We start from the raw sequence: 72089 nt of genomic DNA, 5'->3' as shown, positions 1-72089 counted from the left end.
CAATGATAGAAATATGGACTATTCAGTTATGGAATATGTTTTGTTAGTATATCTATACACAGAGACATGAGGTCAAATTCTCCTTTCAATGGCAATGATACTCTTTTTTGCATGAGGAGCCCAGTGTATATGAGGAGACTAAAGGAGCTTGTGCGGCTTCATATGAAAAGGCCAAAAGAGGATATGAATGCTATATAAATACATCAGACAGGTAAATATCAGTGAGATAAAAAAACTATTTCAGCTAAAGGCCAATGTGGGCACCAGAACAAATGGTATGATCTATAATAAATAAATTTAGTCTATAATAAATAAATTTAGATCGTATATTAAACAAAAGCTGCTAATCGTTAAAGAATTCAAGCACTGGAACAGCCTTCCAAAATGAATAGGAAGCAAGGCAAAATAAATGTTTTTAAGTGGAGCTTGGTAAGTCTGTGAATTATGTGATATGATGTCTATGACAAAAAAGAGGTGTATGATCATAAATCATATATTTGTTTTCCTCTTCTTAATGAGTATTAAGCTCTTAAACAAATTACCAAATTCCTAGTACAGCATGGGTCACAGGAAGAGGGCTACAATACTTATTGCTGAGATTATGTAACATAGTATCTATAATAACAAGAGCCACTATAATAAACATAATTTCTTTGCCTAATGTTCTGAAAACTTTCAGGACTTGATAATAGTCTCTCATAGTTAAATGATCATTACAAAGAAGACAGTAATCRATTGTTCTCCATGGCCAGTGGTAGAGGGTCACAGGAAAAAGTGGCTTAGTTTGCAGCAAAAAGTAGCTAAAATTCAGGGGAAATTTTCTAATTTCTAAGGTTGTCAAAAGGTTGGAACAGACATCTGAAGAAGTTTGTGAAGGTCCATCATTCAAGATTTTTATTTGAGCTGTTATATACTGAAGAAAGTCTAGGGCTTTTTGATCCTGTCACAGCATTAGTATAGATATTGAGGTATCTTATGTCCATACATATCTCTAAGATTCAATGATTAAGAGAGTGGTACTGATACAAGTCAGAAGGGAATTTGCCCAGCAATGGCCCTATTGTCCCAGATCCCCGTCCCCATTTCTTCTACAGAACTAGTGCTTCTAAATTGTTTGGGTTTTATTCTATGAAATAGAGGTATATTTCCTGATTGTTTTTAAGATGCTTTGTTTCTTAATTTGAATACCTAAGTGTTCTGTTGTCATGGAAATCTCTTCTCTGAAGTCCTTGAAGACCAGCTCTCTGCTTCAATTCTGTTTCAAATTACTGCATCTGCTAATTTTAATTCTTCCTTCAAGTTTACCATGTATCTTCTCACCACATTTGCGTGACACAGTCTTACCACCTCTTGGGTCAAAACCTCAAGCTGTCTGTCCCTTAGAATACAAGCTTCACTTCAAACCTGCAGAGTAAGTCTAGTACAACACCATTTGTTGACTAAAATAGATGCAGATTTTTAATTCTTTAAGTGAAGGAGCACCAATCTTGATAGATATTTGACACCTCAGCAAACAAGCAAGAAGACCCAGTAACTACTGTGTATGATTTTACAAATTGAGGAGGTGCAGGAAGGCCAGTTTCGGACTTTGAGGGTTAATAATGACATGATTCCATTGCCTATTACTGGAAGTTTGGAAATAAATAGCAGTCTTGCACAAAAGAAACATGCATTTAACAAGCCTATAGAAAAGAGACAACTGTTTTAAGAAGCAGACCACTAAACTAACAAGCTTTAGCTTTTGAAGAGGTTTTAGAAGTTGGCTCGTGTAGAACTCTCATCAGCCATATGATGAGTTCAACGTCAGAAAGAAATAATCACAGTGGCTGAGCATCTGACAAAAGGTGCACTTGCAGCTTAATGTCCAAGTTGCTGAAGTCAAGCTTACAGCCAGTGACCTAGGTCAGCTAAGGGCAAATATACATCCTCAGTGAAAGAAGCAGGAACTGCCTTACCGTCCAGTTAGCTGACCCAATGTCATCTGGATTTTCAGCCAAAATGCCTTTATTTGTGCCACAGATCCACCAGAAAGAGAATAACATAATTATCTTCCTTCATCAGGAGATGGAAATGCAGCTATAAAGCTGCATGCTATCTGCATGCTGAAGCAGAACCTGCTTGCTTAGGTTTTTTTATCAGCCTCCCGCATGTACATATAACTTGATTAATTAATGACTAAAGTAGAGCATACAGCAGTGTCTCAGACTGTATTTTTATTTATTATTCAATGTATAAGGCACACTTCTGTCTCTTAGCTGCTTTCGTCAGCTTTCCTATCCTCCCAATTTGATCCACTAGATTAGGCTAAAAGCCAAAATTATCTCTCGTAATTATTTTGTTCCTTCACTGTAGGATTCTAACTGCTGCAGATCAAGTTAGTTCAATGATAGTAGATGATTATTTTTGTTTTCATAATAAAAAATGTGTACGTCACCACAGTGGAATTTGACTGAAGATTTTTGGTCAGTGTGTTCCAGAATTGAAGTTATTATAATGACAGGACACTGCACTGATTAAGTATAAATTGTTGTACTTATGTAGCTGTATCTCTTAGTCTTCCATATTTAAATACTTCACTCCTCTATTATATATTATACATATTACAGGTTCCTATCAGTTTGTTACCCTATTGCATCAAATTCACAACCAAATGACCCTTTCTGGCCTTAAAAGATTATATATTAATTTTATTTTTACATCGTTCAGAAGAGTGTTCAGAAYAGAAAGGTGAATTCTGGAATATGTGATTCCTCCCCCAGTGTGCTTATTTATAAACTAATGCCAAATGTCAAATGACTAGTACTATCTATTAAGAACTTAGTGCTAAGAATTGCCATTCTGACCTTTCAAAAATAATGAGGTTATTTCACTTCTCCCATCAACAAAGCATGAGATTGTTTGAAATACCATAAGCCTGAAACTCATTTTTGTTTTGATTTGCAGTCGTTAGTGTGCACAAAAATCACATTTTCATACTTTTCATGATCTTCTCTATAACCATAACAACTAGAAACTTTCATGTTTAAATAAGTTAAAGTTAAAATTGACCTGAATCTTGAAGATGTGTCTGTAAGAAGAAAGACTATCATGACCTGTACAATACAGTTCATGAGGAATGTACTCAGTACTAAATGTATCATTGCTTACTGCTTTTGAGATTTGAAAGATGCAGTTTGTTAACACCTGTGAATGTTTATATTTCCAGTGGGGGTAGAAAAGATGAGGAATTATCAGGTCATGGGCTAGATTAATATGCTTCTCATTTTTTGAGAGTCACTAGAAAGAAGCTTCATAGACACCATTCTCTGTCAGATGATTTAGATAAGCTTCCTCCCTTTTTTGTCATTAAGAGTTAAACTTGATTCTAAATTACCAGTTTCAGCTCTTAGGTCTCCTTTGCTCTTGGAAATACCAGTGTTTGAACTACCTGAGATTCATGCCACCTTATGTGATGTCTGTCTTTACAGCAGTCATATAAAATAAATATATCCTCATTTTCCTACATGAGAATTTTGGGGAGGGTTGTGGAGGGTTGCACAGCAATGGGTTTGTTTCTGTGGATTTTATTTGCCTGGTTACTTCTCTCTTCTTCTATTTTCCTGCCGTTTCTGTGATACAATTCCTATTTTACTTTTTCCTTCACTAAAATGTCTTTTTTCTTTAATAAACTGTTTTCTTTTTCTTTTCAAGTCAGCTGGCCCTTCATTCCTTTTAATCATTATAGTGGTAGAGTTGAATAGTACATCATTCATTGAGTCATTTAGTTGAGTGACCAAGCACTAAGAGCCTAGGCTAGTTTCAGCAAGCTAAGGGCAGATATCAACTCAAGAAATGCCGAGGATCCATAACAATAATTCCAAGTCAGGACACAGACTTGTAGGAGCAAGGGGCAGGAAGCCAGGAGACTGTTGGAAAACTTAGGAAGCCAGAGCTAGGAAGCCGCTAGAGGAAGTTTCCAATTTCTGAAAACATGGTTAGAGGAGAAAAAAGGGTTATGTGAATGAGATAATCTCATTCTTCATCACTCTGGCTGAAYGGGGTAGCACAAAAGCAGATTTCCCTAGCCACTAGCAACTTCCCAACATTTCTACACCATACTTTCCCCACCTTTAGTAGTGTGGGCAGGGAATCCCTACTTTCAGCTTCAGCCTGGCTTTTGGGTATGTCAGGAACAGAGGCAGGTTACAGAAGACAGTCTGCCTCTTTCCATTTCCCTCACACTAAGGTTATAATACTTTGGAGGCCATATCAGGGCTTTCATATTCTTTCATTTTGGGCAGGCAGCATATAAACCAGAAAGTGATGGGCAAGAGGGAATATGCGTAACCTTTTCCCAGCTTACACCAAGCGGTCCTTACTAGGACTTGATTCAAGCAGCTAGGGCTACTGCATGGTAGAGTGAAAAAATTAGCTACCTAATTATCATAAAAGTTGGTTAACTAGGTTGAGTTAACCTCCATGTTATTCCTTTTTCATAAGAGCCTGAAGGCACACGATTAGTCACCACTTTGCCTCGTCACGTCAGGTATCTCAGTTCTGTCGCAAAAGTAACAACCAGTCTCTAGCAAAGGCAATTATTTCTCCATGGAGTTGACTCTGGGGCTGTTTCTGCATGCTACCTGACAGAGATTGTTTGTTTTATGAGTGACAACTATGAGAAGAAAAGAGTGCCACTCACTCATTAGGAATGACCTGACCTGAACTACCTCCTGCATTTGACACTTTTTTATGGAAAGAGGTTGTGACTGAACTGTTGAATCAGAAATGAAATTACAGGTTTGTATTCTTTAAAATCTATTATATCACTTCATCTTCTCAATCCTATTTCAGCAGGAGAAATAGAAGGACAGTTTACAGAATAAATTACTTTTTAAATGGCATGTGTACGCATTTAATACTATTAGGGCACAATCTGTCAGACAAATAGAATCAGAAATGGGGATGGGAAGCTGTTACCATGGCCAAGGCAAGTAAGGTCAGGAAACAGGGAAGGAATTGATTCCACAAAGTCAAAGGTCTATGCAGTAAATATTGTCAGGAACCGTGCCAAAGTCAAGAACTAGAAAAGCAAAGATTGGATGGGGTGATCAGGGTAAGAACCAAGCATCAGAATTGAGCAAGTAGGATGTCAGTTCAGCTAGGAAACAAGTTTAACAGTCAAAAGCAACTTGTGCAATAGCCTTGAAAATCTGGCAAATCTGTGGTAAACCAGCAGTCAGCCTCATAAGCCCAACTTCGGCTGCTCAGATTTATCAGGCCTTCGTTCTCCCAGGGCACTAACTGACTGGCAAAGGTGCAAAGGCTGACTGGTCAGGTGGATCCTGATATATCGACAAAGATGATGAACAAATCAGAAAAAGAGGAGACTGCAAGCTTGTGCTAGCTTTATAGCACTGTGTATTTTAAAATTAAAAAGCTGCTTCAAATCATAGCTGTTTCTGTCTGCTGTCACACAGTACTTACAGTGCCTGTTGTGCTGCTGCTACCTCAGCTAGCATCTCTCTGGCAAGTGTTTCTGCATGGCACTGTATTGTATCATATACAGCTCAGACTACCAGTTCTTGCTCTCTGATCTAAATCATTAGAAAGCAAGTACTGGAATGCTCAGAGGAAAAATAATAATTTATGGATATGAGGAAATGTTTACTTTTTATCTTAGACAACTGACAGAGATGGGGGGAACAGTTTAAGTAATTAATTCCTATGCTGGATTTTATAATCAAAACTCCCACTTTATACTAGAAATATTTGGAAGACTATGTGGACTTTGTACATGTGATCTGATAGAAGCACTATTTTATAAGTTGGTATTATCATGAGTTCCTGAATATTTTTGTTGTGTAACCTCATATAAAGAATACTACAGTATTCTGAAGTCCCTATGATTAGCTATGTGCAGTCTTCCCCTTGAAGTAACACCCTTATTATTACTGGGCTTTTTATGATAGCTGACTGATAGCTATGAAACTCTGCCAGCGACAGCAAAGAATGATGGAATATGCTGAAAGGTGGGGTTTTGTTTGGCTGGGGTTATTTTTTAATCGCATTCAGAGAGATCTGTTCTTGGTAGGCTTCATGTTGTGTTTTCAACAACAGAAGAAACATGGAGCCTTATCGGCCCTAATACTCTACTTAGGTTAAAATCACCAAAGCTGAAAAATCACAAGGAAAATAATCTAGACTAGACAATGCCAAAAAAACACAATGGTTGAAAAGAGGAGTATTTGCTAATATCATTCCCTGAACATCAAACAGCAGCAAAGTATGTAGTACATATTCCAAGTACATTTGCCAGACTAGCATATAATGTGTATTTTCTTGCTCAACAAATTTCTCCTAGTCCTTCAGCTGCTTCCTACCGGTTGATCACACTCATCTACTTACTAACCTTCTTCCAACGCCCAGTTTTAGCCAAATTTAGCCATAATTCAAATGTAGCATAGGTGGCAGATGATGGCTGTATTTCACTTTTCAATTAGCAATATAGTGGTAACATATTTGTTGAACAGAATTGATGACAAACTAGAAAATATACAAAAATAACCTGTTCAGCAACAGGTAGCTGGATTCATGACCTTGAAAAACATTTTAAAAAGAGCAGAAGGAACTCTAGCTCCAAGCAGTTCAACTTCCAAAAGATTGCCAACATTTCAAAAATCGCTCATAATTAGCAGTCTGAGATAGATAACAGATCTTAAGATACAGCATTTGTTATTTGTTATTTATTGTTATAAATTTGTTATTTGTTGTTTAGCGAGCTTGTCAAACATAAAAGCACAGAAGTCAGAATGCTGCTTTAAGGGAAGTTGTGATGTAGCCTCCTGAAAGAAGACCTAATAGTGTCCATCAGTTACTGCGCTAGAGAGCCTTGCTACACTTTCTAGTCAGTTCAGAGAAGGCTATCTGAATTCTTTGAACACCTATTTGATACTAACAGCAGATTTAGCATTTGTTTCTTTAAGATATATCTCTGTGCCACAAAACCATACAGCTTAAGCCACGTCCATGAGCATAAATACACTATCTAGAAAGAAAAATCCTCATCAGCACAGTATCTGAGCACCTTCTGTGAGTTAAAAATAATAATAATCACAAAATAAGCTGTAGGAATGAAAACTAAATAAGAAAGGCACATTCTCCCCAAATTTGCTTTGAAAAACCTACTTGCTATGGGAATAAATTCACTAACAGTTAATACAGCTACTAAAAATTGAGGCATTATTGTTTTTATAGCATGAAAGATATTCAGTAGAGTGTTATCTTCATACATATTAATCTTACAGGCCCCAAGACTAACTATATTTGTTTTTAAAGTTGTGGATGGCAGACTTTTCAATTTTAACTTGCACAGGATTGTCTCTGGAAAGGGAGTATTAAAAAAACCCTTTGGTTTTAGTGCCCAAATGCTGTTTTAGGCATTCTGCATAGTAATGAGAAAAAGAAGCTTAGATATTAATCATAACTCAGCTTCAGTGACAGGCAATGTGTTGCAGTAACTGTCTGCAACATGCTGATTCAAACTGAGAACATCATTATAATTGTGCATTATCATGTATTTTTGAAGGAATTGAATTCTGGAGTAGGTGTAAAAGTTTAACAATCTATGGAATCACATATACAGCAACTCATAACAGAGGATGCAGTAAAATCTCCATTATGTCAGATGAATCAGTAATAGGTACTGGAATGACAAATAATTTTCAGGTCTATCTAAATGCGTTAGAAAATGACACCTCTGGAACAGTAATATCCAAATCGCCAAAATTATCACTTTTTTTTCTCTTAATACTACTTTTCACCTGAATTACTATCAAAATATTTTTCTCTTAATGTATCAGAAATAATCAGATATCTTACTAACTATTAACATACTAATGTACCTTACTGATTAGGTTATCTAACTTACTAAGGGGTCATCTAACAGTACCATTGAACCTGGACTCATTTACCAGTTCCCTTTGTGAACCCTGACAGATCTTTCCTCCTCTGTTACATTATCCATAAAATAAAGCTGGTTTGAGTGTGAGCAGAAAAAGACCTCTAAATTCTTCGTGGAACAATCCCATTGCAGATTTTTGAATATATGGAGAGCTATATAAGACAGAGCTACATAGCACAGTGGGTACTGTAACAAAATGCCATCAGGAAGACCAAGCCAGCTATACTGCTTCAAAATAAATTGATTTTAACACAATTTTGTTATTCAAATCATGCAATAAGAACCAATTGTTTGTGTCTTAGGAAAGCAGAAGTCCTTCTGATTTGAGTAAATAGTTTGCATAAGGTCTGTAAGTTTTGACTCAGTATTGGGGCAGAAAAATAAACCAAAATGAAGCCATCATTTTCACATTTAGTACTCTGGCTCAGGCCAAGCAAAAAAAAAAAAAGGGAATCAAGGCAACCTGTCATACTGAAATCACATCCTCAATGTAATCCAACTCCTTTATTGCCATTTAGAGTAATTTAAGGATTTTTTTATGAACTTGAATGTTTTTTGAGCTAACCAGTGGATAATGTAAAAACTGTCATAATAACTATGTGTTGATTTATTCTGTGTTTGGACAAAGAATATTAAATTATTGTCATATCTCAAATTATGCAGGAGGAGAAAAATCATTTTCCAGGGAGACCCTAATGTGTAAATGAAAATCCTGTATTCCCACTAGGAAGGAGCTTTGCAATAGGGGTGGGAAGGACCAGATATTCTGAATTGTTGCAGTAGGGTTCACTATGTTTCTGCATTTCAGTACTTACAAGTGAGCACAAAGATAAACTAAGCATAGACTGATGACTCTGCCATGGCATGAAATGGTGTTCAAAAAAGCAAAAAATAAAATAAAGGTACTTCTTTATGCAAAAGGCAGCAATTGCAAAGTTCCTTCTCCCTCAGTGAGCTAGAACCCGCTTCCTAACTTTAGACATGACTGTTTCTGCCAAGGTGTAGATAGGACAGAATTTCAGATGCAAGTGCAGACACACCATATTTCATTTTCAGCTCTGCTCATGAAATAGATAATTTGCTCTTATGCTACTGCTTAAAGAACTTTTAGTCTTTTTTTAATGAAACAAATATAACTTTTAAATTGCACAATAGTGTTTAGAATGGAATGAATGTAAGATTTCAAGGTGAATCTGYTATTCTGTTAGCATATTGGTATAGGCTATTAGGCATTAGTCAGTATATTTTTACGATGTTTATAATGTGTATGCTGCTAAATTGGTAGTCCTAAAGCAGGTTAATTTACAGTTTGCCTGGGAATTTTGCTGTGGAACTCCCTATTTTTTCCCATTATGGTTTTGCATAAGTGCCTTCGTCAGAGGCAGACTCTTTAAGGATAATTCATGTGTTCCACAGTCTGTGACTTTTATGATCACAACATACTCAAAATGGAAGCATTCTTTGTGTGAGCAGGATAGGGGAAAATAGATTACCTTTAACCAAATACTGCGTGAGAATCCAGTAATTTTCTACTGCTGTCCTTACGCAGCAGTTGTCTTTAGAAATCTGTCAAGTTTTTTGTGAAGTATACTACCTAACCTGACTATTAATATGCAGTAGGGAATTCCTGACAAACATTACAAATGGAGTAATGAATTTAATTACCTAAAACGAGTGGGAAACTTTTAAGAGTAACCTCTGTAGCATACTCTATAGCTATACAGAATATCGTTTATCAAGCATTTCGTTCTCCTTTATTTCTTCTCTTCTTCCATACCGTCTGACAGCAGTGGGATTTCTATAGATAATTGATAGCTTTATATAATTTCTGAATCCAAATCACTCTTCTCCATTATAATGAATCTGGGGGTAAAATGAAAGCTCATATTGCATGACAGGACAGCTGAGCACAGTTGTTCACCAACTAGGCTTTAATAAAATAATCATATATAACAGTCAACACTTGGAGTTCTTTCATTCCTAGTAATTCAAAAGAAGATTTTCTACAGAAACTATGTTTACCTAAACAGTATCACTTCAAGGAGGCAAATTTCTCATCAAAATTGTATAATAACCCTGCTAAAAAACTCAACCAATTTTTCATTAAATCTGTACATTAAACAAAATCAAAGCTGGACTGACATTTGCAAGGGAATTCTATCCAGAAAGTCCTTGTCGTTGGTGAAAACCCTGTTCATTCAGTAAGTTTCTCTTTCTTGTCTGATTCAGTGATTGCACTTTTGTCTTCTGAGACCTCGTCTACTGTAGTTCATTGGAAAAACATCCATTTTAATCTTTCATGTGCAGAGATATCGTCAGTATCACTGTAAATAGTACCAAGTTTTAAACATTTCCTATCATTGAAATAAAGTAAGATTGAGGAGCAGGGTAAGTATTGTGTTAATCCATATGATGCTTATGACTGAGATATAAAAGCAAAGTCTGTTTTTCTCATAATTTGAAATAAAGTTTTCATACCACAGGCAGTCAGTGGCACATAATATTTCAGTGTATTTCATTTTTATGTGTGCAAGTAGTGCATTTCACTGAGGCAAATGTGGTTAATATGTAAATGGACCTGGGTGGATTGTACATATATAAGCAGCAAGTCATACAAGAACCTTGTCACTATATTTTTTTTTAAATAAGAAATACTAAAATAAATTTGCAGATAGGAAAGCAAGTCTCATGGGGTAACAGGCAAACTTATTATAGCCTTTAATTCTCTGTAGCCTTAAAAAATATGAAAAAACATTTTAATTATAGCAAGGTATAATAAAACTGTGATCTTGTTCAGTGCTTTGCATCTGCGTGAAAAACCTATTTCAACACGCTTTTTTTTAACAGGAAGATTAAAATTGCTTTTCTCTTCTTCTAATCCATTTTTTACTTTGAATCTGGAACTATCTAGATTCAGGCTAGCCTCATCTGTAGTCTCAAAGAATCACCTGTGTGCGGACTGAGAGTTTTGAAGGAGCGCACTACTTTAGAGATTCACGGGAACCAGGAAACAAACTAAAATTTGTGCCAGGTGTGGGAAAGCATTTTGACACAATGAATAGCTAGTGAGATTTTCCAGAAACAGTCTCCCTGGGGTTATACTGCTGGCTGCTTCTGAAAATACTATAAACCACCTATTAACAACTGCTAAAAAAAAAAATCTATTTCTCAGGATCCTAGTAAAATCAGTTCAACTTACATTCCTAAATTCTAATGTAATTAAGAATTACATTCTTGTCATTTCTGAAAATGTCAATTAACTTTTCATAATAGCTTAACGATTTGTGAATGACACTGATCATTAAAATCAATGTAAATATTACAGTGACTTCAGGGATTACAGTGACTTCAGGGAGGCTTTGAAAGCAGCTTCTAACTCTCTTAGGATTGATCCCTCAATTAGTCCAGCAAGACCTACTTACAAYGACTTAACTTCAGAGCTATCCTACACTTAATAAAGTAACTTAATAAACTGAACTTTGTTCTTTCTACTGCAAAATTACCTTCTTCTGTTTCTAACCCATCACTCCAATAAAAATACATTAGACCATTTACTCCACTGGTGGGAAACAATCCATACTAGCATATTCATTTTGAGAAACCTATAGTTACTTAACATGAAATTGGAATTATTTTAGAAAATAAGTATTTTTATTTGGAAGTTCTGCATCAGCTACAATATGTGTAGATGAATCAAGAAGCCTGTTATTAGCTTTACTAAGAAAGCATTGCTTATTGAACTAGAAGGACAAAATGTAATAGGTAAAGAGATTGTGTTGCTTCTATCTTATTTTCAGCAAGATATCTTAATGCTTCATCGCACATTGCAAGCTGCAAACTTTCTTGGGTGAGGACTGATGTACTTGTTATGAAAATGCTTCCTTTTTCTGATGTCAACTATTTTTAGGTTACATACTCCAGACATTCACATTTGAAAAACTGGTTTTATATCTAGAACCTCTTAAGAACAGAAGAATTTTGTTCCAAGTCTTCCATCCCTCCAATCCCTATCCCCATTCTCTCTCACTTCTCTAACTGCTTTCTGCGGAATAAAGAGTTTGAAGTCTAATAGCCAATGTAGCAGAATTAACAAAAACTGCATGGGTGTGTAATGACGGTACTATTTGACAGACCAAAGTTACAATCTTCTTGTCAGTCTTCTACTAGCTAGTATTCTTCTGCATGGCTTAAAGTAATAACACAGAAAAGAAACATCTCTTGTGCTATGTATTTTTGAAAGAAAAACAAAACTGAGATGAAGTACTTCACCTTTGGCTGAGTCACAAAAGGGTGAGGCTGCTCTGCTGCTCAGCTGAAAAGCCCAGCAGGAATGCGCTGTCTTAGCTGACAGTCAGGAGAGGAGAGACATCTGAGGATGACTGTGTCAAGCAGCTGGAAGGGTGAACCCACAGGTTCATCTGTGCTGTGAAGGTGTGTATCACAAAGAAAACAAAAAAACCCTCAGGTTTTTAATGGGGGGGAGTTCTAAAGCAGAAGTAGTGCTCTTAACCAAAACGGAAAGGGGAATGATGATGGAAGAGAAGTCATATCTCTCTTTTATTCATAAACACTGAAGAATATTGCAACTCTGTGGCTATGCCAACAGATGAAGAACTGTAACAAACAACCACAACACACTGATATGGGGAAAAAATATGAGATATGATTTTATGTATAAATTTCCATTCTACCCATGCTTGTAAGTTTGGTGATGGTCACCCCAGAGGAAGCATTATAACCTTAGTATAAACAGTTTTAAAGTACTCACTTTTATTTTACTTAAAAAACAAAGACCTTGTCAAAAAAAGTTGTACCTTACCACAAATATCAAAGTATTACAGGCTTTTCTATGAATGAGAGTTGTGACACCAGAACATGGCCAAAGACCCCACAATTAAATACACTAAATATTTTTGCAGCCTCAATGCTCTACATCTCAGTTACTTTATATTTCAGTGCTGCCAATCTCTATTAACTCTAAAAAGCTCAAAATACAAAATTTAAAATTGGGTTAGATTATTTCTATACAGTTTTCATTACATTATAAGGATCATTATTACGAATTTCTGAAAAAAAGAAATTATCAGTGAATCTTTTTACAACTATATTTCCAGATCTATATTGCTATAGTTGCCTTAGCTGTAACAATTTACGACTGAGTTGTAACTTCAATTTTCAGAGGACTTCAGGGGAGAAGAGTTCTTGGCAATGCCAACAGTATCTTTGATATGATGTCATGGAAGAGATAATGTGACTTTCTAAAGCATAAATAATATGAAGGCATATAGTATAAGATCATTTAATTTACCAGAACTCTCTTTTGGTAATATTTTAGGTCAGTTGTCAAAGTTAAATTGCTCTGCTGCTTTTGCTGAAACCTAGATGAAGAATCATAAGACACTGCTTCATTCCTAATGATTGTTATTATTGGAACTATAGTACCAATAGTCTCTCTGAAAACTGTCATTAAAACCTCCTACCTCTTTATCTCAAGTGCACGGTAACACCATATGCTTAAAACATCTTTTTCTCTTTCCTTGTGTAACTTAGAATCTGGATATTTTTAATTTGTGCATATGCTTTACATACAGTTTGATCTTCATTGAATTCAATATGAGGGTTGCTTTCCCTTGAAGGTAAAATAAAGATGCTATTGGAAAGTATTTTCAAAGTGGCGGCTTACCTAGTGGTATGTACCTGCCACAGTGCAATTTACTCCAAGGTCCATGCTTTTTCCATATGTTCACAGCAAAAATAGATCACATAAATCTTGGCAAATGCACAAGACATCAATGATACATTACTGGGGAATAAGAATATCTTGATAAGTACATATAGTGAAACCTAGTAATTAAAGTGTGCAGTATTGCCAATGCTGTATGTCCTAAATTGCTATAGCAGTACAGTGTTAAACAAAATCTTAATATTTTTCTTCCATTTATGAATGGAGCAGAGTTCTCTCCACCCGCACATTTGACCTGCAATCCCAGTTAAGTTTGAGGTAGTTCCTCGAGCTTATTTCAGTTTTCTTTAGCACTCGTCATTGTGGATAGTCGCAACTATTTTTTTTTCAGGGTAAGTGGGTTTTAGCTAGGGCTCCCTAAACAATAGAGTCACTCTTCTTTTTTCCTTTTTCAGTTTATAAGGCTTCTCCTTGATTTGTTTTGGGGTAAGTTGTGTAGTTCTGGCTTATGATTAATTTAAGGGTCTAAGCTTTTCTAATTAGAATGTCAATTAGTAGACTCAGGTGGACATCTTTCACAAGACCAAGCTCAAACTCGAGTTTCCATTTCAGTTGTAGTCCTTTCAGCAGGCATCCAAGGAGCTTAGAAAGGATTAATAAGACTTACAAAACTCCAAGGATAATTATGTAAGTTTTATTTAATGATTCTTATTAATTTGAAATATATATTTCTGTTGTTTTGCAGCAGAAAAGTAACATCATGGGTACAATGAGCCACATGATAAGCGCAGTGTTGCTCTGTCCTGAGGACTGGAGTGTTTTGGGTCAGCATTGATGAATGACTCTCCATATATATGATTATGATTGATATATGATTGACTGACTGATATATATGTATATTTATATTTATATGTAAATATATATATGCAGTCTAAAATACTGAAACTCCTAACAATGATAATAGTGAAAAATGAGGCAGTTCTTGGACAAGCTTTTTCAGCAAACAGGAGTGGATGAAGTGGGATCTTAGAAAAGAATAAGAGGAAAGATTCATCAGTTGAATGAACTTATTTAAATGTTTTCATTGCTTAATAGATTGTTTAATGCCAGTCCTTGTACATTACACTAAACAATAAACAGTGCAGTATGGAAAGAGATATTACTGATGTATAAAATACATGTATGCACAGTAAGCATGCATAAACTAGCTGCATACTGTGTAGCTGTGTAGTCGTGGATAAGCCATTTTGAGAAAATAGCAGTCTACAGAGAAAAAGAATCTAAAAGATCTTGAAAAGACCAGGCTGATGGAATATTAGCTAGGACAAGGAGAACCATTTGACATGGATCATATACATCACTGACAGTAAGAATTCTTAAGATAACTGACCATCTCTAACTCCTTTGGAGACATAAAAAATATTCTGAAACGGTATAAAATAGTGAACTATCATTAAGGCAATAAGCTGGTAATTAGAAACTACCTAACAATATTAGCAGCATAACTGAGTGGAAAAGAACTTTATCTCTTGATATTGATATCGATGAAGTTAACAATAACAGTAAAAAAACTAATGTGATAAAACAGGAAAATAATTAATTAAGTCCAATTAAATGTATGTATATTTAAATGCACAAACTTGATGTGCCATTAGGTAATTCTGCATAATGGTTTTACTACTCAAAGAAGAGTACTGATTGTAAAATAAAGTTAGTTAATTAACTAGCAAGCAATCAGCAGTGGATTGCAGAAGCACACTCCTGCTACTGGCATCTGTTCATCAACAGACTAGTTGACTGGATTGAATAGTTAATGAAGTGCTATAGAAATTAAGTGTAAAAAGACCATTTAGTTCACGGTAGCTTTTAAGACAGCCTACAAGGATGTGTGCTTGTCAGGGCTTCTGGGTACACCTACTTCAAACTGATTCCAGTGTTTCAAAAAACTGAGCAGAACCTGAAAACCATACTGAGAYCATTCCCTGTATATGTGCAGGGAGCATTCCCTATATATATCGTCTTGTATGTGATTAATCAAGGGCTTCCCTCTCCAAATTAGTAACAACCAAAAAATGTCTTTCCTTTAACACTTATTTAAAATTTCAGTCTGCGAAAAGAAGGCATGGAAACATCTGTGAACAAGTAAGACTGCACTTAAATAGGCACTTATTACCTTTTGTATTTCAGAAAAGAGAACAAATACTTGCTACTCATTTTTCAGTACTGCTTTCAAAGGCTGCTATTGCCCTGGAGTCAGAGATCCCAACATCCCCAGTCAGAATGTAATTAGGGAAGATGAAGTCCTGCCCCTCTGGTTAGACAGAAATGGAAACCCTGGCTCAATGCAGTCACCATGATGGAAGAGTTAGTTTATACTATTTCTTGAAGTGATCCCTTCATTATTCAAATCCATTCTATTTCTGGTGAGCTAGCCACCTGAGTGCTAATCAGTAAGACAGGAAGTTTCAACCCTTTCCAAATTCAGGTTAGGGGATGAGATGAGAGGGTGACCAACAGGCTGAGAGACAAAGACAAGGGGAAACAGAACTACACTGTGGAAAGAACACAGAAAACAATGTAAGTACCAACTGCATTAAAGTAGCTGGCAAAGTACACTCTCAGTACAAGGCAGCAGAGATAATTCATCTGATAAGCAAAAATTCAGTTACCTAAACTAAAGAAATGAGCACAAACAAGTTGATTGACTCAGTAAAAACTAAATAAGCCTGAAAAAAATATTTTTTTCATTAATTTACAAATCTTAAGTGGAGAAGAATAGAAACTTAAGAGGAGTAAGGTACTGAAAGAAGTCTTCAGGAAAAAAACAAAAATCCCTCAGCCTAGCAGCATGAAAGCGCAGCTTGCAGCAGCTGCTACCAGTGTATTTCAATCACCCTGCAAAGATCAGCATCTCCTAAACCAGCGGGGCTCAATTTTTATCCATGCGAGAGACAGAAAAGTGCTTCTGACATCTTGGCAGATGTAGTACTTTTCTCTCACGCAAAAGGAGGCAAATTGGTATTATCTGCCAACTTTCTAGCCTGTCTTCACACAGCTGCATTATGATATATAATATTGACTGAAAATATGTAATATTTGTTTCAACTTGTAACTATTCGAGTTGATATACAACTGATAGAATAGTCTGAAATACTGGAAGTGTATTACTTTTCAGAATTTGGATGCCACTAAGGAAATCAATGCAGAGTTACCAAGTGTCAAAAGTTATTTTCTTCATGAATAGCTTCGGAGTGCTGCCACACAAGTTAACTAAAAATATACACCTCCTCTTGTTCAGCTCTCTCACTTTATGCACATTTTGTTGGTGCTTCTTAAATAACTTTAAATGACTCCTTTGGGCTTTATGATGGTCTGTCTAYTTCAGAACTATAGCTTTAGTAATTGGACTGGTGATGTTTTGCATGTATTGAAACACTCCATTGACAAATTATTAGCAGCACTTGTGATAAAAGATAACGTTTGAACTGTTTCACATTAATATGTACATTAAATATAGGAAAGACTAAAATGTTAAACTCAAAGTTCTTGAATATTCATAATTTTCTAATAATATACCAATGGGGCAAAACCTGAAAGAATATTATGGAAGAAAAGAAAAAGGTACTTTTAGAGTAAATAAGACATTGTGCTAACTTTCTAAAGAAAATTCAAATTTTACTACTTCCAGAGACTGTTAGGTCTGTGTAATATTGTTCCTTAAAGAAACGCTGGCCGGGCATGGAACATTGTCCTCCAAACAGGCAGAGAGTCCAGCCACTCTTAACACAGGAGAAAAATACACACAGAATGAGGGTGCAAATTAATTTCCTTAGTCACATAAGTAGCGCACAGGATACAYCTCTTTAAGTCATAATACTTCAGGAACATGAATAAACTTACAAGTGACAAAATGTACATCTGATGGCTTTTATTCAGAAATATTAAATCAGTGCAAGTTTGAAGAGTATTTTTAGGAAAGAAGACGTAGGCAAGTGTATCTAAAATGTATTTGGAAAAAAATTAGTTATGTCAAATGATTTTTCTCACTAGCCTGGAAAGGCATTTGGCATGTCAGGAGGAGACATGGCACTGCACTGTAACTAGGAGCAGTAGAACCTATTACAGATTTGCTGAAGCCTGGAGCTCTACAGACCACAGTTGGAAGTCTTTTATGTTAAAATTCAATATGCACAGGGGGCTGCAAATAAAAGGCCTTTGTTTGTCAAAATAAACTTGTTTGTGCTAAAGCAACAGAACTGTTCATATGTGAAAACTCAAGATGAGTATTGTCTACTTTCAAAGTACACAAACATTTTCATTGACAGATATTCTTAACATTCACTCAAATCAATCATGGTTTTTTTCCTTAAAAGTTAAAAGCAAAATGCAAATAAAAAAACAGCACCTGGGAAAATGTTATCAGAGGAAGCTACTGGGCTACTGTCATAAAAGTAAGAGCTTTCTGATAGCTAATAGCTTTGTTAAAACAGTAGAAGAAATGGATTAAAGTGAAATTGCCCATATTACCAGTTTTCTTGTTCCAGGGAATTTTAATTCCTTCTGTTTAATTCCTACTTTTGAATACTTTTCCTGAGTAACATATATTCAGTGCGTTGAAACAGTATCTGATAAAATCTAATTTGAGTTAGGATCACAGTAATTTTCATGCTCCTGTTTTATTCTCTTCCATAATCTGTGCAGTTAGGAATTTTTTATGGTTAAATTGCACAAAAATAGTGCTTCTGTACTCTTTTAATGTAATTCTTTACAATAGAAAATTATACATTCTCTTTAATAATGAGAGTTGTATTTTGAAAGCTGGAGTTCTTATCAGTCTCTAGAAAAATCACTCATTTGAACACTAATTAAGAGACAAAATTTGAAGCAGATTACAAAAGCTATTAAATCCAAATTATTATAGGAAGTGCTGTGAATAGATTTTTTTTTGATATCCTAGCAGTTTCTGCCTTAGGTGGGGTTCTATTATCTACATAAAAACATCTGTTTTTCCTCCATGTGTTTATTCTTTCTTATCCAATACACCAGTTTTCTACTTTTATTTTATGTGGTGACTTATTTTCAACTCAACTCATAAATGCAACTGAAGATTGTTAATGTGAAAGACAAGGTAAAAAATGTGTGGTTATTTGAAGTGCTTGGATGAACTGCAAGTATTTGCTATCCCTGTTTTCCAGGAGATGGTACCTGGCTCTACACTTATGTAATAATGATAATTATAACTTAAAAGTATTTCCACTTTTATCTCATGATTGGTAATATAAATGTATAAGCAGTTCTGAGAGTATGGAATGAAATCCTGGACTCTCGTTTTGCAGATAAATATCTTAACAGCAACTGTATAGGGACACCTACTGCTTTGAACCCCATGCCTCTTGCCTTCTTGGTGTAGGTTACCTTGACCGCAGTGATAGGAGTGGGGAGTTTCCCACTAAGCTGTTTTATAGGTTGACCAGACCTCATGATTTCCCGTGAATCCTCCTAAGCCACTGGCAAGTCATACTGCTTGATGGTCAGAACATCCTCAGGAGACGTGGGTTGAGTTCCTCTCAGGCAAGGAGGAGACTAAAACCAATCCTCCTGCTTCCTGGGCACATGCTTTACCTGCTATGCATTCATTGAAAGGGTCATCTTCTCCTATGACATTTTGAAAAAAGGAGTTAACCTTCCTCAGGCCTCATAAGAATAGGTGTAGATACATATCTTTATGAAAGGATTCCAGATTCTGCTCTTGCTTGTCTGGATCTATCTCTACAAACAGCATAGAAATCCAAGTCTTGAATTTCACTTTGGGCTCAATTATACACAGTTACTGTAGCTTAACTTGCGGACTTCTAAACCTCTATTAGCTATAGCCTTTCAGTGGCTATAACAATCATGTTTATATTGACATATCTGTAAAATGCAAGGAGATGCATGATTTCAGAGGGAGTCAAATTACTGAATCAGGGGCGAAACAGAGAGCCACAGCTATGTGTTGATGTATAACCTCTATGAAATAGTTGCAGGTATTCTTTTGTGAATCGACAGCTTTCAGATAAAGAGAGTAATGACTCAAATGTATCTTAGTATGTATAACATCAGTCTAATTTAGGCATATTTTTGTCACTGTTACCTTCATGTTCTTTCTTTCCAGCTCATTGCTGCTCATTTCCAGCTTGCTGTCACTTCAGCTCTGATCCTGATGCTGTTTCTGCAAAGACAGCACTTCTATGTAAAGTCCTATTGATTTCAACAGAATTCTCATTGAAAGTAAAATGTTCACTTGTAGAATTAGGGCTCTAGATTGTAGAGTCCTCTCTTATCATGCAATAACTAAATACAATAATAAGATAGTCTTGTTCTCAGCTGTGGTCTCTTGATGCTACTGCAATGAATATAACACTATGAATTATAGACCAATGTAGTAAAAACACAAAACAAAGCTCAATCGACATGACACTTGAAATATTAGATGAAAATGCATTTCTTCCTCTGATGTTTTTTGACCTTAGTTCATTCTTGACATACATTTTAGATGAACTGTCCATGGGAAGAGTATAGGGAACAAGGTAGGTGTCAGAGTTAGGATGATGCTCATATATGGAAACATGCTAAATTACTTTTCTGTTTATTTAGAAGTTGAGAAGACTGCACTATTACTAAACAAGAAAGAAATATCTACATCCTAATACCATAACCACATAAAAGTGGATGAAGACAATGCTGGCAACACTTGCTTTTCATGGTATAGATTAAAGAAAGACTTTACATACATCATCTTTTCAGCTCATGAGACAATGCTGTGCCCCATCACATCCTGGGCATAGTGACTACAGCAAGGGTTGTCTTTCCGCTTTCCTTTCCTCACCCGCTTGTGACTTGCAGACTAGCTATGTCTGGCAACCTGCCCTTACAGAGCAGGAGACAAGCCACAGTACCAAGCTGCATAAACGTATGAGATACAGCCCTACTTGTGAGGGAGCGTGGCGTAGGAGTCATTGTGCAGCACTCAGGATCTGTACGCGAGGTTTGAGGGCTCTATCGTTAATCCTAGTTCTTGTTCTACAGCTCTGTTGTGCTGCACTTCTGCGAGAGACACACTGAATATATCTGTGAAAAAAGTGAATCTTCTTGTGCTAAACAAAGACAACTGACATGGAAAAAATCTTCCCTGTACTTCTACTGTGGTATCACTAATGTCTGTTCGGGCTAAGTCATAGCTACATACTCAGTTATATTTGTGCTCTTTATCATGCAGAATATACTTTTTTTTTTCTTAGTAGCATGTGATACACCTACAGTATCACATTGGGTACACCTTAATTTCAAGGGAAGTTTTTAAAGACTTCTAATTTAGATTTTATTGACTTTTAAAATTTTGTCATCTTTGGATGGCTAATGTAGAAATAATTTTTTTTTAGTTTTATCTGCATCCTTAAAGAAAATTTTAGAACGATACATTATTCAGTTCTGTTTTGCACTATATGCCAAGCACCTCATCAATAAAAGACAGATTTCTAGAAAAGATCAGAAATACTTGTCACTGGGATCTCAGCTGGTAAAAATCAGCAAAAGCTCCTCTGAAGACAGTTTTTTACTGCACTGACTAGTACAGAATCTGATCCAAAAAGCCTTACTTAATTTTACTACTATGAGATTTAATTATAAAAAATGAATATATTTGTTCAATTCAGTCTTCCTGCTGCAGCTATGATACTTTAATTTATTTTCTGGATTAATTTCATTTCTTATTTCTCAAGCAATACTTGGTGCTGAAAGGCAACACCTAAGTAAAATTGATGAAACACTATGCTAGTGCTTAATTTCCTGTTTCACTTTCTTCTCCCCTGTTGTTTTAGGCAGTGGGGAGCCTGTAAACAATAACAACAGTGTTAAATATGCAAGGTAATGTGAAAAATCAGTCAAGTCTGAAATTTCTGGGTTTAGCTAGAAGTTAAAGGAACTTCATAGCACAGAGAAATTGGCATCATTTTGGCTTGCCTGCTTGAAGGTAATATAGCTTTACTGCTAATGTAGTCTATAATAAATATTCATGAATACACATCACATCTCAGACATCAGGATTTTCTAGATAAATTTATTTTACAGCTTTCTTTCAATCAAACTTGAGAAGGCAAATAAATAGCTATCTTTTTTCAAGAGCATCAGGATTAGAAGAGCCTAGACTTTAACAATCTGTCTCTCAAACTGCAAAATATGCATTTAGAGCTACACAGTGGATGCAAAATTATTGTGCTATGACAGAAGGACACAGTGTTGTTCCATATCCTACCTGGAATTCCCAAAGCTCATAGATAGAAAAGTCTTTTTTCAAACTTAAAAAGCCTCCAGCATTTGCTCTGTTCCATTTCCGTTCCCCTCCTCCTCCTTTTTAATTGCTTAGGGAGATTAGCACAACTGGCCCAGAATCTATTCTGCAGCCTTTCAGAGTGCTTTCTGTTCTTAGTTGTGTAGCTAAATTGATTTTACCAATAATGTCTACTTTTACATGTTCTGATCCTATATAGCTCTAAATTTATGATTCAATTTGACTTTGTTTGGCTCCTGTTCYTAAAAGGATCATAAATTTGCCATTAATCTTTGATTGTATTCCATCTGCTCTCAAGGTGACTTCTGTTGCTTTAGGACTTACTACAGAGCTACCTGCCAAACAATCTTTTCACTGTGAGGCTGTGTGTTTTTCCAGGAACAGTTGTATCAGGGTATTTCATTCTTGTTTCATAAGCTGATTATCARCTGCACTAGATCATAACATTCAATTCATTTGAAGCGCTATAATTCTGCTTTTTTGAAAGCACCTTAAACTTCTTTCTTTTTCCTCTCAAACTGATTTGAGATCCAACAATACTACCACTGAAGAAACCATAAGTATTCTTAAGTGTAGGAGCTGAACTTTTGCTTCTAGTTAGGGTGAGGTAAGGACATATATACTGTACAGCACATTTGAATTCAAAGACAATGCTTCTGGCACAGAAAACCACTGAATCACAAATTTTTGGAGCTGAGAGAGTATTCTGGGAAACATCACTACGAACTTGTTCTGTTTTTATACTCTTTCTTAGACAGCATTGGATTGGCCAGTGTCAGAGACAGGATACTAGACTATACAGACTGTTGATCTAACCTGGCACAGACATTTGCCTGGTTTTTTTTGGTTAGGGGCTCCACAGTAACTGCATGTGTGTATGCTCTTATCCTGTGGCACAAACAAAATGGCTTAATCCACAGTGAGAGAAGACTAATTATATAAGGTGATGGTCTCACTAGCACCCTGGGGTGTACTAATGAGAAGTGTAGTTTGCAGCTTGTAGCTATGACAAGTCTTCAGTAGTAAAACAGGTAGGTTAAATATTAGAGAAAGAAGACTTTTAAAAAAGAGAGACAGCATCCGACTGCTAATACTTAATTTCTGTCAATGAACAGCATAACTAGAGAATATACAGTGCTTTAAAACTGCTTCTTTCTGGAGGACAGTGTACAGGGCTGATGGTCCAAGACACATATTAACAGTTCCCAATCAGCCACTGATCTGAACTCACTCTTCAAAGCATCTTGTTTTAGCTAATGCATTACGTTCTCAGGCCCCGGATTACTCTACTTAGGCTTTTCAGTTGGTGTTATTTGTTTCTGTGGATTCCTTTGTGATGTTTTCTGGTTAGACTCTTGGAGACTCAGAATCCACAACTGAAACTCTATCTTGATCCATCTCTTTATCATGAAGGAAAAAAAAAAAAAAAAAAAACAGAAATTTCTCCTCTATTGATCAATAGTAGCTACAGTTTTATTTCAGCATGTAGCTTCACTGAGTTCAGATTTAGATTTGGCAACAAACCTGAACTGTAACCCTCTCAAATAGATATTTTCAGCTCAAATTTGGTTAAAAATTCAGAAGGTGGCATTTGAACCCATATGCACCCTGTCTTGTTCTGCCATAGTGGGACTGCACAATTTAAGATTTTTGAAAAATAGTGATCTGAATTTATTCCATAAGTATAACCTCAAACATACATAACCTCTGTGTGAAGAAAAATTACTCAGGAGTGCTAGAAAACTCAGTAACGCTGACAGCACCTGTAAGTTCATCTCTGAGTGTTGCAAACTAGCCTGACCCTACATAACATCTCCCCCATATGAAAGACACTAAGTATTGCTTGAAAACTGGAGAGAAGCAGTGTGAATAAAATGGCAGCATTTCAAGACTTAGTCTGTAGTGCTGCCTCTGCAGGCATGGTAAGATGAAGCCTTAACCCAAACTCTAGCCTGGTACATAGAGTAGGTAACCAACAGCATTCCTAAATGAGGAAAAACATTCACATAAAATAATAACAGTACCCTACTTAGTTCTTTGGGGCTGTCTGAGTTCAAGAACTGAAACAGCTTTGCCAGACCTTCTTCCTGTAGCTGTAACCCAAACCTGAACCTCAGCATTAGCCTTCCACTCAGGCAGCAAACACAGTACCAAAAATGGAGGAAAAAACGTYGACACTGAGTGATAACAGTTTCTGGTTTGCCAAGAGAGAACCAGCTGAAATCAGCAGTTGAACAGGTTCTCTAGACTTTCCTCACCAAAACCTTTATTCTTCCAAGTGCGCTTTAATAGCTTTCCATATGAGGAAGGTACTAAGGGCTGTCTGAAAAATGAAGATAGATAAAGTGCTTATATCAGTTGTCAGGTCTGATAGGACTGGGCTCCAGAATACAGCCTAACCTGAGCCCTACACCTACTGTTACAGGTAAGCAAGGACACCTTGAAATTTCAGAGGAAGCTTCTCATAGCAACAAAGTCATCACTGTGTACCTGGCTGAATTTAGTTGAACAGATCCTGTTAGCCCAACTCTGGAACCTTATTTGTGGAAAGTTTCGATATCAAGCTTAATCTGAACCCTGTCTTTCCAGGTGGGCAAGGTTCTCAGGAATTCCATGTAATGAGAGAAGAAACTGTTCAGGTAAGCTAGTTTTAGTCCACATTTGGCAAAGTTTTGTAACAGAATTGCTACAATAAGTCACATTCTCTGAAAACAGAACCCTTAACGGTAACTGGACTTACCCATAGGAAAAGTCCTCTGAACACTTTGAAAATTGACAGCAAAGCTTCCATATAATCCTCTAACAGCCCTCTACTTACACATCTAGCCTAACTAAACTCCTATTAAGATCATAACCCCCGGTCTCCAGAACTTTAAACCCAACTGCAAACCTAAATAATAGCTTCCAGATGGGTAGGAAACCCAGGACTACCAGAAAATTAAGGGGAAGCCAGAACACAGGTGCAGGTATCGTTTCCCAAATATAGCTCTGCCAGCCTATGTGAAATAATTAAATTCACTTTAATAACTATTAAAATGAATTTAAATTACCTTTACATTAGCTCTTCAGACTTTAATAACTATTAAAGTGAATTTACATTACCTTTACATTAGCTCTTCAGACCTTGTTCTCTAGAACCTTACCTCTAGCCACAAACTTAGTCTTCAAACACAGAAGGAGACTCTCCACTCTCTGAAAATTCAGGCGAAGGTGTTCACAGTAGCTAGTAACAGCCCTTCATTTAACTTGCCAGGCCTGCACATGGCTTTGCAGACCCCAGTGTCTGAAACCCTTGCTTACACTTCAGCAAGACACCCAACATTTCGCAGAGGCTGGGCAAGTGGTCTCGTGTGAACTGCTGCTTGCCGCGGAGGCTGCACCTGTTTAACGGCTGAGGTGGATCCGCGGTCTGTACTGCATTTAACTCTACTGTCAGTCTGGACTTTCATACAAGCCTGTTAATCAGGAATGGCTGAAAAATTCAGGAAAACTGAATACACAGTGACTAATATCAGCCATGGGATTCCCTGTATTCCTGACTTCAGTCAGGAATTAAATTAGCAGTTAAATGGGATCCAAAGGCTTGACTCTCAGGATCACTAACCCTGTGTGCATCCATTCCCCAAAAAGTTACCATGGGCAGAGCTGCTTAAGGCAGGATTTTGTCCAGGCTCAGGGAGGCCAAGGCTCCTACTAGCTCTAGTCGGCTCCTGCGTTGGGGCCTGGGTGCGCAGACAGGCTCTGCAATCTCCCTGCTGGGGCTCGCTGCAAAGCGCAAGCTCAGGCCAGGAGACTAGCCGCAGTYCCATGGTTTTGTGCTCAGGGGTGCCGGGATGCCATGTCCTTCAAGCAGGGTTTTTCGATCACACGCAGCAGGGTCTAAGGCAGGCACCTAGGGCTCCTTGAGGCCTCTGGGACAAAACTGGCTTGCGCCAGCTTATTCCCTCAGTCTGTCTCTTCAAAACATTTTGCACTTGTCTTTGTAGATATACCATTAGATAAAGAGCCAAGTGATAAGAAGTAACTTCAAAACAATACCTTGAAGCTGAGCTAGGCAGGATTTCTGCTAACGCATAACATGCTGCCCTTCCAGCTCACCGCTCTGCGCCCGCGTCGAGGGCTACTCACGCGGCGTCTGCTTGGGCGGCTGCAGAAGCTGGAGCCAGATTCAGCCTCTTCATGCAGCCAGGGAAACCTTCCTTTTGTTCCCGCCTTAGGGTTTTTCAGCGGGAAGAACAGTCCGAGGGAAGCACTGCAGCCATGCGCAGTGCCAGGGAGGGTGCCGGCGGCCGAGGGGCGACACCTCCCCGCGGGGCCGGGCCGGGCCGGGCCGGGCCGGGCCTCGCCTCGCCTCGCTGCCAGGGCCCGTCCCGCCGCCGGGGGGGTGACGAGGGCCCAGGGCACGGCCAGCTGCGGCACAGACACCACATCTGCAGGCCCGTTTGCAGTGATGGGGCAGGTCAGGTGGGGAAGCCCACCCGCAGGTCAGAGTCCAGTGAGGGTAACCGGGGCTGGACGCAGCCCTGCCACGGCCGGGCAGCGCCRTGGGGATGGCGCCGGGCCGGGGAGTCGATCTGTGGGACGGGGTCGGCACCAGCACCGCTGCGGCGCGGCGGGTGGCGGCTGAGGGCCCCAGCGGGGCTGAAATGGCGGCCGGGGCCGGGGCTGGGGCCTGGGGGAGCCCCGGGGAGGCCATGAGGGACAGCGGGGCCTGGCAGGGCCCTCAGGGCCTGGACACGCCGTTCCTGAACCACCCAACGAGGATGAAGAGATTCGCTATGTTCGTCCTGGTATTTGGCAGCAGGGAGCTCCTGAACATCGCCCAGACCCTTGTTTTAGAATTTCAGAATTCCTACTTGTGATCATAATGATCTTATCTTTATTCAGCATTGTTTATTCAGCGAATACCTGGAAGTCATTTGCAAACTTAGAGCGACTGACTGATAATAAGTTTTTCTTTTCCTCCTCCCCCCTCCTCTATAACCCATCTAAATTCAGCCACCTCTAGAGCAAATTGCCTCAACCAGACAAGTGTCTAATCCAAAGCCCYTTTTATTTAGTGGATAGATTCCCAAAGATGCTAATGTGCTTGGGCTCCGTCCATAAAGCAAACATAGTTAATTCAAGCTATAACTTGTTTATGACCTGAAAGGTAATCTTAAATAAAATATCACACAATCCTTGATGTCTTAAGTACTCAGAGCCTTTGCTTTATTTCTCTTCCAAAGGGCAGTGCCTCCAGTGAAGTGCCTGCTGCGCTTTTAACTGGGCAAGGCAGACTGAAGGAGAAAAGTGACAGTATTTCGTTATGTTTAAATACAACACTAGCTGGATGTCCCACTGCGATTTCTCATCCACACCTTGACACAGTCTCACCTTATTTAACTGTATAATACCTTACCTTGAGGAATAGTTACCTGTACATACATGAAAACACTAACTATGCATAAATCCTCCTGAAAAAGTATATGCAATGTAAATTTTTGTTGAGTTAAAATACATGAATTAAGACAGATGAGGATCACTTGCTGATTAAAATGTATGATTCTGAGTAAAAATAAGATAATTGTAAACACATTTGCCTATTTGCTTTTTATAGTTAACGTCTATGCTATACCCACAGATATAATGCAAGTTGTTTCCTTAGCAACCATCAGTAACACCAAAAAGAATTAATTCTAGAATATTAATTCCATTCTATCCTGAAGTAATTAGTAACTATTCCAAACTGAATTAGAGCACACATTATTACCCTTTAGAGAGTAAATCTCTGCAAATTAGTTAATAAATTTCCTGAATTAGTTTGGAAAATTAAATGAAAATCATTTGCATATAAGTGGAAAGTTGTTTACTACCAGCTTCAATCTGCCCATTTCTGCACTTTAAATTTCAGTTAATACTTTAAACAGCATTAAAACCTATTAATGGTAACCTAATCTGTGCATTGCTAAAACAGCAGTGGGGAAATTGCTGTGGGGAAATCAAAGAAGCAGACGAAAGGCTAGCTTACAACTTCAGCTTGCCTTTGCTGGGTCCACAAATTTCTGTAATTTCATTACAAAAATTCAGAATAACACTGCTGACTTCCATCTATGTGAAGATAAACTTTCAGAAGAGAACTGAAGGTACTTCGTAATGAGATTTTCCTAAGTGCATACAAACAGCTGAAACAGTAATGCTGTAAACTTTCTCGGTTCACCTTAGAGCACTCCTGACTTTGAAGCCAAGAATAACAAATAGTGTTAACTCTTAAACTGTTGAGKAGTTTAGCAGTCTTGTCCTTTAAACGTTTATTCAATTCCACATTAGATAAAGGAAGTTAGATTTTGTTTACCTCTTCTGAAAAATGCAGTCATTGATATGCACTTTTTAGCTTTTTCACTGTCCTARTTTAGAAATAAAAAATCTGGCTCTGCTACCAGTCTGCTCAGGAGACTAATCATCAACATTAAGAAAGATTTTGCTGATTTTTTCATCCAGAACCCTCATTTACCCAATTTCTTTTGTAAGACTCTATAACTGCTCCAACAGATTTTTCTCCACCCCTTTCATTGGAATCAACTCATTATACCTCACTCTGCAATTTTCAGAGAAGAGACATCAGCCCTTAGCAAGGACTATAATCATGATTTCATGTGCGGAAACAAATCTCTTTTAGAAGTACTCAGCTGGTTGTACTTGTGTTTTTATTTTGTCAACCAAGGTACAGAAACATATATACTCAATGTATATATATTTACTGTGTATATCAGAAGTTGCCAAGAGATTTTAGCTCTCATTAGTCTAGACAGGAATTGAAATTTTTCTTTTCATAAGAGGAGAGAAGCCTGACAGGTTACAAGTATGGAATCTCACACTTTCCTATATGTTCCAAATATATGATGAAACATTAGTATTGCATTTAATTAATCCAAAATAAAAAAATCTATATTCCCTAGAAACAAATGCAAACCAAAATTTTAAATATGTCTCCTGCCCCATAAGGGCTCTCATGCAGGGCTTGATATAAGATCATTTCCAATCAGTGGTAATATTTACATCAATCTCTCTTGAAGTTCAATCGGTGTCTTTTGATTTGAAATCTCAGATGCAAAAACACTGAGATTTCAGTTTCTTCGGACAAAAATCTTCAATCTGAAGGATTCCAATTTGTTCATTCTGAAACTTCCCTTTTTCCTTCTGTCCTAAATCCCAAACACCAAACCATAGTCTAAACCTGGGCATTTCCTGCAAAAGTTTGCTTTATAATTCACAAGAATAAAATATTTAATTATGGCCTATATAGCAGCTAGACCTTGATGCTGTCAGTTAAAACATGGCAGCATGTTTTAGGATCTGGCTTTTTTCTGTTAGTAATAAAACAAACTTGCATAATTTTAATGAAAGCTGAAAAATCCTGATTCTCAGCTCTGTCTCAGCTATGTGTGGAGCTGAGGGAATGACCATGAAACCTGATGCAGCGCTGTGATTCACAGCCACCCAACTCAATTTTGATGAATTTAAAACTATAAGGCCATACTTCCTCTAATAGCGTAAGGCACTTCAGGAAATTCATAGCAGTCTAAGATGAAGTAAAAGGGTCACTATGCCATGCATGTTTTGTCCAAGAAAAACCCTTCCTACCCTTTACATCGGGTTGCGTATGACCCATAAATTTGGCCTTCATCAGAATATTCATTTGTGTAAGAAGAATTCGTATGTCTGCACAAGAAGAATTGTGCAGTGACCTTCCATGGATGTTTTAAGACCAGTTTGTACTGCTAGTAATCCCGCCATGAGATTGAACTTCACATCTGCAAGTAAAGGCCAATGAYTTAGACAGCTAACATTATTTGTATAAGCTCAGTTGTTGGAAAACTTCCATTCATTCCCTCCCCAGCAGATGATATCATAGCTATGGGAATACTAGAAGCACCAAAAATTAAGTAAGATGTAATTTTTGCAGGTGTAGCAGTGAGCAGTCTTTTTTGATGTAAATTCTGAAGAGCTTACACAACAGGACAGGGATTTTTAATAAGTATAATTACCAGTTCTTTCAAACATAACAGAAAACTTCACTCTGACAATCACAAAGCATAGAGTGGGTAAAATGTAATTTAAGTTAGTACAAAAAACTCATGATTTCTAGTCTCATAACAAAAAGAAGATACTGGAAAAGAGACAGAATTAGGTCATTCTTCACAATGGTGCGGCAAAATACGACAATGTGGTGTATGCTAACCAGTTTAGAATCAGGCAAAAAAGGCTAGTGGCTATTTTTACTGCACGTAGTTACATATATTGTTTAATTTATGTATAGTGCACAAAAACTGGTTATATTTCTGGCATTAAAAAAGACCTATAGCATTTTGAAATGTTTTCTCTAAAATAATGAATTGAACTGTTCACAGTCATAAGCAAGGTATTTCAGTAGATCCATCCATACATACAGGCCTCTATGAAAGAACTAATGCAGCAGCTGTAATTAATTTTCCTTTGTTCAAAACCAAATTAAAAAGTACTTAATCAGTGGATGCCAGAATACAGACCCTCAAATAGCTTTGAAATGATACAAATACTTTGAAATTACATAGGAGCAGGCCAAAACCTTTCTCTGTAGAATCAAATTAAGTCAAAGGAGTTATATGAGGCCTGAAATGAAACTGGTCCAATTATTAATTGTTGCTCCCACACATTTGCAAAAAGATATCAAGTCAAATCTCTGTTCATTCTTTCAATTGAAAAAAGTGTTTCTGGAATCTTTCTTGTCTTGTGCCTTCTCATTGCTGACTACAGTTTGCCAGAAAACAGAAAGTTCTATTCTACAAAAATCATTTCAGTTGGCATATTTAATTTGGAAAAAATCAACTCTTTGCCTGTTTTTTTATCTAAGAAAAGTTCAAAAAAAATTTTTCATAAAATCTTGCAATTTTCCAGGGAAAGATACCTTTTTTCCAAATAAAATTTCTTTTTTTTTTTAGAATCATCTGTGTTGTAATTCTTGTTAAAGAGAAAAAAAGTAAAAGAAAAAGACTAAGCCATGACTCTATTATTGTGCAGTGGGGATATCACAGTTTTAAGACCTACTGGAAAATCAAAATGCTCTGCTAATTAGTTTCGTACTTTCTGTACTGGGTTGTAATAGTCATAAAATTCAAGCTCTGTGGAACTTGTTGCATTGCAAACTGTGCACCTATACAACAAATTCATTTTTTTAATTATTGTGAGATCCAGCAGTAAGTATCTTATAGAACCAATGAGAAAACATACATCTGTGGCTTGAGAATTACCTAATTATCAGAAACAACATAGTGAGGTGAGAAAGGGTACACWGGAATAAAGAGGATATAATCAGAAGAATTGGGAAGAGGTACTTTTCAACTACAGAAAGAATATGTCCATTCACACCCACAAAAGCCAAATCTGCTCATACATTGTTCAGAAAGGGACAAGGGATTCATCTTTTCTTGCAATTAAAAAACAGAAGTAGCAGGTAGAATTAACAGGATCAGAAAAATCAACATTACATCTTACATATAACCTGAGAGCAGAGAATTCAACATTTTGTATGAACCATAACCTTTATATTTTTGTGATTCTTAACAGGCACACTTCAGTACTGTCCTGAGCAGCGCTGCTAATAAGACTTGTCTTCCTATGGATCATCTCTCATGTTTGATCACAAAGCCCACCTGAATCTTTTTCCATAGATGAGGTATGTATAATAACATTCTCCCATAGAGACTCTCTAGTGACTGATAAGACTTTGTGGCATCTGTAGCTTTTCCCTCGCTCAGGGCCATTTRTTATTATTATCCTCTTTTACTGACCAGGCTACTCTTTTTCATGAAATAATATAGGAACATTTTAAGAACTTTATTTATTTACCATATTTGGTCAAAACTGGACAGCAGATTCAGAAGTTATTAAAGAAGGAATAGTTGTTAGAGAAGGGCTTGAACATCAGTAAAAATATTTATCAGTCATTCACAGATATAGTGTCTGGTTTTTAACAACTCATCAACACCCAGAACTCTCAGAAGCACCCTTCATGATCACTAATAAAAATCTCAGCTTCCAGGTCTGCTAAAATGAGTGAAAATTGAAACTTTGTCAAAAGCCTAAAAAAAAAGTCAGTAACAATCAACTCAGGATTACTGATGATTTGAAGTAGTGGATGTGCTCAATTTTCTCGGGTCCAGTTTTACCAGAAGGAGAAAATGTAAGCGTAAGTGAAATAAACAATTTACATTTTCATAGGTTTTGTATATTTTGTTTATTTTTGTTTATTTGATTTTTAACTTGGAAGGAACAGGAAAAAAAGAGATAAGAAATTACCAGATTTTAAAACTGTTTTTGGATAAAATGCCAAGCAAATTAATAAATTTTTTGGCAGGGTGTGGGAATGTAAGAATGAGATGAAGTGTCAGGGAGAAACAATGCAAACAGTACAAGAATAATAAGAATTAGGGACCTTCAGAAAGGAAATGGAAAAGACCAGTGAAATACTGCTGTTACACTGCATTCATATCCCTTTCATTCACTGGAGAAAGAACATCATTATGTTTATCAATCTCAGTTCATATTCCTGGGTCATAAATAAAAGAAAGCAGACATAGCAGTAGAAAATGTAAATTTCACAGCCCACAGAAGGTCCTGTCTCCCAGTCAAAAGCTGTTCTTCAAGGTCATGAGATCTTTATTTTCTGAATTACTAAAATGGCAAATATAGGTCAGGAGAAGCTTAGAATATATCTGTGAATGAGAATTGTGATTAGGTGTGCTTTTCAATACTTGCAACTGCAGCTACAGTAATTGCATCTCTCAGGTAGCTACTCCGATGCTGAGCATAAAAGACTGACAGATTCTGTCTCCTTGTACATAATATTTAATAGCTGAAAGACATACCAGCATTCTCACCAACTTGCTAACATTTTATTTTGTCTAATGAATGATGATATTCCATTCTAATTTTTTTCTTTCTTTTTCCTTTTTTTTTGACATATCAGAGAAATGGCTTTAGAAGCATAAGTTCTTTTGCTCTAGTTTAGGCATACCCTGGGAGAGGCTAGTTTGTGGAAATATCCTTTTTCTGCATTTTGATCATGCATAAGTGGGCCCCATTAGGCCCCCATAATTTTAACCATGTTAAAATTATCTCCTGCAGTGCAGGGCAGAAGTTAGTAATTTGYCTTAAGATGACTCATTCACTTAGTAGAAATGAAAAACAAACAGAAATATACAATGACAAAAAAAGAGAAAGATCTCTTTTTTCTTCTTTTTTTAARCTTGTTTACTGCAAGAATACATAAGGCCAAACCAAGAATGCTATTCACTGTACAAGCTGTTAATTCAATATTGTTTTCTTACAATACCTTGATAATCTAGTACCACTTTGGAAAAGGTTCATTTTATCATGATGCTTCATTTTTATCAAACAAGTATTAGAAAAATAAGAATGCTTAAGCAGATAAACAAAAATATTTGTGAGAGAATATACAAAAAGTAAAAAAACTGCCTCAAAATTTACTATAAGTTTAGGTAACATATTAAAAAAATTTTAATATGCCTCTAGAGCAAGCAGTTTTGGCAGTAGAATGTGGGAACCAGAAATACTAATTAAGAAAGTATAAGTGACTCAGGTAAAGATAACAAAGCAGTGTTTGGATCACAAGTCATGCCTGGAGCACAAGGATCAAAAGTAATATATTGTTCAGAAAAAATAGAAAAATTAATGTAAAGGTGATGATAGTAAATGAAAATTGAATAACAAACCAACACAGATTTATGGAAGAGACCATGCCAAGCTGCTTCTAGGGTTCTTAAATATAATAAATGTAATCTGTATGCATAAAAATGGGGTAAACACAATCTATACAGACTTCAGTAATCACTGATGACTGTTTCATTGCAAGTTACTGAGATGAATAATAAGGATATTGGTACAAAAGTAGTGGGTAATGAGCTGGCTGTAAAGGCAATTAAAACAGATTATGCCAAAAAACTTGTACTGACACTGTGATGCAAGGTTACTGTCTGAAACCATATGTATCACTATTCACCTTCATACAAGAAAGATGAACAGTATGAAGGCTGTCTTTATGCTTRTTGTCTAAACCATAGGGGGATAAAAATAAGAAGGAAGGAGCTATAGTTGATGTAAAGGAAAAAGTTGGCACAGGAACATATGGATATAAACCGCCCATTAGGAAATAAGGGTGAAATTAGAAGACACTGAAATGATAGAATTTGCTGATACTAAAATTTGCCTTTTGATAGGCAAAAATATAAGCTGTTTAAAGATGGACAGAATTACAGACTGCAGTTGCATGTAACAAAGTGGATGTGCAGAGCTAATTCCTTTTCCTATTTCCTATGATCTTATGTACTTATCATAAGCAACTTCAGTGTAATGATATCCATATACAAAAGCAGCACTGAATAACACCGCTCCACGCTCTCTTTCAAAATGGATGCAGTTTATTAGCTTATATTTATAAATATTTATCATACATATAGCATGACTGGCTTAACAGGAACAAAACGGAGCATATCTAGTTGTAAATATAAATAGTGAGATACTGAAATCATTATACTCAACAGCACTTTGCCATTGAATTCAGACTGAAGTGAGGACAAGGATCAGACTTGAAAGCATGGCCACAGTAGAAGAACTGCATATGTTTTTAGAGTGGTTCTCAACTATTTTAAAAGCACTCTCAAAGTACAGCAGAACAGAACAGTATTATAATGCTTTCAAAGGTCTGGAGTTCTACTGGCTGTTGGCCAGATGCCACGATGCTGACTGAGCTACACTAAGTGCCTTCTCCTCTCCCGGATTCAGAATCTTTCCTATCTATAAGCCCTCCCATGTCTAGTTTCTGGCCAAGATTTTCTGAGAGGAATCATTACTGTCTTTTCATATGGATGGAACAAAACTTACATAATTACTCAAGCTAGAAGAAAACTAGCTGTGATGTCAGGGTATCCTGTATAAGGTTTAATTACTCTGCTAAATCACATTATAAATGCCCACTATACAGCATTAATCTGCTTTCTTTAAAGTATTTTTATGCAAAATRATGCAGTTGTTTTTAAAAAAGAAATGTTATAAGCAAGTTTACTGTCTCTGTGATTCAGGTGTTCCCTTCAGCTCTGTGTTCCAATTCCACAGCTAAATATTTTCTGTGAAAAGCTACTTCATAATTATGATGTAGGAAATAGAGGGTACCATTGGGAAAGATTACAAAAGGGGGCACACACTGTGACTCACACTRCATGTCTTTGCAAGAGATATGAAGTAATGTAATGTTTCACTGTCCACACTCTTGTCTATCCTTATTCAAACAGGCCTTTCAAACACCTTTGGTGGTTCATACCTGACACAATTTATCTTTTTTTTCATTTTATTATCAGATAACATAACAGTGTTATCTAAGTTCATAAGAACTGAAGTTGTGGGCCACCTCAACTGCACAGAGACCATAAGCTCCCCATTCCTGCATTCAGCAGTCTCCCCAGCTACTTACCAAAGATTTCCGGAAACATGAGTAACAGCTAAGATGATAGATTACAGCTCTCCCATTTTGTGGCCACAGATGCTTAAGAACAAGGGATGTTGAGTAGTCTGGGGAATGCCTTCTGCTTGATTCAAGGGGAAAATCATGGATGTGGTTATCTAAATCACAGTGTTCCCCAGCAGTTTCTTCCTGAATGTGTAAGCCTGTTGTCACTCAGACCTGCCTGAGCTGTGTATATATGTATATGTATGTATGTATGTATGTATTCACACCCAGAGCACATGTTCTCATACTGTAGTATCAAAAACTTTAGAAATAAGGCTTATCATGGTACTCCTCTGATATACAGACACAGATATGAAGCAAACCATTAGATTCATTGCAGAAGAATTACAGCAAAAGTCTGTAATGACTGTATGATACAGGAGGCATCTGTCTGGCCTTGAAATCTGTGATTTGTGGCTGCATTGTAGAAGGTCAGTGAAAATATTTGTACATTTACTTTATACAGTAAGATAAGTATCTGTTTAGGAAAAAAATTACTAAAATATCCTGTAAGTATATTTTCTAATCTCAATGCCCTTTACAGTCTTTTGATTTTAAAAATCATACAGTCTACCCTTTCTACAGTAACCTTACCAAACATATTTTTAATTCTATTAAAATACTTAGCTTCAAGTTCTGCATAAAATATCAATATTATCGATTCATCCTTTTTCTCTCTTCAGGGCATGGTTTAATTTCACATCAATTTGTATAATGAAAAAGGCGGTGAACTGCCAGAAATGTGTGCTAAAGAATCAATTAAAATGCCTTATCAGCAACAAGGATATTCTATATCCTTTTACTAATGAAGGAAGATATACTGCAACATAGAAAATCAGAGATGATCTGATACCTATTTCTGCTAGCAAATTTTGTTCTTCAGTTGGCTACAACAGTTTTATGATGATGTATGATGATTTAATTTGACCATTATCAACATTAAATTTGCTGAAGGTTAAGTAGACGATTAAGTCCAATGGAATGAAAATGAAATTATCAAATTAAATCCTCAAAAATAATTTTCATTTCTTATCCCTTTGTATTTTGTTAGGCCTTTATTTTTGTTTCATCATTCTAAAATATTCCTACAGTATGACTTCTATTCACAGCCAGGACAATCAAATATAAAAACAAATACATGGATTTTAGATACTCAGATGGTCTATTTTAACAGTGGTAGGTAATTTTTCTCAGAAGAMAATCTTGCTCTTGATTAATCATTGAAAAATGGTGAATTCAGTGGTGCCAGGATTTACCACATAAAGTATACATAAAAATATATTCATCTTATAGACCCATAGAGATGTTGGCTGGAAAAAACTTCTAGCCCAATTTCCCACCTGAAGCAGAACCATCATCAAGTTTAGCTTAAGCTAGGAGAGTAGTGCCAGTTCAGTGAAGCCAGAATTTTACTTGGTAGACCATCCTTAGAGGTGCTATAAAATGCTGCATTTTTGGAAGTGTTTTAAACCTTTGAAGATGCAGATCATTTGCCAGGGATATTCTCAAAATCACTTTAACAGATTCAGTATAAATGTTTTTGAAAATTCCAGCAGAAGCTTGCCACAGTTGTTGAGTATCTATTCCCAGCAACCTGTCTACCTAATATATCAAGATAGTGAACTATGACTGAATAACAAAAATGTAAGCATGACTTTTGTGCCATCTCTAGGTGATGTATGAACCAAACACAGACCTCTATCCAAAGCTTAGCAGGATATGATAAATACAATTGCTTTTCAATGTAAGAAAGACAAATGTGAAATTGAAAGGCAGGTTTGTTTGTTTGTTTGTTTGTTTGTTTGTTTTTCAAAACAGTATAGCTCCTTACAGTTTAAAATCAGAAGGAGCTTCTGCAATTATTTTTAGTGACCTCTGTATAATACAGTCCATAGGACTTCCCTCTTTTATCCAAAGGTATCCTGGGGAGGAAAGGTGTTTTCAGTCAAATGGTTGCAGTTTCATTTTCCTCTTGGTTAAAAAGSAACCAGTTTGTCCAAATGTATCCTGGATGATATATTCTGCAATAGAATACAGACATTTAAACTGGATTTATAGCCCTAAAAAGTAGGCTCTAAAGACGTGCAAGCTAGAGCTAAAAGACAACCTAGAATAAAAAAAAAAATGTAAGGATTGTTTCTATGATGAGAGTTTTTTCCTCCTTGTTAACTATGGATGTTTATGTGACCATCCTTCTGCTGGGCATGTATAATCAGATAATATAATTGTCATTGGTATCTGTATTCAGGATATTTTAATTAATAATCAGGATTGAAAACTCTATTTCGATCTCTCTGCATATCTAAAATCTGACAGTCTATTAGAGACTGTGTGATTATACCTTCTTCTATCATATTTGTGCACAAAGTTGGAATTATTTTGATAACAGTCTGATGCAGCTGATGTACCTTGACAGAACAGTTCAAATGAGTTCACCAAGATGGTTTTCTGGGACAAACCATATCAATGCTTATAAGACCCTGTTTTTTAAAAGAGGTTTATTGAGGTAGATCACGTTCTTTCACTTTTTTTTAGGTTTCTGATCTTACAAGCAAGATATCTTAAGCTAAGGAGCAATATACTTACCAAATACTATATGTTATACATTGCTCTTTTTTTAATCTTCTTGACATGAAGACAAGATTTTAAGCTCTTGGTTTCTGTAGAGTTTTGTCTAGTTTTGCTTTCAAAGCTTCCACTGATGGCAGAATAGACCTGATTATGAACTTGCTTTTGGCAGGGACCACTTTGGACTAATAGAAAGCAGAATCATCAGTATTAAAATGACATGGAAAGAAGTTTGTATGAAATAAGTTTCCAAAACACCCAGAAAATATATGTGTATACAAGTATGAAACTATAATTGCCATTTTTATATAAATTACAGAAACTACAGATTAATTTAGGGGAGAATAATCACAGAGCTGAGTTAGTTGCAAATTTATGAGATTAAAAAGAGCAGCAAACAAATCGGTTTGGTAAAAGTTTCTGCCAGAAGCTGTGGATTCAGGAAAGACTAAATGTTTTGGAGGAACATTCTTAATTTACCAAAAATCTCTCTGGCAGAGATTTTGCCAGCGTATCTGGTAGCATCTGATAAGCCAGTCTGGCAAGCATAGGAAGAGCTCAGGGTTTCCAGGCTCCTTGACACCAAGACATTTCACTATGTGGATAGTGCCTGAGCCAGATTGTCTTCCTTTTTATCATATTAGGATTTTCCCTAACATAATAATTCTTTTTGGTGCTGTTCTAACTGTTATGTATTTAGCCAGCAGTAAAGCTCAGGGGTCCCAGTGGTAAAACCCTCCTGTGTCAGCTGAGTGTCTGCGTCCAAGTTGATGTGAATATTGACTAAATGTTGCCTAAAGATAGAAAATTATGAAACGGGTGAAGACAATAAAAATAGTTTTTATTAAAACTTATTTGGTACTAGAGTCACAATGAGGCAAAGCACTTGAATGGGAACAATTTTAGGTCAGTTTTAGAAATAGGTTTGATTGATTGCATATGAAAATATACTATCTAGGCCTAAAAGCATGCTGAAATTAAATGTATCCCTTCTTGGTTTATTCCTAATTTCCATCAAAATATTTGAGAAACATAACACTAGTTTTAATGACTGATAAATAGGAGTTATTTATATGATCCAAGTAGACTTAATTTTTGTGATTTGTTGATTTACAAATATTTCATCAACTGTTGCTTGCACACATTTTTGTTAAAGTCAACATAACTATAAATGTTAAAGGATAAGTGTTTAGATTTTAAAATAAGGGTTTTAACTTGTGATGAATTTAATATTTTTAAAAGCGATTTTAAAATCACTTTATTTTTATTGCTAAAATGTGATTCACTTTTAAAGTATGGTGATAAAAGTAATCCAAAATGTCATTTGAACATTCTGACTGTCACCTAGGGCCCTATGAAATAACAGATTATATACATTTTGCTAAAAAAAWTTTTCCAAATTTAATGACATTTAATTAAATCTTTTATCAGTAGTTGGCAGTGGCATATAATGTGATAATCCGGTTATAGATTATTTATTACTATTGCTGTCAATATAATGAAACTAGTTACTTTATTAAAGTAAAGCAGAGTTCCTTGAACTCAGTGTGAAACTTTAACTGCATTTAAGTCTCCAAACGCCAGCCACCACAGGACTGGGACTTTAGTTTGCAAATTGCACGTGATAGGGTCTGAGAGCCATTCTATTAATAAAAGTGGGTACTTCTAGGTGAGGTACCCACATGCTCCCTGGCTAAAAACAAAACAGAATGCAGATGGCTACCCACAGGTACCTGTAGGTTACCCATACTGCTGATAGAGCCTGAGAAAGAGATAGAAAACTGGACCACTGTTCAGTATGCAGAACAAAAAGTTTAACAAATTCAATTTACTTAGCAGGCAACTGCTTACAATTAGCCAAAATATCTCTAAAATCTCATCTTTTGGGTGGCTTAATCAAAATTGCAGGGAAGTATGTTATGTTAGTGTGTGTGTATATATATATATGTATGTATGTATGTATGTATGTATGTATGTATATCCAGTCAGGATCCAGATGCTGCAACCTTGATATCTGGTGCTAGTACACTTTCTTTTGAAGAACAAAGTGTGGGTTACTCTTAAAATGTAGATTTGTACAGTAAACTAATATTGGAAGCACATATTCAGGAAGTGAGAAACTCAGATTTCCAGCCTCTGCCTGAGGAGATTCAAAACCGTGTCTCCTGTGTCTTGGAAGGACATCCACACTGTCAAACCATTGGGTTTCGGTGTTTTTTATTGAAACTGTGCCAGAGAAAAACATATTCATTAAGCGCGGATAGGAGCCTTCTCATGCCATTTAGGCTGCGGAGTTTTTCACCTTGACGAATAGATCCTCCATTTCTGCTTTCTGAATGCAGAACAGTTTCTGCAATTTAAAGGAAGCAAGCAGCTATAACCACTAATCTATTACATAGAGGGCACTTTGAGGATTAGATAGCRTGTAAGTGAGCTTTTTAGGATTTCAAGATTGAATTAAGGCCAACTAAGGTTAAAGTCTCCCTCCTTGTGTCTTTTGGCAGGTGTGGCCACCAGCAGTTACCTTTGAGGGTCTGTCATAATACAAATCAGTGAAATCAATAACAATTCAGAGATGTTCCCTTATATTTTCTGATGCCACTACAATCTCTTTTTAGTATCTAGGAAGAGACCTATTGAGCTAGTTCCTTAGCAGATATATATTAATTTAAATCTGAACTGATGGTTGTCTTGTTTCATATTTCTGTAATTCAGACTGCAGAGTGACATCACCATTTACTAGTATTCCTAATGGATATACATAATTAAATTATACTGTACTTAATAGATACTTGAATACAGATATAAAAAGAATACAAATACTGTCTGTTTTCTGCTTTATTATAATGTGACATGCTTTTGGCATCACTTCTTTTTATTTTTTTTATTTTTGACCAATGTTTAGGAAACATTCTTCAGAAAGGATGAAGGATTTGGGCTTCCTAGTGAATTAAACTATGAGAGTTCCAATGTCCTTTCCAACATCTAGATTTCACTCTAAGATCATGTGTTTTACAATATTGTAACTTCCAGACCTGTACTTCTTGCATTGTCCAGAGTTTGTCTTGTTTTTCAATTCCAGAAAGTAAAAGGTCTTTAATTAATTTCAAATTATTATGAATTGTGACTGCTGCAAAGGAAGTCCTAACTTCATATTCAGTCTGCAATTCCTACATTTAATAGGTTTTCCTTGTTAACATTTATTATGTAACCATTCCTGTTTTAATACTTTCTTTCACCTCCAGTGTAAAGTTCAGTGCAGAGCAAAATTCTGGATCTTGCAAACCTTTTAATTAACCATTATAAATAAATATGCTAACTATGAGAGAATGCTGGTCTTATGGGGTTTTATTCCCTGGGAAAAGAAAACAAAGGCTRGTCTGATGTCCTGGGTGTACACCTGGGCCCAATCTCCCAGAGATCTTGTTTTTAACTTAAAATATTTGAGAGCTAACAAAAAAACCCAAACAATAAACAAACAAAAAACCCAAACCCCAAAGAACAGGCAAACCCTAACTGCCAAGAAGCTCAGTTTTAGGAGCAGCTTTTTTTGGGTGCTTGACAAAGTGCAAGTTCTGAGYTAGACACCTAGAGAGAGAAAAAAGATTTAACCAAATGTACAGTGTTCCTGCAGTAGTGGTATTTAAAATGCAACCATACCTTGAGCACTCTTGTATGATTTAGACCCTTAAATTGCTGTCTTTTGGAGGTTTTTCTCCTCAGTTCAGTGGCTAATCCTCTCTCTAATCCCTCCTAAGGTTCCTACAGCTCCTTAGTATTGTATAAGGAATTTGCATGCCTAACTTAGGCACATGAATTTTACTAAGCTCCCTCTAAAACACAGGGGAAGTTTTGGGTGCAGCAAAAGGGATTCATTCAGCTAAATGAGAAGTCACCTAAATTAACCAGTACAAAATGCTGAAAAAAGAGACATCCACTAGAGTATTCACTGAAACCTGAATCCCTTACTTGCAGATGGGTATGCTAACTAAAAGATATACTTTTCCCCCTCCTTTTGGTTCAATATTTAGTTCTGCATAGCTATTCAGTTTGACTGTTAAAGTATTCTTCTGAAACTTGCACTCATGGCTCCACAGAGAGAGAAGAAATTTGAGCCTGTATATTCTCATAGTTTCATCCTAYCCTTTTGGTAGGAGGATAAGAGTCAGGTCTGAAGAATGGAGGGGAAGTCACATCCTTCTAGCTGTCTTTTGTCTGGAGTGAGGCATGCTTTGAAAATAGCTAACAGACAATCCTCTGCAAGCAAAAATGTGGGGAATGCACAGCAATCCTGGCAAGGGTTACATGCAAGATTTATGTATTTGTTTTTTGCCAGAATTTCCATGGTGCAGAAAAATCTCCTCGGGAGTCATTTAGGTGATATGGGAATTAATTTAGTGGAAGTGTAAGAGTCAACAGACTTTAAATATCTATATGCTCTCATTTTAGAGTGTCAATTACATGCTATTCTTTGGCTGTGTCTCTAGAGCATTTCCCAATGATTAGTTGGAATGCTGTATTGGTAACAGACATTATAGTATTTAAAAGATAAAAAATATGTACACATGAGCCCAGTGATGCAGTGATTGAAAATTGTGGGTATGTGGAAACTGATACCTGGGGTTTAGAAGATCTGAATGTGGAGACTTAGGCATACACAATTCTTTAGAGAACACCTAAAGCATATTGTTAGGTCAGTGCAGGTTTGAGATCCCAGACAACTCATGTAACATTTAATAGATAATGAAATTGCATTCCTTAACATCTACATTTTCTTTATGTAGTTCCAGGTGCAAAAAGAAACAGTTTTGGTTTGCAACAAGGAAAAATTACTTTTTATTTTGAGACATCACAGAAGTGGAAGAAGTTTCTCCAACATACTAACATTTTCATTCCATTTGTAGAATAGATAGTTATAAAACAGTATGCATAGCATTTAATAGACACATACTCTAAAATGGAAAAACTATTTAATAAATTCTTTACACTAATCAAAATAAGTAAATAAGATTACAGTGGATTCCAAGACATTCATTAATCTTATTCAAGAAAAATATTATGTCARTGTTTTTGGCAAGTATAAAATATCTTGCATGAGGCTAGATGATGGCCTGGCTGGTATAAATCAGCCATACAACATTGAATCAATTAATTCAGCCATATGGTGATATGTATCTGCTGAGGTTCTAGCTCCCTGAGTGATTTTCTCATTCCCAAGGTTCCCAGGTTTGCACAAATTCACTTGCAGCAAGAGGGATCCAAAGTATAACACAAACATCTCATTTAGGTCCATGGGGTTTGGTAGTGTGCGAGCTCTTTCTAATTTGAACTCTCAAAGAAATTTTTCTTTCTGTCTCATGTCACTGATAAGGCAGTAGTGATATATGGGTCAGCTGGTATCTGCTGAGCCTTGCTAATCTATCACAAACAGGTAAAATTATGATTTTGCTATAATGAGCATTGACTCATTAAGTTTTAGCCTGGTAAAGTTTGTATGTCAGACAGAAAGAGCTAGTATCTGTCATAAAATGAAAGTCCTAATTCCTGTTAATCTAAAACACTGCGCAGGTCAGCAAGATTCCTAGCAGAATGTCCAACAAACAGTTCACTCACTGTGTTGATGGTCTGCTATAGGGAGATTCCCAGCAAACATTCAGTGTGTGGATGGTCTGCTATAGGGCATATTCCCAGCATACATTCATTGTGTGAATAGGCATGACGCAAACAGAGATTTTTGACCTTTCTTCTTAGAGCTCAGGGCTGAAGAGGCCTTTGAACCAAAGAACACAGCTACCCAGTCATCTCCACTGATGGAGCCTTTTCTACTCTCTCTGTTTCATGAGATGACTTCCCAAGCCAAGACAGAAGTCGGTGGTCATCAGCCCTCTTAACTCCCACAATGCCTGTCAGTGTGAGACTTGAACATTTTCTCCCCTCCACTGCAGCCACACAACACATTCACAATGAAGCAAAATGCTTTGCCTCCCACTTTGGGCTGCACCCAGTGCATGGAGCCTGAGAGCAGGGAAGATAGGTGATGCTAAGCTGCAGTCAGCCCTGTACTGGCAGGGCATGGCACTGGACACTGGGTCCACATGCTCTGAGGGGGCTCTGGAAGAAACATGCTTCCTAGTCATTGCCCTCTTGCTATTATGTGTTGGCAAAGGCCCCCCTCATGTAAACTCAGCAACCCAGGAAACCTCCCCCTTGCGTGATCTAGTTCATTATCCAGATGCGTTGAAATGTCTACTGACAGTCACTTGTGCATGAGGTACAAGGGCCTGGTGAGTGGCTTATCAAAAAGTATGCTCCAGGATGAACATTTTAGTCTTCTATCCAGATATATTCTGGCTTCCCCTTTAGCAACTAAAACTACATAAACCTGATATTCCTCACATCGTTTCCTAGGACTCGGGCAGAAGAGTATGGGATCTTAACACCTGCCAGATTTAGTCACATGTGGTGCTGCTGCAAAATATGCCAGCAACCTCTTTAAAGGATAATTAAACTATTTGGTAAAAAATGTTCGATGTAGTAGATGCAGCAGAGACTATTCTAGCACCCTCCTACTCAAATTTCACATTTTAAAACCTTGACATACCCGTAAATCAATGAGCTATTTTTATTTGTTTACCTGTTGGAAAGCTGGTGAAGCTTTGAATATATTTATAAATGTTCATATCTGCTGTATTAAGAACATAAAGTTTAATACAAAACACACCTGAGCCCTCTGAATTTTGTCAGATGTTTATGTCATCCCATTACCCATCCTTTCAGACTACTTCAGTTTCAGTTTCTTAATGAAAAACAGTCATTTCTCCTGCTGATTTGATTTAATATCTTACTGTTTGTGTGTGAGATAAATTCACAGTTCTGTTACATCTCCCCTCTATTCTTTAGTGTATTCTTGTCAAACAGTGTTCTGGCAGTTTTGCTGTCTATGCGGTTCAATATTTTAACAAGTAGAGATAGACCTGAATGAGTACATCAAGTTGATGTTTCATGATATTTTAAATACATGGAGATACAGTGCAAATTTTGATCCAAACCATCTAAAATTAAATATAAATGTGTAAAATGATTAGTTAATTTCATGTTATTTTTTCACTTAGATTTTTGTATCAGCAAAGTTAAAATGATGCATAGTAAGAAAAGTTATTACTGGAGAATTAGCGTAGTTCAGATGATATTCTAAATTCTTTTTCAAGAGCTTGATTAGTATATGGGGTCAATTTTATCCAGGGAGATAAATAGCCTCTTCACCATGAAGTTGTTCATTCTGGGGAAAATTTCAGTCTGGGAGAAGGACCTGAACTAGACAACAGCTTCCCCATGGCATAGCCCAAACTACCTGAGGTATCAATAGAGAAAAAAGTGCTGAACCGCTTCAGCTGTTAGTTGCTGCTGGAAGATCAAGAAACACTTGGATAAAAGGCAAGGGGGGTAGTTGCACATATCCTTGGTATAGAGGCTTCACCCATGACAATTCAGAGTAAAACAAATCACCTTCTCATGTGTTCTTTGGGGAAAGTTGTAAAGACAGTTTGGAGGTAGAGTCCATCCAGTCCTTTAAAAGGTCTGTTTTTGAGAATCAGCTTCTGTTTTGTCTTGGAAGAGGCCACATACACACGTGTTCCCTAAACACAGACACACACAAACACATACGCACATTCATCTGGCAGAACTTCCCAAAAGAGGCTGTTCTAACTGCAGCTCATCTAACTATAAAGGCTTCTAGAAGGAGAACAATTTTATTTCTTGATCTACATTAACTCACTGCCCAAAGCATTATTTTTATTATTTCTTTTAAAGCCTGGATTAGCTGCAAGCCCTGGGTCTCAAAAGCTTCGAGTTTTTCTTCCATCTTGCCTCAACTTCCTTCTGTAAAAAGTGAATCTACCAGCATCCAGCTACATCTGCCCCATAAGCAGTTCTCAGTTCCTCCTTCTGCATGGTTCCTGTGGTGCTCACAGCTTCTCTGCATCCTACTTCTGAACTCTATTCCAGCCAGCCCATGCTGCACCCAGCATGCCGTAAGCTGTTCTCCTGTTTCTCTGCTGTATAACTTCTTCAACTTTTCTGCTTTCTGACTTTTGCCCTTGCTCTGATTCCTGCCTTCTCAGAGCAGGATGTTGCAGCCTGCCAAAGAAGGTGTGCCAAGAGAGTGAAAAGCATCTGCTTCCATCTTGGCTATATCAGCAGAAAGGGGATTGATTTACTAGAATTTATGTTGGAGACTCTAGTTTTCCCTCACAAGCATCTAATATCATCAAATAAAAGAGCAAGTGAACTAAACAACCTCTAAACTGTCTRTTTTGTCTCCTGTGTTTGGACCTATAACACTTTTTCAGCTCTTCCCAATATGTGTGAAAATCATGCTAACTAAAAAAGTCCAAGACACTTTGGAAGCAAATTAATTTTAACTCTAAGTGGTTAACAGAATAGGAGTGGATTTTCAAGGGTTAATATTTGATCTTTAGTTAGGAATAAGGCTAACTTAACAAGTCTATAGTCAGGACCAAGACATAGTGGTTTGAATGGAAGAAGACAGTTCAAGTAGAGTTTTATTTCCACCAACAGGGTTGGACCAGATCTTAATTCTCTAGAAAATCCCACCCTTTGTTTTTTGTAAGTGTTAAAGACTCAGTGGTATCTTTACATGGAGCGTATATTAGATGAATAAGATATTCCTGGGGTTTGTATGGTAATAAGAGTCCTTTATATAGAATATATATAGAATTCTTTATATAGAATCCTTTACCAGAGGTGGGAAAATGAACACAATAAATTAGAAAGCCAAATAAAATTGTCAAGATGCATTTTTGAAAACTCGGTGATTTTTCAAAAAGATTTTCTGTACCTTTCACARTGATTAGATGTGACTAAACAACTGGCAGAAAATGAAAGTACTAATTGTGGGTGTCTGGGCAGCTACACAAATTAACAATAAGTCTGTGTTCACTGAAGAGGAAAGATATACAAAGGCTGTCCTGATGGGTGAGTGAAGTCTCACCGCACAGTGCAGAAATACAGGATAGGGAAAATGTTCCAAGAGTTAGAGGAAAAAGCTTGATTAAATGCCAGCAGAGCAAAGCCTCAGAAAATCATTGAAAAACTATATGTTTGAGCCTCATACTTCAGCTAGTTTTTATTTTGATTATTTATTACTTTTTTAAACATTATCTACAGTGATGCAAAAGTAGTCACTGTGGGAGTGGAACTTTTCCAACTGTCGTATCTCCAGTTTTGTTGAGTGATCCCTTTGAATCAGAAGACACACAGCCCTGCTACTGATTTATTTCTCTCGCAGCTGTGGCCCAACAGCTTCTCAGCAAGACTAGCATCCCGAATCCTAGATCTGTTCATCTCCAGATGCCTCTAAGATGAGGCAAGCAGGAAATGTCCAAGAAATTGGTGCCTGGACCTACAAGAAGTCCTGGTTCCAAGCATATATTCCCCGCTTCCCATGCATTGCCTGCATTGCTTCTGCTGGAGCCTATGGCATGACTTTGCATGGAGCAGTGTGACAGGATTTAAGTTCAACTGACTGCACACCATTTTATAGCCCAAAACTCAATCTGACACAGTACAAACATTYTGGCCTGTACTATTTACATGTTAATGGCTTTGTAGGCTGAGAGCTACTGTCCTGAGTCACATAATGCCCAGTACCTTATCTATTGATAGCAATGAAATGAATGGCTTCTCTTGAAATATGGCTCCAGTCTAGTGAAGAAACATGTAAAATTTCTTTGGAATTATTTTCCACTAGGCTATGGCAGAGGAAGGATATAAGCCGACCTCTAACTAATGAAGGTTTTGACCCAGTTTTTCCTGTGGGTAGTTTTCCTAACTGATTACCAAAGATTTTCTACTCCATTCTCTGAAGCAGTTATTGACTCCAGAAGATGGGATACTCTGTCACACAGCCTTGCTGTATCTATTCCCATTGACTATGTGATTGATCCCTCATAAAACAGTTTTCAGAGGCAGAAAAAAAACTGATAGTGGAACTACTTAAATGGGATAACATTGCTTTTGGAACATTTTTGTGGATGAATTTTGGAGTGTATCCACTCCTTCAGATAAAAGATTTTTGTCAGCAAGGTTTAAGATGGCTTTAGGCAGACCTCTGAGAAAGAAAGCATATAGATAGTTGGAACAGATAGGAAATACTATGTATGGAAGTGCAAGATTTAAAAAAAAATGACCTATGCTTATGGTGGTCATTCTAGAGCCTGCCCAGAGATGATCTTATAGCTCTTGGATGTATGTATTTCATTGTCAGTCAACACCCATAACTGCAAATTATTAAAATAGCCCCTCATGAGTGGGACAGGGACAAGGATCACAGGTAAATTCATAAAATACAGCCCAAAGTCATTCTAGTTATTTCTAGGAGCTAAAATAAGTTGCCTAAGTTCTGATCCTGGTTGCCATAGCCTCCTTTTGTAGCCAGTGGAAAATGCCTGAGAAAGATTTGTCCCACAGAAGAGCCAAATCATCTTCTGGGGGTATCTGATTCATTTTTCAATGGAGGTGTCTCTTTCTGTCAATTATAGAGGAAGTCCAGGGCAACTAGGCTCCTGGGAACCTCAGTCAAGTGCCCAGAGCTAGAGGGAGAAAAAGGGCCCCAGGAAAATGGATCCAAAAAACTTCAAGGCTCAAAATGCATCAGGCTCTGTTGTAATTCAGTTAATGGACTTTCAGATTAGTCAGAAAATGKGATCATAGCATCCCATTAGGGCACTATTAAGAAGAGGACACTTTGATCATGACTAATGAGGTGCAAAATCGGAAAAAAGACAAAACTTCAATGAAATAAAAAGATAACTAAATGTAAGAACTAATCTGCCTCCATGCCCTCTTATTGACAGGGCAGAGGTTAATATTAGAGTATATTTAGACAGACATTATTATTGAATTGTCCAGCCAGTTCTTTTCATAAAAGCTGGGGGTAATTTTCTTGAGAGTAAAAACATCCACCTAACATAAAAATTGTAGTTTATAAATGGATGGTTAAAATACACTTTTTTCCACACCATTTCAGGACTCAAGTAACAACTCAGATCCAAGGATATGGAAAAACTGGTGGGGGTTTAGTAAGTCAAGCAAGARCTAACACCAGCAGAACACCTTACCCATTGATTAAGCTTTGTATCTGTGAGAGGTGAAATGAGTGCCCCTTTTATTGACAGAAAAACTGAAACACATGGATTAAAATGATTTGCTAGTAAGAGAAAGAGAACTCTTAATTTTTAAGTCCAGCATTCATTTGCCAGATAACACAGTGTCTCTGGTTTATTGATAATAAGTATGATATCGGTGTGTTTCTTACTGCAAAAGAGAATAGCCACACTACTGGATGTGAAGGATGAGGCAGTTTCTCTGTGCCCTGAAGGACTGGCACAATAAAAAATGTGATAATAAAGACAGATTTAAAGGGAATTTAAAATGTATTAATTTATCACCATTTATCTTCACCGCTTATTGATCTGTAAAAGGCTTATTGATCTGTCCAAAAATCAAAAGTGTGAGAAATGGTGCTGAATCAACAGCTCTGAAGTACCATCGCAGCTGTTGGTAGTATGAAAAATAATAAATGTAAGACAGATAATACTCAAAGTCTTAGGATAAATTTCATTCTAGTGGAACTTCTCTGCCAGCAGCTGGTTGTGATATACATTTTTATAAGCAGTGGAACAACAATTACATCCCATTTCCCCACCATCAACAATATCTAGCACAAATGTGTATAAATAATATATATTAATAATATATATTATACATAATAATGTAATATATATTAATAATCTAATGGCATTATTATAGCATATTATGAACGTTAGATTCGTTAATATTTATATGTCACCTTCTAGTAATAGGCATGTTGTAGTCTAAGTAACAATATGGAATCTATACCTGAATCTGTTGCAGGAATTTACTGAGCACATCTTTATTGAATTTGAAAATTCGTATTTTATTAAAACAAAGATCTGGATGAAACAAGCCTGCCCCTTTCACTTTGTAAGCACTAAAGCTGTGAAAAAATATGTAAATTTGTCAGCTTTTTTGCACAGGTAGAATTCAGGTTTTACCTTCTGAGAATGTGGTCCATGGCATTTTATTTTTCTACCATTTTTCTCGTAAGGGAATGAGGGACTGTACTATGAGATAAAACAAAAGAAAACAGAAAATGATAAGCTTGATAAATGGAAATGCTTTTAAAGTGTGAATAGAACTACTCTGTGGAACTTATTGCAAGAGAGCATTACTGATCATAAGAGTTTGTCAAGGGTTAATGTTTAAATAGCAAAAAAGTAGAACAGTCATAAATTCATAGGAATTTGTAAAAAGTACACTGGAAGGAAAGAAGATTCACTTGCATTAGGCTAATTTCCTCACAAAGAGTAAAAGAAATATTCCTCATGGAAGTATTATTTTGTTAAGTCTGCACATTAAATCTTCAGTCAAAGAGCCCCAGATCCCTTCTTTACTATATACTCTAAAATATTTTAAGATAATAGTCAGTTTTGATAGGAAATTGCAGGACACAGATGTCAGCTTAAAGGGAGAATTTACTTATGAAGAGCTACAGGGTTAAGTATTAGATTATTTTAGCAGTGAACTTCAATTATCTAGTTTTAATTTCCTATATTTCCAATCACTGGATTTTAAAATACTAAAAAAAAGTTAGTGTTTTCCTGTACCTCTTCTTTGTGTGGAATAAAGATTCATTAAATAAAGATGCAGAGTTTGTCAGAGAGTTATGTTTATGGTACCAGTTCCAGACCATTGACAGACAGCATTTTTATTTAATACACATCTTCAATGTAGTGTGCAAATTATGTGAATACTGAACATGAAGTGAAACATCAGTAAAGAAAGAGCAATGCGTCAGATCTCATTTGACTGCCCAAAGGTTTTGCTTCCTGTTCATATGAACGTGTTTGCAAGCATATCCATGCAATCTTAATTCTCCACCAGCACAGAAACATTGCAGAAAGAAAAGTCAGAAAAGGAAGAGGACAAGAGTTTGAATTTTTTTTGCTTTCTAACATTCTGGGAAGACAGGAAAATACCACTTGCTAAGTATTTTATTGTACTTAATGAGGTGCAAGGTGCAAGTGTTATAAAGATTGTAATCAATTTTTTAAAATTATGACATACAAAAACACAAATCAAGTAGGGGTAGGTAAATTTTTGGTATCTATATTTATAGACCTTTAATATTCATCTTTCTCTGACAAAAATTAAAAGTGTCTTTCAAAGGCAGCGGGTGTTAGGAAAGCATGAGTGATGTCTGTGGGCAAAGAAATGAGTCATGGAAAACAACCTGTTCTGTGAACCTGAGCAACGTATTTGTCTGATATAAATACTTAAAAATTAATACCTGGAAAATTTAAGAGCATTATGTTGTAAAGTGCCATATGTTGTGATGAAAATATTGATGTTTTGATATGCGTGTACCTTTGGAGTAAACTGCAGAACGGGATGTTCATCTCTATAGCAGGCAAATGACAGCTTTCAAGTTAAGAAAAACTTCTGTTGGGAGACACTTTATTAAGCTGTGTGTTGTTGCCATACTTTKAGCAGAAAAGAAAGTAATAGCAATGCAACTATGAGAAGGTGATAATGGAAGACTTGATAAACTGGACTGTTGCTCTACATAACTCCATAGAACCATTCACGTGCTTTTAAGTATTAAGACTTAAGAGAGGTCCATCGTGTCTTCCTCTTCCCTCTTCTCCTGTGTCTCAGATGGAAAGGGTGAAATACCCAGGCTTCTAATGCTTTCTGACTTCTCATAACAAAGTGTTTCTTTGAGTTGGAGAACAGATWTCCACATATTTGTTCTCACTGTCTTTGAAGAGTCTATACCTGTTCAATTTTTCTCATTTTTAATCAGAAACTGAAAACTTTCCAAAATCTCAGTTAGACTAACAAGCATATCTGCTTTTGATTTACTTCTTAATTTCTTATGTATTATTGAAGCTGTATTAGCATCTCTCCGCTTGCTGGTGCTCTCTTTGGTTGCCTGGTTAAATGGGCTCCAGTAGCTTTCACAATTCTAAAATGCAGGGCTTTAGTCCTGGAACAGTCTCTGGTTTAAGTTGCTTTAATAATCAAACAGAAAAGAAAGATAATTTATTGAAGTGCTAGGCTTTCTGTTAAGGCAAGAAACAAAAATTATATGTACTGAATTAATTGAATAAAGCAGCAGCTTGTTCTTATGCCAAATATCAACCAGTTGCTTATTTCTTATTAAAATGTGTTGTGCAGCAGATTAAAAAAAACCACAACAAATGAAAACGAATATTTGTTTATAGCACTGATCAACATCTCTGATAACCTTTGTTAGCATTTCCATGAGAAACTGTGTTCTTTCATATTTTTGAATTCATAAATTGCTCTTTCTCCACAGAGTTTATGATTGACAGCTGGTAGCTGTGCAATGTATTTTGGAACAAATGCAACTGACAGCCTGTAGGTGGGTAGCACATATCACTGGCCAATCTCTRTATACAGTCCACATACGAATAGCACAATGTATAAGGTAATTTTTTTTGTTTCCTATTGTTTAAAATTAAATTAAAAACTCTGAGTGTGAATATAGAAATAAAAAAGGACCAGTTTCTCAGATGGTGCAAAACGTGTTCACTCAACTAATTAACAATAGAGCTAATTAATAGAAACATGTTGATTTAGATCAACTGAGGACATGACTACTACTGTATATATTGGGAGTCATAGAAAGATATAAAGAAACACCACAGCAATTTAAAAGATTTACTGTTTTGTCTTCTGTATATAGAATGAAAAAAACTTTAATTTGGTGTTCCATTGAGTTTATACAGCAGCTAGCAAAATGGTGTCTCAGGCTCTGGCTGCAGTCTGCAAGGTGACAGACTGTAGGTGGGTAGTACGTATAGCTGGCCAATCTCAGTATACTGTCCATGTACAAATAACACAAATAAATAATCTGGATCTTCTTTCAAGGACACCAGCAGGCCATCACTAAGGTAAAAAAATATGTTGTGCAGCATTTAAAGCATTTCCAAGAAGAAAAAAAAAGGATGTGGGAAAAAGGAGTTTGGCATAATTGGTATAAAAACCTATTGATAAAGAACATCCAAATTATAATCTTAAAGTTAAGTAAACTTTACTTAGTGGGATGCTTCAAATGGAGTGATTGCTGTTTGGCAGTTCACTCCAAACACACAGATTGGAGTGAGCACTGCAGGTCAGAACCTATACTTAGTAGTGTACATACTACCCTTAGCAGTAGTGGACCCATTTAATGAAGCTAAGGGGCAAAACTTTTTCTCCTCTGACAAAAACAGACAAAAAATGGCTCTGATGATTATATTGTTCAGAACAGCCAAAAAGCTGCCCCTGAGAGAAACCATTTTCTTGGAAATCTTCTGTTCTTTGAAAGGTCAAATATAAATCTTGTAAGATCTTAAAAACTCTGTGTCATGTTTAGTTCCAGGATGCTGACATTTCATCTTACTACGGAAATTGCTTTTAAAAAAATTCTATACCTGGAACACACAGCTTTCAGATTTTTAGCATGACTTTCCTCTGCTTGTACTCCTTTTTACAAAAAGAAAAAAAATGTCACCAAGGAAATACTGACAGAGCACTGTGAAGAAAGCTGTTGCATTTAGCATTCACCAAAATAATTGGGAGAATGAGGTGGTTTTCTGACCGCCTGCATAGAGCAAAAACTTTTTAAATATTGACACTGTTGCTCAGGAAACCTGAACTTAACAGTTCAAACCAGAGACACTCAAACTAAATAACTGTTTCTGTGTTAAAACTGCAGAGGGGGTTCTGTTACAAAGCTACTTTACAATAACATTATATTTTACCTAACTCATGCTGAAGTAGAAGTTCAGGGCCAGTTTGGTTTGTAACTTCACTCATCTTTTTGCTTCTTGAGTTGAACTGCTACTGCTCTGTTCTAGAAATTCTCTAGGGATACCCAAAGGATACAAGATACTCAAGCTAGCTAAACCCATTTCTGTACAAGTTGCCCTATTGTAATTCTACTGAAATTAAGATCTGTGTAAGAATGCTATGAACTGTGTGAGGTGCCTCATAAGGGAATGAGCTTCCAACTAAACCAGTTTTTAAATGACTTATATTAAATTTTGAAGTTTTTTGTTTCTTTTCTTCTTCAAGCAGACACACCAATGTCCTTAACACACTCAGTTCACATGAGCACTGATATTACTGGGAATAATAACTTTCCAAAGTAAAATAAAATAATGTTGATCTTCCCTTAAACATACATTGGTAGACACAGAAGTCCATGAAGTCTTTTCCAAATGACATTGCTCCATGAGAGGAAATAAAAGTCTGGTCCCAAGAATAGCAGTACTTGTATTTGAGTTGTCTCCCCCAGGGTAAGTACAAGAACCACACTCATATATCAACCTGAATAACCATAATAAATCCCATAATTATGGATCAAATCTCTTCAGCTAACCCTGACTAAGTCCAGCCCCCAATAAAAAGTGATGTCTACTCTTTAAGCTTACTGGCTGCTTCCGGCATCCTCCTTTCCATCAGCAGTTAGCTTACAGTAGATTACTGGAGTACTACACAAAGTATCTGGATAAGTTTTTTTGCAAGAGTATATTTTATTTAATGGAATTTCCTAATGGCTAGCAGCAAGAAATATGATGGAACAATCAGTTAAAATGTACTGACTCTTAGGCAGATTTTTTTTCTGATTCAGAGGTTAGTAACAAAACCTACAATTACGAAAGTTTTGGTAAGACCTTATAGTTCTGTTTTATTGCCTTCTATTGCACATAACAAAGGTATATGTATCTCCCTTATAAACAGACTAGAATGAAACTGTCCTGCATGCATTTTTAGAATATACTGTGTACGCCTGGGGGGAATTGTAATGTGAGCTTTGTGTGGATAAAGTATGCTGATGTGGGAAAGGTCACTAAAAGCTAAGATTAAACTTATATTAGCAATACTGTGCTTTAATTCTTAGCTTATCTTGGGAAAAAAATGCCTATTCAGTTCTGCCTCTGAGTGGGAGCCAAAAACAAAACATTTTTTCGTCCCAACAGAAAGCTCCATTGTACTCAAGGCTGAGTAAAGTTTTAGAGAAAACTGAAATAATTTTAAGAGATTCTATTTTATGTATATTCAATTACTTAGTTACAAACATCAGAAATGTGCCCATTCCCTGAAAATTCTAATTCTAGTTAAATTACACACTTCATGGCTGTAACTGGCTGTCTTCCCCATAAAATCCCCCAATTCTGGGATTAACCAGCCCTGTTCAGCTCCCCCATCTGATCTGTGCATGATTTAAGAGCTAATGATCTCTAGGGGAAGAGGGTAGTTTGCTCCTGTAGGAAACTGGGTGAAATAAGGGCTGACGGACTGTGGTTTGATGATGGATCTGAGCCCGTTGTGTTGAATGCAATGAGACAGTTGGTAAGCTGCTGAAGATGGTTTTTGTCTTGAGCTTTTGCAATGGGTCTGGGTTTTTGGATGCTGAGGGATCAGGAAGAGGTGGCAGCTATGAAGACAAACTTTGTGAAGAGGTTTTTAAGAAACAGAGAAGAAAAAGTTCCTTCTAGAAGCTGCAAGCTGGAAATGGCTGTGAAAGGGAATGTGGTCTCCAAGAGATGGAACAAGAAAGAAAATTCAGGCTATTGATGAGAATAATGCCCAGGCAGGAACACTGCAGAATACAGAAGCCGTAAAGCAGATCATCACATCGGTGCCTTCCTCGTTGGGAAAGCGCTAAAAGCTGCTGGCAGAAGTACCAAGGGCAGGAGAGGCAGATCTTTGCTACCGCTCAGAGTGGGGCATGAAGCTGATCTGGGAAGATGTCTGAGCACTTCCGACTCAGCAAATAGAGAAAGTGAAGTAAGGATAGAAAATAAGGGCAAAAACTTTCTTTTCATTTAAGAAGTTAATTTTAAATAGGCAAGGAAAACAGACTCTGAATTTGTAGAGACATCTTTCACGGGTGCCAACTCATTTARCTACAGAAAGAACTTGAGAGGTGTGCTTTCTAATTAACAGGCATGATGTGGAATTGGCTGCGTTAGATGAGGCCTGACGGGAGACCCAGAAATAAGGTGCTAGTTGGAATCAGCCTTACTGTGCCAGGTGGCTACATTGAAAGGTGAACAGTATTAAACTCTGTCTCTGGATAGTTGATGTGTGAGATGTAATCTGAGAGACAGAGGCCAAATAAGGGAGCAGCTGAGGGGGCTGAAAACCATCTGGCAAGGAATGAAGGGAAAAATGTGTTTTGTGCTATAGGACTTGGCCTGATTTTGAACAAGATTTTCAGAGGGATGTGTATAATAGCTATCTAGCTTCTTTGTGGGTTGTGAGGTTGCAGTCTAACTGTTCAGATAATTGTGCTACTTCACTGCTGTGGTGAACTTGAGAGAGAAATAAACCCAGGCAGTAAATGGCTTGTGGGTGGTTGGAGGAGGAGGGTGAAAATGATTAAACACATTTTGCATACAATCTGTCTGGAGCTCTTTGTACGCCATGAGGTGCTGAGGTATGCTACTTACTATGTGGTATTCTGAGAGATGTAGCTGCCCTACGCAGAGAAAAAAGCCCCTGCTTGAAGTTGTTTGTAGTGAACAATGTCTCAGTATGCATCTGTATAACCTGCAGCACAAGCTAACAGCAGTAAGTAATGACTGCGCTGTTTACCGTGATGAAGATTAATGTTAACATTTTATCATTTTACTTTGATAATTCATTCCAGATAAAAACTTGTGATTTGCTTCTCTTCTGGTACAAACTGATCAAGGCTATCCTGTAATTGGCTGAGTTCATCAAGTTCAGTGCTTACATAAAATAAATTGGCATGATTTCTTCCTTCTTTCTGTCAAATATAAAATGTCCAAGATATATGTCTGAAAGCAATTACATTAATGGCAAAATATGTTCCGCAATTGCTTAGTTGTTCTAATTTCGAAGGTAATTCAATGTCTTAAAAAAAAAAAGAAGTTTAAAAGATGAGATAATCTTTGGCAAATATCTCTTGACTTTTGACTTAACAACCTGCAAAGAGCCCTGGATTTGAAAGAACCTTTGTGATACAGTAGCAAAATCTCATGCATCATCCTTTCCTTTAGAGATGTACTGAATAAAATCTTAGGCCTAGTGAACAAGCAGGACACAGCTTGTTGTTTTTATTTTGAGCTTAAAACTGAAATTACCATGACARTTGTCTGGGATGTTACATAGATATATGTAGGTGACTTGCCTGGGCTGCCTCCGCAAATATGTGAGCTTAGGTTCTTCTTGAGGTACCTCTGTAAATGCAGTCATGGCTGTATCTATCACAGTGAATTTGTGTTAGACAAACATTAAGTATTTACAGTAATAACTTATTTTGCCTCCAAGTGGAATGCTGTTAGGAAGAGAGAAAATGCTGGGAAGGATGCTGTGATGGAAAGGTTGTTATCTGAAAAAAGTGCTTGCCTGCCAGTTGATAAAGCTAGAATGAGGGGAGAAAAGCCAGGGCTTTGCTATTACACATATAGGTAATGAGAAGGAAACCACAGGTGACAGAAGCTAAAAGGATGCAAAAGGATGGGTGCATAGAAACCAAAAGGATGAGGCTGGGAGACATTATAGGCTGAATGATAAGAGCCCTTTAAGTGCACGGGTGCAAGAGAAGCACAGCTGCTGAACAGTAAACTGCAATGTTGTAACTACCTGGTGGGGAGGAGACTGGGTCTGGTTTGGAGGTGTGGGGTGGTTGACTGGTTTGTTTTTTTCTCTAAAGGGGGAAAAAAAATAACAGCTATGCAGAGAAAACCAACAATTATATTTGTTTTAATAGTGTGTTTCTAAAAACTTTCATCTTTGGGAAGACTGTCAAAGATGGCAAAAGGTGAGCTAAGTTGTTTGTGAGATTATTTTTTAGTAACATGCTGCATGGTGAGAAGGGCAGAGGAAATACAAGGGCTTTGGAGTGTATGAGGAAGGTATTGAAGCTCACTTTTATGCTAAAGGAAAAGGAGAGATTAAAAATCTGTGTTTAAAAATATTGACTTTTCAGAGCTGAATCTCTAACAGAGATTTAATGGCAGTTATCCAGCTAGATATTAAAGGAAAGGGCTAGCATTTCAGTGAAATATGGGGAGTGACCATTGGCAGTTGAAGAATGGTGATTATCCTGAGTTCTGCTGGGTAAAGCAAGCAGCTGTGGAATGAACCTCTGTAAATGAGTTGAAGTGACTCATTTTATCTGATTTTTTTTTTTAATCCAGCTGTATGCCTTACTTGCTTAGAAGTCTATCCCTTCCCTGTTACCYGCTGTGTATCTAGTATTTCATTGGGAGTGCTGAACGCTCCAAGACTCATTAATGCTATGAGTGAATACAAAGCTAGCATTTGAAGTATGGTTATTTATTTTGACCAAATGACTCTGAAAAATGACGTGTGAACTCAGTGTTCATTGTTTCTCTATGAATTCCAACCCACATTTAGAGGTAAGCTATTTTGTAACTGCCAACGTGCAGATTCAATCTGGGATATAGCGATCAGGCTGTGATTTTATTTTTTTGTTTCCTCCCTTCTTGCTTATCACCTGGCACAAAGAGTCTGCAAGCCAAACTGTGATCTCATGAATATATGTGCCTGAGGATGACTTGAAAGGTATATCTGAAATGTATTYCATAACAAAATTGATCATTACCAGAGAACTTGCCTCCAACTTGCATTTTGACTTTATTGGCCCCAAAGGGAAAAATGGATGTTTTAAATGTCGAAAGAAAAATTGACAGCACAAAGATTTTTTGGCTACAGAAATACTATTTTGCAAAATTCCACTCAAAATAATACTAAGGAATGCAAGGAAGATTGTACAGGAAAAAAAAGGACTTGACACTTCAAAACACATGCTCACTAGAGAACCTTTAAGAAAAGCCACTTGACAGAGAATTTTTAACGAGATGAACTAATGCTTGCATATTAATGTGCAACATGTTAGAGTATTTTCTTTCCACTATAAAACAAGTAGCTGTGCAATTGAGAGAGGTACCAGCTGGCATGGAAATATAACATTTTTATCTCAACTTGCACATGCATAAAGTAAGTACATAACTAGACTTCAGCTGGCTAATGGCTCCTTGTAAACATGTAAGTGAATATACCTGTAAGTTTATGGGGAAAAAATAGGAAATTCCTTAAATACTGAATAGTGAGAGGAAAGAACGTGTCTGTTTTTCAAAAAAATCTTTTTTATTGTTGTTTTTTTAATGCTAGGAAAAATTCTATCGTGTGGGCCAAATGGCTTGGGTATGCTATTGCTGCATCTGGTCCTGCCTGGTTCACTTAGGTTCACCACAGTCTCTCCTGAAGACTTCAGAGTTAGGGATCCCTGCCCCTAAATCCTTAAACAGTGAATTTCCCTGTTGATCCAATAAAAAAACAATAAGATGATTCTGATCATCGTAACAAGCAGTGGTTACAAATTCACTATTTAGCCAACAAAATACAAACAATCGTTGTTTATCACTTATTGTAGCTAAATTAATATGACCATACGGTATTTCTATATTATGAAATATATCCAGATGTGGAGATTTTCACCTTTTACAGTAACCTTTGTGAATTATTATTTCTCACTGAACAGGACTTCAGGCTCTTGACGGTTATGCTGCTGACCAAAAGCTAACTGAAGTCTGTGGAAAGTTTTCATTAACTTTCAGAGGTTTTGAGTCAGCCCTGAGGTTATCCATTCCGCCCTTCTGGGTGTTACTGACCCCTTACACCTTGGTTAGTCACTGGTTCTTGACTGCAGGTACCAAAGCTTTATGATGGGTATATCCAAAATAATTGCCTCTGGAATCACACAACTAAACAGTCAGCTTGATCATCATCTGTGTTTCTTGCCAATTCAGCTACCTTTTATAGATGTCTTGAGAACCAGAAAGACACCCATCCTTATGCTGTAGTTTGGTTATAGATAAGAAACCCTACTGGCATGCCTAGCAAGTGTCCAAGTCTTTCCTGTGATTCGTTCCACTCTGTCCATGAAGATCCTTTCCTTAGATGCCTTACTCAGCCTGTGTTTGATCAGGAAATCTCAGCTCTAAACTTTACGCAGATGCATGACCCCAGACACTGCAAAGCCTAATTACTTCTGAGAATTATCTCGAGTGCCTTGTACAGTGATCAAACAGGAATTCTGTGTCAGTACTGTAAATTGAGCAAAAGCCTCCTGAGTCTGAGTCTTAACCGCAAGACTTTTTTCTGTTGATCCAGAGAACTTTCTGCCCTTGGACATGTAATTGATGACTTTATGAAGTTTTTCACTTAATCAAAATTTGCCTGTCGTTGGAGTTTTAATCATAAAGGTCAAAAACTTTTCATGTCCCTTCTATCACTATTGCAAACCCTAATAGTGAATGAATTATTGAATATGTGTAGCTTACAGAATGAAATGTGCACCAGAAATAATATTTGACTTAGTAATTCTATGGATAGCTGTGAATTAAACAATTATTTTTAAAGCATTTGTAGTGGTAGTATGGAGAAGCCATAAGAATAAAAGCCCCAAAGGGGAGACAAATGCCCTAAAAATTTGACTCTGACTCCCTTATTAAAATGTTTGCATATAATTACAGGATTGGATAAGGCACCAGAAGTCATGTTACATTTTTTTTTAGACCTCATCCATCAAAGTGAATGGCAGGTACTTAAAATATTTCAAATTAGACTTCAGGCACTGTTCTTCCCTTCTTGTTGTGTTTGAATATGTTGAGATGAGGTCTAATTGCAGTCTCTGTTTAGTGATGACAAAATTTGAAATATCATACCAGTTTATAAATCACAAAATATGGTGACTTAATTCATCAATATTTCTCTTTTTGCTCCCTACTCTGTTTCACCTTGTTTTCTTTCTGTTTAAATCCATCATACATACCTGCTCCGGTTTAGGTGYCTATGAAAACAAAAAGGTGTAAGGTAACTAGCCCTTTGGAAAATACATTGAGCATGGGTATAATATATCACATATTTGAGATGTTAATTTTCAGTGTTTTGTGCATTGGAGCATTTATTTTTTAAGCCAGTAAATCATGGTACAAGCTTCCATACAGTGATGCAAATTTTGAAGTAGACTTGAAGGAGAGTAAATGAGTGGTTAAATGTTGAATCACAGGCTCTATAACGTATCAGGAATGATAAAGACTCATACCTTTTTCTAATGTACCTTCACAATAAGGTTGCAGTTTGGCTACTTTGATTCAGTGGGAGATGTTTCTCTTCCCCCTGCACCTGGAAAGACTCACCTCATGTAGCAAGGTGATTTGATGCATTACCCAAAGTTTCAGTAAAGCTCGATTAGCTTTGGGGATGTTGAGGAATGTCTCCTCATACCACTAATTTTGCTCACCGCTGCAAGTTTCTCTCTGCATCCTCACACAGTTCAGTTACTCGGAACCATGTCTGCTCATTACTCAAGAGGAAAGCATAGCTGCTAGTGAGAACAACATCACCAGTTTGGATTTGTTCCCCAAGGACTGAAGGACAGAGAAGAATACTGTGGAACTCAAAAGAAATGAGGTGTTTGTCAATAGGATGGGAAATGCTAGCTGACTGAGCAGAGCCAGGATTACTTAGTGTACTACAGCAGCAAAATGGAATTTGGGTGAGGGAGCACAGATTGGGAGAGGCACCAGGATGCCTTGAAAGCATCCCAAGTGCTAGCTGCAGTGTGTCTGTGAAAAAGCCTTTTAATGAAGAGCAAGTACAGCCTCCTTTCATGTAATAACCTAACAGATGGCAAATCAATGACCTGTGTGAAGGGGAAGATGGAGTTCTGGAGGGAAAAGGAGGGTTCCAGAGCACAAGATATATGGGCATGGGTTGCGAGAAACCAGGCAAGCAGGCAACTGTCCTTGTTGTTAATGGAAATCCAGATTTGAAAATGTAGTAGAATAGCCAGTTTGGTATGAGCAACTGACTTCATGTGCTGGGAGATGTGATTTTTTGCAGGGCAGGGATAGAAAGCTGTTTTGGCAGATCTGGCTGCTACTGAGAGCTGTCCAATTCTTTGGGAGGACTGTGTGCTCTGGGCTTTGTTTCAAAATATTGTTTTTGCCTGTACAACTATCTTCATGTACTGTGTTGCTGTAGGTGTCTCCTGGTGGTGGTGGTGGTGGGGGGGTTATGCAAGAGTTTGCTGTGGTGTTACGTGGTTTTGATCAAGCAGAACTTAACTTGCTCCTCTGGCAGGTAGTTCTTCTGCAGAATTGCAGATAAATACCAGATGGGTACTTACTTTTTTGACTCACTTTTTTTGCTTTGAAATGTGTTGAAACATTTTTTTGAGAAGGACGTGGTGCCATCCAGAATTTCTCTCAGCCCTGCCTCGTTGATTTGACTGGATATGTGCATAGTTCAAGCTTAGCTATAGACTTGCCCAGCACAACTTGTGGGTTTAACACCTATTTCTTTTCTTTTCTTTTCTTTTCTTTTCCCTCAATGATAAGAAAGCAACTATGGAAGAATATTCACTTTATAATGACCCAAGGAAGGCAGTGAGAGTTAAGTAAATTCTCTCTTACACAGACTGGAAGATTGCACTTGACTCCATCAGTTTGCTGAAGAGTGTAAATATGGCAATCTGGAAGGCTAATAAGTGAGACTACTGTCTGAGACTGAAAACATCCCTTGGAACTGTGGAAACCTGGGTTAACTTAGGAACTTCTGAGCTTCCTGCTACTTCATTATTACCAGAAATTTTCTTCACCATTCCTGGTATGCCTTGTTCCAGAAAGTTTGATCGGTTATATAGTATTCATCATACTTATGATCACAGCTATTCAATTTGTGCCTCCCTCTGACTGCCCAAATCCTAAATTAACACATAGAAAAAACAAGATGGTATAGCCAAAAGAGGAAAAATCAGAGATGGGCACATTAACGTTACCTCTCATATTCATGTTTTCAGTTGCACAGGGATAAGAGCATCCAAATTAAGTAACAGCATTTCTGAGGTACAGTGTATTCCAGGCAAATTTAACAGTCAGAAAGGGATGACTTCTGAGATAATGAAACACGTGTAAGAACAGACTGTTATAATGCAAAGTCCTTATTAATGAGTCTATCTCAAAGTTGTAATAATTGACTCTTATCTTGAGTATTGCTGCTGACCTTCCTAATACTGCACACAGTGAATAAGGGGATTCTGTGGCTAGACTGATTGGCATTTCCTTGAGAAACAGCTAAATGAAATGCTGTAAATAAAGGGATAAAGGCAGACTGCTGCTTTTTTTGACAAAAAGAGAGATGGATAAGATAAAAAAAAAAAAAAGCTTCCTCTTTTTCACCCAGGAACACTCGGCTATTGTTTGCTGTTTATTTTGCAGTCCACCCTGATCCCTCATCTAATTTTTGCTTGATTATGAGATTGCAGTTTTGCAGATCTATTGGCCTTCTTCACCTGTCTGCAAACCACTTGCACTGTTTCCTTCTGGGTATGAGAGAGGAAAGAGAAGAGGTTTTGAAGAAAAGTGGGAAAACAGGTGCAGGAATAAAAAACTATGTATTGCTTCTCAGTCCTTTTCTGTTCATTTGAGCTTTCTTGGTATGTTTTTCTCTCTAGCACTGCTTTTGTTCATGCTATAGGAGGTTTTTGCTTGTTTTTAAGGCTTTCCTTCACTATAGTCTTTCTCCTCACTCTGTAGGGTAGTGAGCTGAAAATAACAAACTGCTCCTCCTGATGAACAATTGCTCTTAAGTAAATCAATATTGATTAAACTAGTATAAAGTCACTATGTTCCGTGTCTCTCCTTTCCCAGGTTCATCTCAGCATTTTTGTCAATAGGACTTATGGTAATTAAGCGTATTGCAGTAGTGACCAAAATCATCCCTTTAACAGGAGATCTCTCTGCACAAAATCCTTGTCCCAGAGAGCTTGCAATGAAAGACACAACAAACAGCTCAAAACTGCTAAAGACAGACAGAAAAAATATACAGCTCCAAACTTCAAGAAGCAAATCCAAAAAATTGTGGTAGGTGCTGATGTATGGAACCTGAAACTTACACATCTGTTTCAACTCAGAGCTGCATCAATAGTTGTGATGGAAATTTGCCTACGTGGTTTTAGGATGGGTTTCCATGAACCTCAGCTTTGCCACTTGTGACTTACAGGGCTGGGAGCTCAGCACTCCAGGAAGAATCTGCTTTAGCCGGAATGTTTCTTTTTCTCCTTCTCTCCATCTCCCCTCTTTCCACCTTTAACATTTTAGGCTTTCAAGCTCACAACAGGATACCTGATATAACCTTCACTTAAGCTTTCAGAGATCCCACGCTCCTGTGCTGGACTCCTAGGAGCACTAGTTCATCCAGAGTTTTGCTCCTAGCTTCACCACAGAAACCATTATCAGATGTTTCCCTTAACTTCCTCAAATACAGAGACTGATGTTGCAAACTGCTTAATTTAACTAATGACTCCCATTATGCATTAGTGCATAACTCCTGGTTGTTAATTTCAGTTAATCAGTTCTTCATGTTTTGTGCATCTTTCCCTTAGCAAGCTAAATCTCTTGCCTTTGTTTCACTGAACATCTGCATTATCTATATAGTGTAAAACTGTTCTTGTCAAACCACTGTTATTCATAATTAGGTATATCTCTAACACGCCAGTGCTGTAAGTCTTCTCTTGTCCCAAAATTTTGGGAAAACAATAGCATTACATCAGTTTATAATGACATATTCTTACCTTCTTAAGGGAAAAGTTAATATTATGTTGCTGAGGTTAAAGGAAATGTAAGCATCACACGTGAAACTGGGGTGTTTTTGCTTTTATTTCTGCCATTTAAAACAAATGAAAATTGCTACTCTTAAAAGAAGACTGACAAATCCTATTGCAGAACTTGCTTTAATGATTTTTAAGACCATGTACTCTCTTATCTGCTCTGTTCTCTGCTAGAAGTAGCAAGCCAGGAAATTACTAGGAAAAAGCTAGTGTCAAAACCAGTTTAAGCTGTATCTCTACCCTCTGAACAGGCCCTTACCAGCTCAAATCAATTACTTTTCCCAGACAATGATCTCTATTAATAAATYCTTTCCTCACGTGTAACATATGCTGAGCCTTCATAGCATAATGTAGTGTATACGCCTCTGAAGGGGGTAATTATTCTTTCTGATAATAGGAATTAGCAGTTGTGATCCCAGTCTAAACCATGCAGGGAGAGCCTGGTGAGAACTAAACTGAGGAGGGCGAAAGGGGTACTCCTCAGGAGTAGTGGTCTTTGTGGAGCTGTTTGACAGTGACAGATATCTGAGGAAGAGTAAAGGAGGCAGTAGAAGGGAGCTGATCATGAGAAAGCAGGGCTAGATAAAGCTCAGGTTTCGATACTTGTCTGAACAAATGAAGTGCTTCTTCCTGGGTTTCACACACAGTCCAAAGGAAGTCCAAGCTTTTTATCTGCTCTAAAAGTTTCATGGAAGAAGCTGACATCAGGGAATGAAGTTACTGTTTATGTGCATTGTAAGTAAATATAATGCACCAAAGAAACACCAGATCCTTACCTTCATTAGCTTATCTAGCTAATGAAAATAACCTAGTGAAGTCCTAGCTATTTTTAGCACTTAAGGACCAAAAGGAACAAGGTCTGTCTTCCCCTAGATGGCAAAAGGCTCTAGCATAGAGCAAAACCATCTTATGAGGCAAAAAGGACTTTAAAAAGATTTAACATACCTAGTCTGAATGACACATTCAGTTTGGGCATTTGGGTACTTAAGATGGGGATATTTAAGCCCCCATCCAAAAAAAGAAAAAGAAAAGAAAAAGAAAAAAAGAACCAAACCCTTACTGCAACCAAGATTTGCATGATTAGGCCTTAAATACCTATCTCTTAAGTGTTCAGCTCCGAGCTGACTTCCAGTGCTATGCATGAACTGAGCAGAGTTTTTAAGGATGTGAATTGGAACAGACAGCATGTAAAGCAAAACAACCCAACAAAATTAGCCACTGTTTTTTATTGTATTTGCTGAATCAGAAACCTTGTTCTCCTTTCCATCTAGAAACACCTTTGCCACGAGACAGCAACAGTTATGTTACTTTGAACCAGGGKTTTTKTTTGTTTGTTTGTTTGTTTTGCTTTTGCTTTTCAAAGTGTAATAGCTTCAACAAATGGGAGTTGGGGCACCCATCAATCTAGTACACCAGGAAATCAGTAAAGTACACTTTGCTTTGCTACGGACATGAAGGATTGAAAAAGATTTGCCATTTCCTGAGTGTTTGTGAATAAAAGGTCTCCTTCATGGCCTAACTCATCTTTTGAAAGGAAGGAGCAGAAACTTCTGTTTTATATTCCAGTATGGTAGATTTGTATGTGGAGAATCCTGCTGGATGCAGCCTGTGAGATAACATGGAATAACATCTAATCTGTTTGGATCCTAACAAGGCACAGGAATGTCAGTACTAAGAAAGGTTTAGTAGTTTGGGGTTTTGTGCTATGTGCAGTACTTGGACATTTGCAGAAACTGAAACTGTGTTGCCTACAGATTAATTGRTCAAAGTAGTAAGAGTTTCTTAACTAGGTTCTAGGAACTAAGTTTATTTTTGGAACTAGGTTATCAAATCCCACCTATAGACTCTATAGAAATGCTAAGATGGAGCAGCCAGCAGTATTAGGACTCATTTCTGCATGGCCTTCACCCATTTATAGATAGCTTGCTTACTTTAAATAACATATATTCCTGCTCTAGTGTATTCTAGTGGCTCATGCACTATAAATTGCAAATAAGGAAGGAGTAATGTAGCTTACGGTACCTTTAATAAACTTTAATAGCTAACAAAAGATAATGTCATAAAACAATCTCATCCCCTTCCAACTGCAACTGATTTTTCCCATCCATGATCTCTAAATAGTATTTGGAATCCATAAAAATGATATAATATTTAATCAGGTTCCAGTGCAGAAATCTCCTGACTCTCCCCAGAGACTTGTTAGAATTACAGCATGAGCTCTGTTAATCAAGCTCCTTGTTGCTGAGAGCAGAAATTGTTGCCCTCTTAGTAATGGAATTGCATACCCATTTAGTGCAGAAAGTGACAATGTACACTAATCTTACTATATTGGTAGAGAGCATGTGACCTGAAATACGTTTGCTGTCTGGAAGCTGAAATTTTCCACAGCAATTTGACTGTTTTATTCAGGCCTGTGGAATGCCTTTGTGAAGGCATGCAACTAAAGCTGCAAATCAACTAAACAGACTTCAAAAGCTCTAAGAGATACCTCAAAACTATTCTTTCCTTCAGCCACGGTGAAACTTCCTTTTATCATACCCAGCTCATTGCATATCATTTAAAGCTCCTCTCAAAGTACAGAATAACAGTGAAAAACCTCTAAAAGCACTATGAAGCAATACTTTGAAAGAATTTTCGTATGTGGACACAATACAGTGTTCTGTTTTCCTTTTGAGGTATTAAAAATACCTTCTGTAGTCAGGTTAGGACTGACTAAGGATCACACAGAGCCTAATGCTGTCATCACTTGGTTACACTGGCTCACTCTTAGTAAGTCTACGTTTCTGTCTTAAATGCAGTAAAATGTCATTTCTTTGCAAAAGCTCCTTTTCAATTACCTGACAGTAAGCCAGTATAAAGATTTATGTAGACATAAGCAATGTTGCTATTGCATCTCCTGGAAAAAAGCTGATAACAGAAAAGTTTACCCAATGGTTGGTCACTGATTATCAGATGCTGAAAAAACTTCAGCAGTGATTGTGCAACAAGCCTTCTTCCCTCCAATGGCAGTTGTGGAGTGATGATCTGAGTAGGAGAAGATGTTTGCAGCAGCGTGACCACATCAATGTCATGTGAACTGGAAACAAATGTCACCCTGGCAGATGCTAGTAGTGGGCAGAAACATCATTTGGAGGTGCCCCCTTATATCTTCTTTCTTTTTCCCCCTCCTCAGAAATCCTATATCTGGCCACCATTCAATCAGATTTGTATGCTACTTGTTTTATAAAACTAGCTGGAAAAATGGTAATTAAGGATAGTGGAGCAAGCACTGCTTTCAATCTTTAGATGAAACAGCCAATGGAATTGAAACTATAGTAGGTGAAAGAATTACTGAAAAAAATGAATCATAATATTTCTCTTATTAGACCACATTATTAATAAAAATGACTAATTCCTCTTGTAGGAAAATATAACAGTGACTAGAAATGAAAGGTGACCCTTTGAAACAAAAATACGAAGTCCCATTGGTCTTTGACAGCAAAACAGTATGTTTCTCTTTAATACAGGTGAATTTTATCTGATGAATTAAATCTATGCTCCTTCCTCACCATATTAGTATTAATACCTAACTATAAACAGTACACACATAAATACTGGGTACATATCATAATACATGAAATAAGACCACCAAATTTCAAAAGCTGATCTTAAGTTGGGCTATGTGTGTTTTGAACTTGGATAACAGTATATGTTAGCCAGCAGGAGAGAAAGCTTTAATAAGTTTCGGAATTAAAACTGAAGCATACAATATAAATTCAGCAGTCTATTCAAGAAAACATTAACATTTATAGGTCTTTGGTCTTGTTCTCAATTTAGGCTCTAGGCAGTTCAGGATGTTCAATTTATACCAATTATGTGTGATTGTCTTGTGTACTTTGTAATGCTTGGGACAATCAGGGGATGTAATCATCTCTGTTTCTGAAGTAATAATGGGTTTCACTTCAAATGTGCTCATTATGCAGCATGTACTTCTAAAGCTAGGTAAATCTGATGACTTTTTTTGTTTACTTCCAACTTAAAATCTAGAACATACCTTGACTTCTAACTTTTCTGGCCATGGAATTTTGAAAATCAAAAGGTAAATGTGAAAATCAAAAGGTAAATGTAAAAATCAGAGAAAAATAAGGCTCTGACGGGTTTGTGTTTTTTAAATTGACACAGATATAATCCAGGGAAAAAAATATTTCATTTAGTTGGAAGTGAATTGTGCTCATCTAACTAATAGCCAATGTCAACAATACTAGAAGAAAAATGGGCTAAGCACCAGGCTAATGTGGCTTCAGCACCTTTTTCTCAGTCAATATGTTCCTGTCCTAACCAACGAAGAGGCACTTCGGTTCTTCAGAGATCTATCCTTATATTGGTAATCTAGTTATTATAAACAAAGTATTTGTGGTGGTCTTTGACACCAAATCTTCTATTGACTGGAGGTTTCCTGAAGCTGCTTTTTTCTGCTGTGTGGTAGGATAAAGCAGGGTTTTCTGAGCTGAATCAGAGATAAGACTGCTGTTTCTGGTATCTGTGCTAGACTTGTTCCTGATCTCTGAGCTGCCCCAGCACAGTCRCATTCCTTAAACTCTTTCCTCTTCTTCACACTCCCAGCCCACACACACACTTCTCCCACTTTTACTTAAAAAAGAAAAAGAAAGAAAAAGAAAAAACACCTCAGCTCTCTACTTCCGCTTAATTTTGAAGGCTGGTGTATGCGTTGGAAGACATGGACACATCTGCCTGGAAGCCAAGTAGCCTTGTTCCTCCTCCGCCCTGCAAAGCTTCTAGGGCAGATCTGAAAAAGTTCACACCCACAAATGAAACACTGCAGTGCTTGAATGCGAGCGCCTGGCCCTTGTGAAGACTCCAGGGGAAGAGAAAGGCACCTTGAAATTAGATCCAAAATAGTCAGCTGTTAAGAGTTTTCAGAAAGAGAAACATGAACAGAGGGATATCTGAAATGCCTCCTTTACCCGGAGCTGTGGTGCTGGATACAGGTGTCCTTTGCAGAGAGGGCAATCTCTGTCCTAAGAAATAATCAGTCTTTGAAATAAGTGGATGCTTGCTTGTCTCAAAAAAGCTTGCTGGGAGGGCATGGGCAGGGGGGAGGTCAAAGAGGAACAGTAGCAGGGAGTGTTTCCTTCTATTATTATTTATTAACAAAATTTCTGAAGTGCTTCATCTGGCTGGGAGGCACAGGTTAATTTTCCAAGTCTGCCCAAAGGGATTCAGACTCTTGTCCTTCTCCTTGACCAATGCCGTAAGTGCCGGGTTTTGGGACGAGCCATTCTTCAGCTGTCTTGCATCACTCTGCAGGTAGGATTTCCACACTGATTGAGCGTGTCAGAACATGCAAGTYGAAGCATGATGACTGTCCTCTTGCTGCTCAGAGCTTGCTCATGGAGCAGAGATGAAGGCTCCAGCCATGTGCCTGACTTGCACACAGAGGTCCTGGAGACAGTGATGACAGCAGAACCCCAGATGACTTCTCTCCCAATCCACGTTACAAACATTTGCAATGGTATTGTGCTCCCTCAGATATTTGTTCCCCTGCTCTGTTGGGCTTGGTGAATCTTGGATTCCTTTTGTTTCAGCCTCAGCCACAGGGAGAGAGARAGCCCCTTCCTGTCCCTGACAGATGAAGCTTTCTGCTGCCAAGTGATGTGGCTTTGAACTCCTCAGCCTGAGGGCAGGGCCTGAACATAGCCTTCCTGCTTCCTTGCCACTCTGCTCTTGCACAGAACATTGCTATCCTGAAAGCACTGAGACCCCCAGTACTGTTTCCTGGGTTTAACCTGTCTTTTCTGTAATTATTACTTATACTCTGGAAAATATTCTTTGATCTGCCAACAGAAGAACACCAACTTTTTGGATCTTTGTCACGCTATGAAGGTTCGATAGCAACGACTGAGACAATAATGTAATAAAAAAAATGTTTATTTCCTCATGCAAGTTCTTGGATTAACATCCATTAAAATAATGCGATTACTAATTTAGAAAGGATAACCCGAAACCATCGATTACTGCACTATTAATTGGAAACACTGCTTATCCCTACTTGAAAGCTTTCTTGTTCACTCTCCTAGTGAGAGGGCTCTCAACCTCGAGGAGTTACCTTAACCCAGCGTCCCAGGAAAAGGGGAGGGGGGGGGGATACTCACGGTCCAGCCAGAGAGGATGATCAGGTCACGTTCCCATCCCTGCTCAAACTCTCAAACTCTCCTAGTTCCCTAGCTCTTTTTACACGGCTGGGGCTCTGGGCAAACACTGCTTTTGCTGACTTTTGCGAGTTTCACAATCACAGGACTGTTTGTCTGCTTGGGAGGACCCTGCTAGCGAGGCAAGACCACAACACCTCCGTATCGGTTCTTCCCTCCCYGGGGGTCCGTGCAGATTCCAGGTGGCAGACCTCTTCAGTCTTGTTAATTCTTCTATTCCGCAGCCTTGTGCATATCAATCCTTGCGCGTATCGGTTGGTAGACTTCTTTAGTCCTGTTAACTCCTCTGTTCAGCAGCTTTGCGCATATCAGTTCTTTTGCATATCAGTTGCCAAACTTCAGTCCTGTTAACTCCTCACTTGCCTGTCAATGGGTTTTTGATATGGACTGGTACAACAGTTAGGCACTTAAGGAACTTCCAAGTAGTACAAGTTTTCTGAAGCAATAGCTGAAAAGAGGGAATAGCACAAAGAGCAGTCTGTGTACCAAAACCCTTGGACTTTACAAGGGTACACCATGGATTACAGAAAGGGGGAACTGGCTGAACCAAAGAAAGCAGACCAGCCACATGATAACCTTTAGGCTTCTTAATAACTTGTGGACTCACTTTTTTTCAAGGCTTACCAAAACCAAAACCTTTTATTATGCTGCGAAGAGCTCTTGTATTTTGTTCTCGTCACAAAATATCTGAAACTTTTTTTTTCCAGTACATAATTCCAGGCAACATAATTTGAGTATTTATTTTAACCTAGAATTGTTCCATATTAGTGGTCTGTGGTACACACTTCTCTTGTATGTAATGAAGTTTACTGTGTGCAGGAACAAAGCTGTTCTGAACTGAATTAACTCTAGGAATTATTAGTAATGACTCATACTCTCTCATAGTCTCAATGGAAAGGAAATTGGTTGAGTTAATAAGTACTCAGCACAAGGGTTTATAAGAACAGGGCCCAGGTCAGCAGTCTTCATCAGTTCCTTTCCAGTCAGATAGTTACTTAGCAAAAGGTGTGTGGAGACTCTGGCTTATTTT

The sequence above is a fragment of the Apteryx rowi genome, unplaced genomic scaffold, assembly GCF_003343035.1.
Source record: "Apteryx rowi isolate R43461 unplaced genomic scaffold, aptRow1 scaffold_355, whole genome shotgun sequence".
Classification (NCBI taxonomy): Eukaryota; Metazoa; Chordata; class Aves; order Apterygiformes; family Apterygidae; genus Apteryx; species Apteryx rowi.
This window is presented reverse-complemented; position numbering follows the sequence as displayed.